General features: G+C 37.4%; 1 protein-coding gene across 1 annotated transcript; it reads right to left on the reverse strand.

Moving 5' to 3' along the window:
- Positions 1 to 8,635: 8,635 nt before the first annotated feature.
- On the reverse strand, positions 8,636 to 46,539 carry hs3st1l1 (heparan sulfate (glucosamine) 3-O-sulfotransferase 1-like1). The gene is made up of 2 exons (XM_083538460.1): positions 46,033 to 46,539; positions 8,636 to 10,150 (listed from the first exon to the last, which is right to left on the reverse strand). Exon 2 carries the CDS (start codon positions 9,932 to 9,934, stop codon positions 9,005 to 9,007), a length of 930 nt encoding a protein of 309 aa, XP_083394586.1. The 5' UTR covers positions 9,935 to 10,150; positions 46,033 to 46,539; the 3' UTR covers positions 8,636 to 9,004.
- Positions 46,540 to 69,189: the final 22,650 nt, after the last annotated feature.

The following is a 69,189-nucleotide window of genomic DNA, read 5'->3' on the forward strand; positions in this document are numbered from 1 at the left end:
TCAAAATACACAACAACAGATCAAGTAAAAAACAATGTATTTTGCAGATTTTCCCTTAACTGTGTGCTTTGTTTCTCGCTTTTCAGCTGAGAAATCTCAAATGGCTTTGTGCGATGTCGCGGCAAGCCAAACTGACCCAAATGCTAAATTAACCCAAATATGCTGGATTCTGATAGCAACCCAGATGCTATGTTGTGCTACTATGCCTAAATTTGGGTTAACATAATGAACAATCTGCTTAACAATCATGCAAATATCATGCAATAAGTGATTTCTGATAATTACTGTTGATTGAACTATTTAATAAATGTAACAAAATTACAAATCATGTCACGAAGCTTGTGTTTAGCATGACCTAATTTGCATTATTCTGATCCATGCATGAGCACTAGGTCTGTAGTGCGCTTACATTTTGGTAAAGTGTACCTTTAACGGTGGTTCAGAGAGAACTGCAAACTTTGGTGTGCATCTGCACCTCAAATCCCACACAACACACAGCTCATCTTGTATTTAATACAGCAACATGCAGCCTTGATCTCAGCTAATAGCACATAATTTCACAATTAGAGATCAAACACTAATGAATGAAATATTTAAGGATTCTCCAGATAGAGCGTGTTTCCCCATAGGTACAGTGTAACCTGCTTCTTTTGTTTGATTGCAACAGGAAAGTTGAAAATTATGCACAGATCTTAAGTATTTTTACTGTATTTCAGCACACTACTGGGTTGAAATGAGATTTTCCCTTTAAAAAAAAATGATTGCCCATGTTTTTTTAATACCTAGATTTTACAATCTTATTTCTGGCCCACATGTTTTTATAAGAACTGCTGCAATATTACTAATATGGTAAATTAATATGGCCTAAGAATTCTCTTTACATTTTTGATACTAAATAAAGGAATTTGCTAACCGAATTACAGAACAATGTATTTCAAACATACAAAACCCTTTTTAAAAGAAAAAGAGCACAGTCGAGGCACAACATAGCCACATAAATTCTTTCAATATATGTTGTGATTTTTACCACCAAATTGCCAATATCTGTATCACATATTGGTTCAATAAACACAGTGTTTTTCATTTGAAGAATGAAAGTGAATGAAGATTTAACAAAAAATACGATGAGGAAAAACCTGGCATTGAGGAACAACAATGTTTCCCTGCAAAATGGAACAAACTCAGAATTTCTATATTTGCTGGTTGACTGGCAATATAGCGCATGTACATCACTGTACTGCTTTGTTAATTAGTCGTATACTGACACCCAGGTCCTGATCCGAGGACGCATTTTACAGCTGACATTAGCTAAACTTGTCTTCTCAAACCCCACAGCAGCCTTAGCAGAGAGCTTTGGGATGCCTGATTAGTGAGCTTGCATTTTAATTCTTAAAATTAGCCTGCTATAATGATCTTTTGTGGTAAAAGAAAAATATCTAAAATCTGATGCTAGTTAGCCATTAAATTAAATAAAATTTAATTAAATTAACTGGGATAAAAGTTAAAAAGATGAACAATTAATATTTGTGTTTGTAAGTGATGAAATATCCCAATGATCAATTACTTTAGTTTCAATATCACAAAGTTTAGAATATTGTATTTGCATTTTAAATGTAATAGAAATGGCAATACTCTTCACTTTCAAGCGTTTGAAGAACTTATTAAAGATATCTAGTACATTTAAACTTGGCCATCTTCTTATCTGGATTTACACTTCTCTTTTGACAAAATCACTTCCTGCCTGCACTTCACACTTTTTAATATATTATATCTCTAATTTCTATCTGTTAGCTTCACGTTTTAATTTTGCTTTTAGTTACGTAAGGCACTTAGTATTGCCTTTTGTGGATGAAAGGTGTTATGCAAATACATAAACTTGCCTGATGTAAGTTGTTGCTATGATATATGCAGTACATATACACATTATATATATATATGTGTGTGTGTGCGTGTGTGTGTGTGTATATATTTTCTCTCTCTTTTTCTCAGTGGAGTGGGACCAAGAGTCCAGTCCTTCTCTCCCACCCATTGCACCCTGCTCCCTACCTCCCTCTCTGATAACAGCTTTAATCAAAGTGTTTCTCTTAGTGCTGGGAAAAGCCTGGGGGAGTGAGAGTGAGTAAAAATATAGAAAAAAAAAAAAAAAAAAAAAAAAAAAGAGAGAGAGAGAGAGAGAGAGAGAGAGAGAGAGAGAGAGAGAGATTTGGCTTGGCCTTCTACAGAGAACAGAGAGACCTCAGATATTCAAGTTAAGAGAGAATGAAGGTCAGAGAGGTTGGTGCCATGCAAAAGGGAATGAAAAGATGGATGAGGAGAGGTTTTGGACTCCTCATGTGTGGGACTCGATTGTTTTAGAATAACTTGGTGTTTAAGGTCCTTCATTAGAACAGCTATAAAACATCAGAAGCAGTGCATCATGGTTTGCACTACAAATAATAATAAAATAGCAATAAAAACTAATAGCATTTGATTTAACACATTTCTGTGCAAGCAAATGACCATTTCATAAAGCTCTATAGTTCCATTACACCACATTTCATTTCTAAGAAAAACAACATGCAAATCATTCAAGCATCTGACATTTGTGAATAAATAAACAGAATTTAAATGAGCTTCAACATCTGCTCGACAACAACAGTGTCATCTCAGGATACACGTGTAAACTATTCTGCAATCGACATGTGCTATAGACATGGAGTACCGTGGCCCTGCCCTACACAAGGTCTCACTGTGTATATGAGAGCGATTCAGACGAGAGGATAATGAAATGGTTTGAGGTATTATTGCTCACTGATAAGTATTGATGCTTAATTCATAGTACAAACCTTAATTACGTTCACTGTGAGACACACAGGCACACCTCCAAGGTATCAAGGTATTGTGACCTTGTTCTAACTCTAGTAAAAAAAATTTAAAGGACTTTCAAGGTCATTATACCTATTAAAGTAAAGGTAATGAACTGTCACTCAAATGTCTTTGCACTGATGTGGCACTCTGGTTGTGGGACCCCAAGGCTATCCTGCTTTAGAAACATTGACCTGGGACGACAGATAATATCACAGATCATTTGGAAATAGTGATACATTTAAACAAATAAAACAGCTTTTTATATTATATATGAACAACACAGGAAAGACCTCCAGCTGTAACATTCCATCACATTTGTTTCCAAATGTAAAACTTTTCCACTGTGCTTTACCACAGTACTCTTTCCATATCTGAAGTCTCAGCAAATCTTTGCAGGGTAACAAAAGCCTACTGTTTCAAACCCTTTTGTTTTTGTCTTTTATTGAATATTACTTTGATGTGTGGTGGCTGCGTGAGACTTTTCCCCGAAACTTATTTTCTACAATCACTGTGCAATTTATGACTTAGGCCCTGCTCATTTAGTCTTGCTCCACTCCACTAAGCAAGCGGTGAAAGGAATAATATTCATGCAGTCTTTGTTTTCTTTTAACCAACTTTTTAACAAGGTATTGTAGCCACAGCTCAGATAGCAGATGGAAAGCTGGGGAGGCTTTCAGTGCTTTATCACTATGTTTGTGGGAAAAGCAGCAGACCACAGAGAGCAGTTCATTAAACCTGCTACTGTGTGTTCAGTGTATGTGGGGATAAGCCGAGAGGGAGAAACAGAAAGAAAGTGTGTGTGCGAGAGAGAGAAAAAGAAGGTGTGTTTATGTGGGAGGGGGAGAGAGAAGAAAAGAAGACAGGGAGAAAGAGACTTAGAGAACAGACGCACACTGAAACAAAGGGAGTACAGGATGTACAGGAAGCTTGTGGAGGATAAATATAATCGGAGCCCAAGAACAGGCTTTACAGAAGGCTCATCGATTCTCAGCAAGAGGAATCACACACATTTCAGCCCCAAGTGTAGACAAATATTCCAGGCTGCCAGTGCACAAACAGAGAAGAGGGTGGGGTGAGGGGGGGTGACAGGTTTCAGGATGAATTGAAGGCTTAACCCATGCCAAAGAAAAAGCAGATTCCACAAACATCCTTTTGTTCTATAGTTGATGAAATCAACTTCATATACACTTGGCCTTTGCTATTGATAAAAAAAATTAAAAACCCTAAAACACAGAATCAATGACAAACAAATAATGATAAAATATCTTCAAACACTGTCATAAGTCTTAAACCTTTCATGATATTTGCAGAAGTTCTTTAAATAAATTTTTTTTTGATTTTGCTGTTATAAGAAAAGAATCCACATTGGACTATAATCCACTGTTGTTCATAGCTAGTCTTGCTGGAGTGCATGCTTGCACTTTGATCAAAATGTACATTGCCCTTGATTATTATTACACGCATACTTTTACATAATGATGTGTGTGTCTCTCTCTCTCTTTCTAAAGCTGCACATGCTACTTCTGAAATACCAGTGATCTTGCCCCCTTCTGCTCTCCAGACCTGCCCTACTTCTCTTTTAAATTCTCATCCATTAGAAACCATACTGTGAAGATTGCTTATCTGCACAACCTAAAGATACATGACATTATTGTGGATGGTGCCTCTTAGAAACCACAAAGATGTCTCTTGACTACATTTAATATGAACAATTTTTGCTACAATGGGTTAGGCCACAACTTCCTCAAAAGAGTTTTGCACTCAGGTCTCCAGCAGTCGCCAACTTCTCTAAAACTTGAGTTTTCCATACTTCCAACTTAAAAAACAAAAACAAAAAAACACCCCAAAAGATTAATTAATCAAATACCGATTGCACATTTTGACCATATAGTACACAAAAGCAAATTATTTATAATCACATTTCAGTGAGTTTTCCTTGCCACTGTTGCCTCTGGCTTGCTCAGTGGGGACAAAATTAATCGAAGACAATTTGTTTTTTACTTTTAAATTCTAATCTATTTATTTCTGCTGCTTTGTGACCATGCACACTGTCAGAAGCACTATGCAAATAAAATCTCATTACACTTGAGTTGGTGCTGATGATAATTTTTGGTATACTGCAGTTTGTATATTTTAGTACTGTACTTGGTATACAATAGTCATTGTCATGTACTTAATGTTAACTGTTACAATGTTTGACAAAATAGAAAAATGACAGAAAATAGAACTTAATCCAATAAGTCCAAAAATGCTTCTACTATTTTTGGTAATGACACTGTGAGGGATTTAATATAAACAAGATTATAATCAACATTTGAAGGCCTGTTAGAAAGAAATAGCTTCTGTTGCCATGATATAAAATTTGAGATGCTCTATTTAGTACACATCATGACATCTGTCACAAAACATATGCTAACTAGACACCTAGCAAGATATTAGCTTAGCACGCGACAAGCTGTTATGACAATTACCCAGGAATGGTAAATGATTCAATGCAAATTGTCAGGAAAACACATGATTTGATGGGTTTAAAGTGTTTTTTAATTTTTTGTGCATATTAGGTTTAAGGTAAAGTCCTGAAATTATTTTAAATCTATTCTTTTAGCTTGTCAAAAAACAGACTGTATGATATGTGCACAAAATAAGCATACCTTGATTTATAGTTTTCAACAATCACCAAAGGCAAAAATTAGCTACAATGCAAGTAATCAGATTTATGTGAAAAGCTCTATTGCTGCAACACTTCAGAAAACAGACCTGAAGCTGAACATAAAGCCAATCTCTGCTTTGCATCTGCCACTGGTATGAAGGGGGATATTTATTAAAACAGACTTGGATTGATGATGAAAATCGCCACTGAAGCGAAACATTTTAGATTCTGCTGTGGGTGGTAAGTAGCACTCCATCCATCACTCTGTTATGATTTTTTTTTCCTTCCTAGTTTTGTTTTCTTTTTAACATAATGATTAAACTCATAGACTTGTATTCGAGAGTATACTTTTTATCCCTCGCTCTAATGCTTTCGCAGTTTGGTCTATGCTACATGATGTATTATCTGTCAGTGACAGTGGCAGGCAGTAAGTTGCTTATAGAAATCCAATAATGGCAAATCATATATTACATGCACACACATGTAAAATAAATCTTTAAAGCATAATGGCAACATCACCTTTCTGCACAATATTGTTTTAGGTGATCAGTCTTTGCATCTTTTCTTGTCGGGAACATGACATAGCTAAACATAACCGTGCTATTATAGAAAGATATAAGGTAAAAAGGGATCAGTATCTGGGTGGTTTTCACTGCATAGGGTTTTTACCCTTTAACTGGCCTTAATAAGTGAATCCCACCCCAACCCTCACACATGCACATATCCCAGATCAAAAGCCTCCCCTCTGAGCTACACACGATTAAAAATAAATCAACAAAATCAATAATTTATGTAAACCAGTTTCACAGGCCTCCTTACTATGTTGTTCAAAGGTAAAATCACTGAGCACTGCTATCCATCCATTCTGTTTTGCAACAGGAACACTGTGCTTTTTTAAAAGTCTATTCAAATGTGGATAGACTAACTAAATTCTATTTACTTATGAACAAATGAAACTGTAATAGACCACAGTTTGATGTGTCTATATTTTTGCTTCATGTTCAAAGTTTGAGAGATTTGACTTTGATTTCCTCCCCTGAAGGAATTGTAACCAGTTCCACAAGTGTCTGCAGAAGTTCTGAGCAATATTAAGTGTTCCTTAGTAACTTCTGACCAGTCCTGCCCTCACCTGAAATAAATTGAACCAATTCCAGCTGCATCCGACGAAATTCTGCCCAATCTTGCTTGCTCTAGAATTAATTCTGATGAATACAGGGTATTCTAGCCAATACTGCCTTCCCCTAAAGAAATTCTGACAGATTTCAGCTGTGCCTTTAGGAATTTTGACCAATCATACATATACTACTACTGGACTTCTGACTAATCTTGTACACTTATTAAATTCTGAGGATGAGGAGGGGGGTGGGGGGGGCACAAACAAGCAGGTGGTAATAGTCACTATGGGACTGCCATGAATACAGGCAATTTATTAACAATTTTCTAAAAACTTCGCAAAATATGAACACTATTTATACCACATTATAAATTCAGACCACAGCAACCCAGAACCCAAAGTAAACTACTTAGCAAAGATAAACAATGTTTGTGTGTGTGTGTGTGTGCTAATAGTGGTGGAAGTGGTAGCGGAGGCAAGATGGCAGTCAAACGCCCAGCCAATGACTGTATAGACGAGTCAAAACAGCGAATCAGACGTCATGCCAACATATCCATGAGGATCCCTAGTGGCTTGCTACAGTAAAATTTTTAACCACGCCTATTCCCAATTTAGTGACTAGGGCAATCTTTCATCATAGGCTACATCTTCACAGGGGTTGCTTCACAAATAATTTTGGTACAGGAAATGTGTTTACAAGTTCCATTGACCCTGATAACCCATCCAGCAGTTTCCTTTACAATAAGTGCATTTTAAAGGGGTTATCTGACAATAAATAAAAGACCATGGTTATAAAGGTGACAGTTTAGGGCATGTTGGTCATGATTAAAAGTTTTAAATCTTTTCCTGACTTTGGTGAATTAAAACAATCAATATATAATTACAAAAATTATACAGCTGCAATTTAGGATTTACATATTAATACAACTCAGGGTACACAGGGTTGCCACATGGTTCGATATTTCATCATTTCAAATGTAGGTAATAGCATGCATGCTCTTTAATGAGTGTCTATCACCAACATGGATTGGTGAAAGGTGGACTCCACTGCACCTCTGGTCATACCTACTGTTTTCCAAAGGGCTCTCTCTCGACTGCAAAATCACAGGTCAATGCAAGAAATGGATGCTCTTTTCTAGGTGAGTGCTCAACCTGTGGAGTGGTCAGATCACATTGCATCCTTCTAGGCCATCAGCTGATATTGGTTTCTAAAAAGGCAATGTGCATTGTGACTTTGCACTCAATTACATGATGTCTTCTAGAGTATAACAAGTTAGTGCCATACAGCATAACAGTGGTGTACGTATATACAAACGTAGTGATAAATTCTTCCTAGAATCTGAGGTGTTAGAAAAGGTGCCGTAGCAAACGTCTTTCACGAGACAGCATGCTCTCACAAGTTCACAAGCCTGCAGAGCTAAAAATAGTTCACACCATTTGTCGTACTTTTATTCACACATTTGAATCACGGTGGCTACATTTCATCAAAATCCTTTTTTCAATTACAACAGCAAGATGTGTTTTTTCAACCCATTACGCATGATGGATGGCCTGAAACACAAACACAATAGTTTGAATAGTTTGAAACCAAAAATGGCTGTTTCAGTGAGTCAGTAGTTCAGGTGTAAGGATGAATTCAGTGTTGTTAATAACATCTTCACTTACTGCTGCTCAGAAAGAGCTGTCTGATATCATATAGCAACAAGCTAGCCTTGTACCTTATCATGTGTGCAGCAAGCACATCTGTGCTGACTCTCATGATTCATATTTTGAGGCTGCAGGCACTGACTTCCACGTCTCAGCCTATTAAGGGTTCCTGTTCCTCTAAAGCATTGCTCCAGGCTACCTGCTTTGGAGAATAATATTCATCTCCTACCCCTGGTATTTTTCAAACGCATACCATAGCGTGTCTCTATCTTTGTCTTGCCCCCACCCACACATACACACAGCACACACAAAAAACACCTGCGGATAAAGTGGGTAGCTGAAGAAGCTAAAAAGAACACTGAATATCAGAGTTCCAATTTTGGAAACAAAACCATTTATTATCAAGTACAAGAATATTAAATGAAGAAAAAGAAAAGCCCCAATGAGTTCACAAAAATGCTTGCTTCAGTCTTCCTTCAGTAACTTGTTTATAGTATAGAGGATCAAAGCTCTGGGGTGCTCCCACTGTATATATTCATTTTATAAATCTTTTGTTGAAGTATTTTATTAACGATTACAATTTTCTCATTGCAAAGTTATTCTCCAGTCACTATACGACTTCAAAGGCATCCATCTGCACCCTTGCTCAACATATTACTGATAATCAGCCAATAACTTTATTAGTTGGCAAGGAACTTTTTTCTACTGGCAAGGAACCTGGGAGAGGCTCAGCTATTCCCCTTGCACTAGCCCCAGTTAAAAGTGTGCCCGACCAGCTGGTAGAAATTGTGGTTGTGCTGGCGGAAGTAGGATCGAAGCTGCTCCAGAACGGTGCTGTTCACAGGAGGGTGAGGTCGCCCTTTGGATTCGTGCAGGCACCTTTCTCGTCCATCGCTGCGGATACAGTAGAAGCCCTTGGTCTGGTTGAAGTAAAAGTTGGAGGCCACTATCCGTGGCGGCAGCTCCAGGAAATGCTCCACCTTCTGTAGCTCTGACAAGGGGTTATGAATCAGCGTGTCCCCATCCACAATGTGGATCTGGTCCAGCGGGAAGTGCAGGAGCCAGTTTCTCATATACACATCATAGAGACTACGCTGAATAGCCTTGTACCTTGTGTTAAGAGCCCCGTTCCTGAGCAGCATGTCCTCTATGGCATGCACAGGCTTGTGATTCTCCAGCCGGTTGAAGTACACCTGAGTGTAATCAGAGATGACTCTTTCAACTGGGTCTCTCAAAATGAGCAGGAGCTTGATCGAGGAGCTCATGGCACGGATACGGGCTGGAGCTGAAGGTGAGGTGAAGTAGCCTGGTGTCTTTTCAATGGTGATCTGGTGAGGGTATGAATATGGCATAAGGTCACGGTACCACTCCAGGCCCTTGCCGTAGTTTTCATCCCAGTCAAAGAAGTGAACTTCAGTAGCTGCTGCTGCTACTTCAGGGTGAATGTCCAGCATCTCCAGAAGAGCACGTGTGCCACCTTTACGGACACCGATAATGATGCTGTGAGGGAGGTGCTTGCTAGTGCCAGGTGGGGGCACTAGGGAGGGTGTGACTGTCTCATTAGCCAGATATCCAGGGCCTGAGGTTGGCACACTTGGCCACATCTGGATAAAATCTGGAGGGGCAGCATATGTCTGTAGGACCAAGAGGAACACAGATCCCAACAAGGCAGCCATGGACAGGGAGAGCAGCAGGGAGAAGGGCAGCCAACAGATGGGAATGGTAATTGCCGGCGTTGTAGCAGTGCACGGGGGAAAATTCTCAGGGAGATCACAGAGTCAGGGCAGAGTCAGGGCACAGTCAGGCTGGCAGTTTGGAGTGGCACTCATGGCAAGCCATCTTGGATGGGCAGGAGAAAGAGGAGGATGGGTAACCTCTGGTCTGCAAGAAATCTGCCAAAGTAAGAGGAGAAAAAAAATGAAAGGAGACATTAGAAATACATTTTGATCTGGCAGACAAGGCCATCAGAGCAGTGTTTTCACAAGTTATCAGCAAGATAACAGAAGCACAGGTTCCATGGGAGGCATACAAAAGCCTTTCTTCATGTTTTTACTGAATGAAAATATTTGGCTCAAATTTACTGGAGCAGTTACAATCAGTTCTTGATAGAAAATGCCAGGGAAAAAAAAGAAAAAAAAAAAAACATGGAGTACTTCCAAAGCAACAAGGCCAAAGCACCCCAGATGACATTACCTTGTTGTGGTTTTCTCTCAGATCAGTACACTTTACGTTTGTCCTGAAATACATTTATAAACAGTTTTAAATGAGAGGGAAAAAAAAATAAAACTTTCAACCCTATGCTCCAACCAGAGAAAACCATTTTTTTCTTACTCTCTTAAACGGGTTTTTATTCAAAACAGTTCAAGACAGGGCTGAATCAAAGCCTGAACTGTGGCCAAAAGAAAAAAAAAAGATTCAGGAGTGGGAGAGCAAATAAGCTTAAAGAAAAATGCCTGCTCACCAGTTTAACAATCAAGCATTTGCATGCAAATATATGGATTTACCACATCTGCTTTTTTATGCTTTATCAAATCCTGTACAATGAAAAAAAAAAGCAACAGTTTTTCTGTTTAGACTAAACAGTCAGCACCTCCAAGTCAAAATATTCCCCTAGTTAAAGGTCACTTTCATGGTATTTTTATTCCACACTCAAAGCTGATTAAACATCACGGCTCTAGTGCACACTAATACTGAGCAGCTTTGTTTTCCCAGAGAAATGCCTTGATTTCAACTTTGAGCAACAGCGGCAGGCTGCCTTAGTCCTAGGCATACCAGATGTTCCGTTCTCACTTTCATCAGTTATTGCACGCTGGATCATTACACCCCAACTCAAATAAACCGGCAATTAAGTTAATTATCTGTTCAATGGCACACACGGCTGTTTTGAAGAGGTTAGACTCTTCACTGCCTTAAGCATGTCTTTTAGTGCAATGTTTTCGACACTTGCCTCAGCCCGGGCTACACTCAGCTGTGTCTGAGGAGGAGGACTGGAAGAGATGTGCGAGAAGAAGTGATGCTAGGGTGACGCACAGTGACATGGCTGCCAGCTTGTCAGTGATACAATGGCAAAGGAACTGCCAGTCCCAATACTAACAGCCAGAAGTAGAGATGAGTTCTCCGTCTATTTTAAAACACTTCACCATGGCCCTGTACACTTATTCATGTCAAGATATTTATTTCAGTCTGTACTATTTGTCGCTTTAGAAATGATACGGTAAGCGTACTTGCATAGGCAAAAAAAGCGAGTTGTGAATCAGGGGATTAATTGCAGGGTTCGTCTTGCAGATATCAGTCTGAACTACAGCAAAATCACCAGTTAATTTTCTCTCTTTAAAAATCTATATTTGTGTCACATCTGCTCCCAAAGAACATAATTAGCTAATCATTCTCTCCATAAAGGGAGCAGGCCATCAAATTAAAGATATTAAGCTTAATAAATCCTGGTATCTGCTACTACAGATGGTCTAACTGGTGTGTAATAGTGAGTAATGAATTAGCAAAGGTGTACGTGTTAGTTGAAAGTCACTACACTGAGAAAAGAGGGAAAATAGCAGATTAAATTTTTTCAGTGATGCCAAAAAAGAAAAATAATAAATTCATAAGCAGTGGCCTGTATTTTGAGAAAGATAAATGATTAAGCGTTTACTTATGACTATTTACTTTGAATCATGCACTTATATAATGATTTCTTGTCACTGTAAATGTCACGAGATTTTACATTTTCTTCATTGAACCATAAATAAGTGTGCAGGTATTTAGTTGGTCCAAATTCCAAAATCGCTTCTGACAATAGTCTGTGTTTGTGTGTGCACTACATGGAGTATAACAATGGTTTTGTATACCAATACAATAATACCCATGATTGTCTGTTGTAAATAAATGATTAATTACAGGAAATACCATTTTTATAATACTGTTATAGTTAAGTAAACACTGTTATACAATTATGAGATGATGGATCAGAATTTTGTCGTTTAGATCAACTACAAAAAAGATTATTTTCCAGAATAAACCTGGAAAAGCAATAATGAAAAGAATAATGCAACAGTTTGGGGATGTCAGTGGGATACTGGCTTGATGTGGTTACTAACCTAACGATATGCAACCAATCAATATGCAACCAAGAATAAGGTGATGCTTTAAAATATCTGTTCCTATACTTTTATTCACTTAAATTTTAGCAATCTGGCAGAAAATATAACGCATATGCTTATTTGATTAAAACATATGTATATATAAATATTAGTAAATAAAAGCTAAAATTTGGATCTATCCACTTTCACGTTTGATCGCAAACCTAAATGGCTTTAGTGGCTGGCATAATTTTAGTTTTGAACATTTTTATTAGTATAAAGCAGTCATATTATAAATTATAATGCAGTAATGTATATATAAAGAAGCTGATTAGCACAGTGTGCTGGAATTAAAATACTTAAGACCCTTAGAGATCCCCACCTCTAGAGAAGAGCCAAATTAGGCCTCATTTAGAGGCTGTTGGCATAAAACATAAATTCAGTGAGTAATACACTGAACTTGCCCTAACAGTCAACTTTAGAGCAGGAGGCTTTATCAGAATATTAATGTCTGCACTACAGTTTAGTGACCATTATTCATATAATGGACAAAGAGGAAATAATAATAATGTTCTGCTGAACACTGTACAGGACAGTAATCATGCGATCATTAAAAAATAAATAAAAAAAGAATAATAATAAGTAAAATTCACACAGTATAGAATACAATATAGAAATATCCCAAACACCATCAGTTTTTTTGTTTGTTTCTGCCAAGAATTCTAGTAATGTCCAACTAAAACATGATTTTGGGAGCTCACACCTCCCTGATCCTGTTTTGCCCCTCATTACTTATGCTCATAACAATGCGCACTCTCAAGAACTTTCGTTTACTGTCCTCCCCCTAAAATACTTTTTCCTCTGAATGATTCCTGTAGTTTCTCTTGCACGGTATGAACAGCCAGAGAGGAAGGAACTAAAGAATCCTTCCCACCTACTGAGGCTGCTCTAAACTGCACTCATTGAGTTATGACCACAGATGGCTGGAAATCTACTGAAATCAACTCAGAACTCTTCTCATTACACAAATGGTACATTATGTAGTTAAGCTAGACAGCGCACACATCTTTAATCCTTTCGACATTTATTCCTCCATCATAACATTTTGTCCTTCTCTGTCCTCTCTGACATTTTCTTGTGCACTCTTTCATCTCTCTTTCTCTTCCCACCCTGCCTCAACCATTTCTGCTTGACATGTGCCCTTCAATCCAGAGAAATCTCATGCACATTTACTTTTTCGGCTGAGCTCACTTTTTAAGTTGATTTTACCGGGGCGCTCAGAGTGCACTCACATGTTTAATGCCATCATTTTCAAAATATCCCCTCTCCTTAAAACCTTATCCTTACTCCTTCAGCTTTAGGAGCCAAACAAACATCTCTTTTCATAAATTTAGCATTTACCATCATCATGGATAAAGCTCTTTATCTTCTATTTCTCTAGTGAACAGCATGCTACAATCGATTATCAGATATAAAGCTATATTTGTTTACTCTGATATCTTTCCTTATAAAAACTTTCTTTTCGGCTTCTCCCGTTAGGGGTCGCCACAGCGGATCCTCCGCACGTTTGATTTGGCACATGTTTTACGCTGGATGCCCTTCCTAACGCAACCCTCCCCAATTTATCCGGGCTTGGGACCGCCACTAAGAGTGGCTGGGGATAGTTCCCTGACCGGGAATCGAACCCGGGTCGCAGCGGTGGGAGCGCTGCATCTTAACCACTAGACCACCACTCTGATATCTTTCCTTATACCATATAAATACTATTTATACAAACACAAAAAAAGAGCCAAGCCAAAGTCAGTCATTATTATAAGCCTAATTTAACAGTACATCTACATGACAACAAAGTAAATTAGACAGGATTAGGGTCTCTATGTGACATCTTGAATTAAATGTTGACATGATTGAAAAGAAAAATCTAATCTTCGTTCAGATAACACAAACATGAATGGTGTGTTACACAAATGCTAATTTGTACACAATGGCAAGTATGAATGTATTGAGAGTTTTGCATAAGTTGACTATTTACAATCATATTTACTTGTCAGCATCTAATTTTAGCTGATGAAATTTGTTCTAATTTACACAGGGGAGCAAGTAAGAATACATACATAGCTGATGTAGATGGAAATAAAATAATTACTACAGCTCCCTATTAAAATCTAATTGCACCCAGGCAGGGATCAAAAGACCTTTTTTTTCCAAAAGCAGTTAAAAATTAACTGTATTTAAAAAAAAAAAAAGCAGAAAGTTCGAATTTTGTGTGTTTTTGATTTTTTTCTTCTTTGGTGTTTTTCCAGTGACAAACAGGACTATAATTATGTTATCGCTTACAGAATATTTCAATGTTTTGAGGAAATGATCATTTTTTCCCCACATATCCATGTCATACCCTTAATTTCCTGCATACGCACACCTTTATGATGCAGTGCACACTTAAACAGAGGCCTCACTCTAAATTGCTTCACTGCTCCCTCTAGCTGATCCCATCAAGTTCATGCCCTTGACAAAAGCATACAATGCGACCATTGAAGCTTCACCACCTACTCGTCAGTGATAACATTCTTTTTCTCTCCGCTTCTCTTTCCCCACAACCTCCAAAAAAGGCTCTTCCCAAAGAACTTGGCTTTTGTCCTTAGAGGAAGTCTGTATCTAGACTTATTCACTAATTTTCTTTACTTAAGTTATTAGTTTTCATCAAAGTTGCTCAATTTACTTTCATATTACTATTCTAATATGGGTTGTTTGCATTTTGATGATTTAAAGTTTGTGAATAAAGTTTGTAAACTCTCATCTCAATGGTTCTTTCAATATCACACTCATCTCACTAAATAGCTGTAGACTTGTGCAATATTAATTGATTAAACTATTTGTTGTACTCAAATTCAATAATGTGGCCCTAAGCCACTTCAGGTTTAAGCAGAGTAAAGAATGTTAGTAGAGGTGTAGTCAGGAGCTGCTTGCTGGCCATGAAAACTAAGCCAGATGACAAATTGGTTGTCCCGTGTCAACATGGTCAACATTTTTCACTTTATCTACAGCTCGAATCATTTGTAATGCTAACCGAGTCAAAGCATAAAAATGACATTCAACCATTCTAATCAGCACCATTACATCATTTATATAATGGGTTATCAGACACGTCTTAATGTATTTTACATTTTAGCTCTTTTTTTTTTGGACCATTTACAGATTAAATTGTTCTGTGACATTCCGAATAATTACAGTTAACTAATGTTAAATATATACATGTCCTTAACAAGTCAAACATACATTGATTTTATAATAAACCCAAATAATTTTCCATTAATCTTGACAGAATAAGAGATTAGACAAAGGACATTAGAAAATGAATACAGACGTATCAATGTGCTAATACATTTGACTGAATTCGCCTTTTGCAAGGCACTTGAGCAAGGCCCTTATCTAGCTATTGTTAAACTGTTTAAAATAAAATAAATGTAAGTCTCTCTGGCAAGGCATGTCTGGGAAATAACATGAATGCAAATCCAGAATAACATGCTGGTCATTCCCTGTTTAACTGGGGGTTACGCTATACTTTTGGCACATTTTTAAGTGATAAATCATTCCAAATATATGCTGATGCTAAATTCCAGAGCGCCTGTGTAAAATGAGTAAAGGTTGGCAGTAATAAAGGTAACAGTGCAATCTAATAATACACTGAATTTTACTGTGTATCATGGCAATATAGTATCATGTAAAAACATTTAAATACTTATATCGCACCAGCCTAGTCAGCTCTAGGTTTGGTTTATATTGGGAGTTGTCAAATTGATTAAATATTACACACATGCTATCAACTTGCAGAGCTACAGAAAGAAAGGTTCTTTTAAGAAACCAGGCTGAAACAACACCGAGATCCAAACCCACGAATATTTACATTTGAGAATGGCATAGAACGGAGGGGAAATATTCCTGGAAGCATCTTAACCACTGTTCCCAAACAAATCTGCATTTCTGATTATATTTTGCATGCATCTCTTTTATAGCAGGTAATTACTTTTTTTCCTAATTTAGGAAAAAGTGCAAGTAGGGCTATAAAACACCACTTCAATTACACTCAACACTGTCAGACAAAAGGTGCACATGAGTGTGTTTGATTATGTATAAGGGTCTATGAGGCAGGTGTGAAAACACTCTGTACTTAAACACTAGTTTTAATCACATCTTATTCTCTTGGGAGGAAGTTTACAGCTGTAGCACCACCTGGTGGGTGTTGATTTAAGCTTTTCCCCATCCTAAAACAGTTCAACCCCCCTGATCTCTGCACTAAGCAATTAATAAATAAATAAACAAATCTATTTCACACTCATATAATATTTTTCTTCAGGTCTTTAAAGTTCATCTTACTACTGGGTAATTCTAATGAAGACACTGATTGGTTCCTGGAAAGAAAACATTAAACACTAAATTAGAGTGCAGTGTTTACTGAATTATAATGAGAAAATGACAAATTTACTTCTAGTCCTGTGTCCTTGCACACTAATCATTGTTAGCCTTGACAAAAAAAATTAAATAAAAAAACCCTTTAAAACTGAAGCTGAGTGATGTTTAATGGCTCCTGAACAAAGCAATATAGCCCTAGAAAGAAATGGTAAACCAGGCAGAAGGCTAGCTCTTTGTTTTTTGGCTGCAAAAAGCATGGAACAGTTGGTGGCAACGACAAATAGATCAAAATTAAGCTATTTCTGGAATGCACAGGTAAAGATATATCCTACACAATATCAAAATGTTTTTTATACAGCGTTATAAAGAGAAAGGCAGACATAAAACTATAATATATATATAAAAACTGATATGCTTGTTTTTGTTTTCAGAATTTTTTTGACAATTACTACAAATAGATCTATTATTAAAGGGCATACAGTTGGGGGGGGGAATGCAAAAACTACTTCCAGAATAGGATTATTAGTTGTCCCTTAATAGTGGGGTCATGTTGTAATTTAGATATACAAGGGTTTAAAGATAGCAATCTACAGTAATCTAAAATTCTGTGTCTGCCCAAATTCTGCCTACATTTATTATAAATCAGAACCCAGGCAGCACTTCAAACCCAAATCAGATGAGTAGTCCAGTGTTACAAGGGAGAAACGTTGGCATTAAACATAGAGAACTTTGATCAAATCAATTGTTTTTAACACTTAAAATAATATTAAAGTAACCGTCAAGAAAACAAAAGCCAATATAAAAGTTGCCATTCTGGGTTGTGGTTACCATGGACACCATTTGGGTTATTTTTATTTTTTTTCCCAGTGATTTGGCTGATCTCAAAAACAATAAAAGGCTCACAAAGATGATTTCCTCACTAAATGTGGTGTGTGTGTTTGATCGTATCTGCCCTGATTCACATTCGCCCTTCACAGCGTGTTCATGCACCCTATTGTTCTCAGAATCCAGTGACCCAGATATCAGCAAACAGTCACGACTGGCCACTTGTATTAGTTATTTAGAGAATGTGGAAAAAAAAAAAAAATGTGTTGGTGTTGGGGTGGGAGTTTCAAACCAATTTCTTATATTGCAGAATATGATGCTAAATTTCTCTCTAATGAAACACACGAGCAGGCACACAATTATTAAATAACTATAACCATGGTCCACTACACACACAGACACACACACAATGAAGACCCATGCAAAAAAATACACACTAATTTTAATTTGTCATTATACATACTTGCACATCAGCAAACACTCCTAAATGTGGAGTGACTAGCTGCTTGCAATTCATCACTGTCAGTGCCGATACTAACTTGGCTAACAGGCCCAGTAAGTGTATATTGATGTCAGCGACGTGAGCATCGTAGATAATGCAGATTTCCAATGAGGATTGCGGCCACTTGAAGACTTTATGCAAACGAATCTTTTTAGTGCATCTTCTGACTGAAAACATTTGCATGGTTATTGAAAAGACTTCTAATTTGCTTCTATATACACACACACTCACACAAAAACACATTGTACATCGATGCCCATTTCGTTATTTGACTGTATTCATTTTCAAATTCCCATCATACTCTTTTTACATAAAAAAAATAAAAATAAAATAAAAAAAGAAGACATTATTAGAAATGTTAGGACGCCTAATGTGACGAAGGAGACAAAGTCAGCTGTTAAGACAAGTGGACAGTTGAGGCACATTATGATTAACAGACTTAGACATGTCTACACATTATTCTGCGTTGTCAATGCTAGCTCTGATACAACATTAAATATAAATGCTGATCAGCTGTTTTTTGCTGATCAGCAAACTTCATATTCAATTATTAACCTCCTCACATGATTTCCATAACAAAGCCCCTAATGGTGTATTGAGTATCTAAATGCTGGTTTGTGGTATGGGATGGCATCTGCATCTGAACAAATACTAATAATACAAATTATGTTTTAAAAGCTGTTTTCTTTTGACGGAATAAGTAACGTTAGACATATGAGGTAGAGGTATTTTGCTATATTTTTGGATACATTTCTGCCAGTGAAATTAGGGAACATTTTTAATACAATTAAATGCACTGTAAACCTCACATTAATAGATGTCATTCTTGGTGCACAAGAATAGCAGACACACATCTCTCTTCATTACTCCTACCATGTGACTCAAAGAATTTCATGCAATTAATCAGGAAGTGTTTTTAATTGAGAAACATCAGGCCTGTTTCACACCTGGCACTGAAATGTGTCTAGCATATGAATTTCACAAGCTTCCTGTTGGATCAGGCTAGGGGGAAAAAATTTATATGAACGTGCACAAAAACATCTGTGTTTGCTTAGCTTTTACTGTCCTTTCACTTGGTGGACAAGCTGGCAATCGAATTAGATCTCTCTGTAGGATAAACACAGTCCTGATGTATGCAGCAGACGTATCATCCTTTAGAAAGAAATCTCCAAAGAGAATTCGGATGTTGTAGCTGCATTAAAATGAGCACACATCTTTTTGATTAGATTGTGTGCCGAGCACAGTAATCAGATCAAAGGGATCAGACGCTAACGCAGTGTTGTCGAGAGGGTTACATTGAACATGTTCCATTGGATCAGAAGCTGTATGATTGACAGAGACTTGTAGAAGACAATAACAATAGCAAAAGCATATGGAACCCTTATGCATAGTGCTACGGTGTACTCCTTCAATGCATTATGTCAGTGAATTGCCTTTTGGTGATAAAACCTTTTAATACAAAAGGAAATTGGAGAAGTTCTCCACAGTGGCTCCAGTACCAGTGTGGAAAACATGCAAATCATGGTTCACTGCAACCAGACATTTTGCGTAGGTTGTTATGGCTTTATTTGGATCATGGAGGTTTTTCCCTCCCTTTAAGAAAAGAAAGAAAAAAAAAAACGACTTAATTTGTAATGCTGAACTCCGCACAAGTAAGTAATGAGATTTTTTTTTTTTGCACATCAATAGGCAATTACACAGCAGACTATGGTATTCATCTCTCTATCTATAATTAAAATAGACCCGGTGAACTGCTCCCTCTACCTATCCACCGTCTTTCCCCCTCTTAGGCACCAGCACATTCATAATATATGAATTCTTTTTCAACTAAAACCAGCTCTTTTTTTTGTGCCGTATGGATAGGGAGACCTTAAATGTTTGATTGGATCTATCCGATCGTTTAGTAAGGTACTATAACTTTGCCTCTTTATTGCTGACTCAAGAACTCTTAGAGCAGCACAAACCACACAAGTGCAGGCTGGATTCAGGGGGCTCTGTGTGTAGGAAAATAAAATGAATACAAGTTAAGTTCCATACATCACAAATTTAAATCAGTGCTTCAGTAAAAGCATCACTTGAAAAGTTTAGCATTAAAATGTGGTTTGTTCACTTTCTACAATCTTGGTCGAAAGAAAAGTCAGAACGTAAACGATATTAACCATTTAATGTTCTTAACAACAATAAACTAATCAGGAAATTAGTGAGAATTAAACAAATGGTGTCTCTCTATGCTCAATTAATCCTCGCTCCATTTAAGAACTTCTCATTAGGCCAATGATGGGCTGCATTAGGTATAGCGGATAATCAAAAATGACAAAATAAATAATCTGAGGATATTTAAAATATATTTATAATACAACATTTGTACTGTTGTACGTTTTGTGTTAGTTTTGCTTTAAACATTTAATCGTCATGATTTTACATTTGCATACAGGTTTGACCCATTTTTATTTATTTATTTATTTATTTATTTATTTATTTATTTTATTTTATTTTTTTTTGCACATGACTGTAAAAGAAGATGGAAGGTTCCCTGGTGGTCTAGTGGTTAGGATGCACTGCTCTCACCGCTGCGACCCGGGTTCGAACCAACCCCAGCCATTAGGGTTGCACAAGCCAGTGCGCTCTTAGTGCTGGTCCCAAGCCCGGATAAATGGGGAGGGTTGCGTTAGGAAGGGCATCCAGCGTAAAAAAACGTGCCAAATCGACCATACGGATCATGAATATGGATGATCCGCTGTGGCGACCCCTAATGGGAGGAACCGAAAGAAAGGTTTTTTTTTTTTTTTTACTGTAAAAGATGATGGAACACAATATGCAACAAAATTTCAGTTGAGGTTTAGTGAGACTTCAAGCAATGGCGGTAAAATGTGCTTGAGAACAGACTGCATTTACATGAAACCATCTGTTAGAGATACTAACTGTCAAGCAGTGCAATCGCTCTATTAATACAGCTGGAGATAAATCCCATACTTTCCAAGAGTACATATTTTGGCAGAGAAAAATACTGGACTCTAGCTACATTAGAGCTAGAGTTGCTAAGCAGCTCACAACATAAACATGAAAAGAATGTACTTTCTTATAACAGCGTGTCTTCCTCTGCACCAGGGTGAAAATGAGCACTGGAAACAAAAATCAAAACTTCATGTACATATGTATGTAACAAAACCGATACACCTTGTTATTACTTAGGAACTGGCTAAGCTAGCTAGCTACCTAAAGTAAAACCAACCAGGAAAAACCAGGAACAAACTAGGTAACCCCCAAAATGCCCACAGAGACATAAAAAAAGTAATGTAGAAAATATAGCTAAAGTTGTTATATAGTAAAGTATAGTTATATAGTTCAAGATCAAACCAGGGGCCTATTTTCCTGGTATATAATATTTTTAAACAGCAATGTTTTACATTTACTTTGTTTTCTTTACAGTTTTTGTATTGCCAATTTCACCCTAGTAAAAATAAAAAAAAAACATTTCAAATATCCCAAATGTCTTCCCTTTGAAGAACTGAACGCCCCATATCATGCCTTTGTGAATTGTGTAGAAGACATTTGATATTTTGCTACGGTTTTGACACTGGTAAGGTGTGCACAGACTATTGTTTTTTTAGTAAAGTAAATTGAAAAACAGGCTGTATTTGGGTGTATGGGTAGAAATTGAGTAAAAAGGTTTTATGTAAACTTATGTTAAATGAATAGTAAAGTGTCATGAATTAAAGTACTGCACTACATATACCACCTAAAATCTGGGAGACTCCTACATTCACAGTTATGTGATGTGAAATCAAACATGCATTATGCACAGATAAGAAAAGCTTCAACTTCATATTTATTTCTGGTTAGTAATAATTTTGCTAACACGTAAGACCTCACAGTATACAGTCCAACTTTCACCTGAGTGCTAATAGTTTTTTTTGTCCTTACTTCTAACGCAAAGTCTTAATTAAAAGGCCAACTATGACTACTTGAATTTCACTGAACCTGTCTGTTGTTGTTAACACATCTGCTTCAACTGCAGTGAATAGTAATCTTATAAAGCATGCCATGTGCATCCGTCTGTGTGTAGGACAGAAATATTCAGCGAGAGGTCAGATGCCAGCAGCACCTGTGTTATTCAGGGCTGTTTACTTTGAAACATCACACGCCAAGCGGAGAGAGCAATCAGAGCTAAACTTCCTGCAGCAGACCTGTAATCTCACTCCTGATAGAGAAGCAGATCACACCAACGGCTTTTATCTATAATGACGATCTACAGCATTCTATTTCTCCATCCTGGCTGGAGTTGTGAAAGAGTGTGGAAGAATGATGGAACTTTCGACAGAGAGGGGGATGCAAAGGAAAGACAGAAAGAAGAGTCAGAGCCTGAGAGAGCAAGTGAGAGAGATAGAGAGAGAGGGGATCGAAAAGTGGAGGGGGTGGATGGGGAGTCCGAGAGGAAGTGTCAAAGACAGTGGAGAATGAGTGGTTGCGTCTGCTTAACAGTCTGTTAGTGCATTGTGCTGCTGTTGTACATTTACATAAATGTCTGGAACAGTGCAGTGATGACAGAGTCACTCAAGACAGCAGCTTCTACACTCCAGACTTTGCTGCCTGCGAATAAACCAGCTCAATGCAGAGTTTAGTGAATGCATTATTCTATGTAAAAGCTTTATTTTATCGAGGCTACAAATGATGTACTCTGCTTGCATCACCATCATAAGACAGGAAGTAATGATGAGTTTTAGCTGATTATTCCCGCTTGTTAAATTTGGTTGAAGTTTTTACTATACTACTAATATGACTCAGATCATAATAACCACAAAAGTGCTACAGATTTGTTAGCTGCAAACATATCCTGCAAATCACCCATTTTACCACATCCAAAATATGTTTTGCTTGAATCTGATCTAACTGAGGAACACTGATTTCACAGATCATGGAACCTGATGCAACATAAATAGCCATGATATATGATGGGTAAAATTATCCATAAAGAGATGCACATGGTCAGCAAAAGAACTCAAATAAGATGTGACATTTAAACCATGCTAAGCTGGTATTAAGAGACCAAATGTGTGCAAATAAAAGATTATACATCACTAGATCAAAACTGTTGGCACCAGGCGCTTGAATGAATGCTGCTGATCAAACCTAAGCATCGGTCTTTTGCAAAACAAGCTGTCCATTTCAAGTGAGCCTGTCCTCAACTGGCTGACAGGAGTGGAACCTGATGTTATTGCAGTTGAAAAAACTTCCACTGCAAGGTTTGACATGTTGATATGTTTCTGCTAACCATGGTTGTAAATACTGTTCTTTAATGTTAATGTAGACTTCCTGTTAACCTGTACCAGTGTGACCATCTTCCCCTGACCTCTCATCTACTAGGTGATTACTAGAGTTAGCAGATTGGATTGAGCACTGGGGTTCATTGGATTTTTATTGATAATTATTTTTGGTTTTTTCGAGAGTGTGTGATTTGTACCATTTTGTGTAAACTGTAGACTGTTGTGTAAGAAAGTTCCAAGAAATCAATTGCTTCTAAAATATTTAAACCAGGGCATCTGAAACCAAAAACCGTGTCATGGTCAAAGTCATCGAAATCAAATTTCTCCCCACATTCCTATGTTTGATGTGGACATTAACCTCAACATTAGCATTAACATCTGCATGATGCTATGTGTTGCTGCCATGTGATTGGCTAATTGGAAATTGCACAAATGCTCCTACTAAAGTGGGCATATGTTTCATTTTAAGCAATTCAATCTGACAAATGTAGCTATTCAATTTAATGAAACAGCTTGATTAACCATACACAAGGGTCTGAATTATGTTTCAAAAGGCGCTTGCACAGGTCTAGGCCTCATATCCAATCTAGATTTCATAATGCCAAGTTATGTTTCATTACTTGTTGCAAGATGTATCTGCAAAATCAACTGTACTACTCTATTAAACTAACAATGCAGAAAATATCAACTTTTCCTCCGATGACAGTGATGAGTGAAGGAAATAAATTCAGTCTCGTTTTGACTCCATAAAGAAAAAAATAATTCACAATGTGAGAATTGTAAATCCTATCAGGCTTTAAAATCAAATATTCTAGACACAACAAGAGCTTATTTGACTAATTTAAATCCCTGTTCCCTTCTTATATCACACTTGTTTCAGTATCTGCATGAATAAGTCATGCTATTTTACCCCTTCCAGCAGTGCAAACCATTTTCATGGCCCTGTAAAAGTGACTGAAGTTTTTATGGGAGATAAGAGCAAAAGAGGTTGCTTTCCCAATAGCACACTTTTATTACCCTTTCTCTTCTCTGGACACTTTATGATGAGAACACTTTAACTCAGTCCAATAGCTAATTAGAAAAATAGCCGGCATTGTTTGAATGACATGTAGAGTTAAAAAACAAAGATATATGCAAACTTCTGCTTAGAGTCTTCTTTAATTCCATTGACAAGGGGGTCACTTTGGGACACACTGGGTTTTTTTATATGCAGCTCCAAACATAAGCAGCTGTGTCAAGAATACTTGGAGTAAAAAAGAAGCTGTATTTAATTTCAGCTCTTGATCCCAAAATGTGTTCAACAAAGCTGCAGGAGGAGGAGGAAGCGGAGAAGGAGCAGAAACCTGAGACACCGTATTGATCTGTGAGGGCTTTACCAATCATTTCCTGTCAGTCCAACAATCGATCCTTTTAGTGCTGGGTACGGTCTTGACCGCTGAACCTCAAACAAAAGATACATAAATCAAACAACACAACCAGTACCCTGTGCTCGGAACATATCAAGATCAACCGTAAGAGGTAGAAAAAGGAAGAAAAGAAAAGAAAAAAAAAAAAAAAAAAAAGAGTAATTGGTCCATTACCTATGATGTATTCTGGTTCTTGTACCGTTTTAGATCCTGGAGACCTCAGTTTTAAATAGTGAGCTTAATCTGGGTTATACTGACAGATAATGTCACTTTGTATTGTGAAAACTAGACATTACTGCTATTTATACTGTATACACCCTCCCCAGCTTTTATTCTCCAAACCCTCTCATTCTCCTACCCTCTTTCTTTCCTAACCATATCATTATTTTTGCATATTTCTCCACTCTGGGCTTCCTGTTTCCTTCCTGGTGATGCACTTATAATTAAGCTTTCCTGGTGCCCAGACAGCATAATATAGCAAAACAAATACCACTTTTAGCTTAAATTATTCTCAACCTGTTAAATCAGTGGAGTTCAAACTTCTTTCGAAAGAAATTGTATAACAATTGCATTTCCCTTAATGTGTTCTTTTCTTTTTTAATCTTCCTACAGCAACCCAATCTTGTTCCTTGGAAAAAGGCATTATTTCATTACAGCTCCTGCATCAGCCACAATTAGCGGTAGCAGTGCAGGTCGGAATGTTTGCAACTCTGAGTGTAGGGATGAGCCACGGAGGAAGATTATTTTCTAAAATCGAATTATCAAGACTCTATAACTTTTTTTCGCGAGCAGATTATTCATTCCATGCTTTTAGAAAGTGCTGCACATGCACTGACATTCGTTTCTCTACTTCTACCTCTTGTAATGAAAGGTGAGAGTGAAGATGTTTCCTCGGAGATCCATGAAATAGTTACTGCTTCTGGACAGTTAATTGGCTCCAATGTAGGAAGTCAAATCGGTTCAACTTTTAATTAACTATGCCGTTTGTAAAAGCCTCAACGATAATGGGATCCCACCCTGGCCTCAGTGAATGTGTGTGTGTGTGTGTGTGTGTGTGTGTGCAAGAGAGAGTAGAAGAGGAAAAAGAAACAGACAGATAAAGAGGCTGACAGTTAATTACTCATTTCCCTTGATTGCATAATTTACACTTAAAAAATTAATTAAAATACAAATACTAAAGTCTTTGTAACTGTACTTTGGTAAATGAGCTGTGACAATTACTTTAGGAGGTCAGACATCCTTCTGTGATTGTCAGAGTGAAGACAACCGTGGAGAGCAGGGGATTTGAATCGGGCATCGACGCCATGGACTACTCGAATACATGCATATAGCAGTTTCACAAATGCACTTGAGCAGGATTTTCAAATACTTTGGAACCAGGTTATCTCGCCCTCGGTTACCTCGACAACCCTATTAAGTCGACGTTTTTGAAGTGGAACCGCCAAATTCTCGCTTTTTCTAAGCATTTTTTATCGGTTATGTCGACTTTTTTTTATGTCGCCGAACCCTGATATCTCGAGCACAAGGGGAAAATTTGCCATTTAACGTCGGTTATCTCGGTGCAGCCGCAGAAGAACTCGCGGAAGTGGCGGAAAAATCAAACCTTACAGATGTTACAGGTGTTGTATTGTATACTGGTGAATCTCTGCTGTTAGTTATTGCTAGTGTTCGTAGTGTTAGTAAGGGCGCGGTGCGCTTTGGGAAGAAAAGAGCAGCCGGTGAGAAGACACGTACCGGGAAACGCATGCGCGATAACAACGACCGCCGTGAACCAACATATACCAACAATAACGGACAGTGAGAGTGTGGAAGTTTAAATAGGAGCTGATGATGATGATAAATGAGCACCATATGTGCGCGATTGAAGCTGGGAGCTTCAGAGAAAGCGGCCGAGAAAGCACCTGACACGCTGAAGGGGGCTGAGCAGGTGGATTCCTGACAGATAAACATTTACTGTATGTATTTTTATAGCATGCCTTTATCAAACAAATCGCGGCAACGCTGTTGTGTAAAAAAAAACCTTCAAAAACACGTGCATGCACATTCTCATTTATTAACGCACATCATGTACATAAAGAAATTTCAAGCACGTTAGTATACTGCCGCCATTTTGATTTTCGTTTATCTCGATCATCGGTACCTCGATGCTTTTTGGCGACCCCCTAGGACATCGACATAACCGGGTTCCACTGTAATACCAATCATAAAAACCATATATCCAAAAACTATTTCGATTCCTGCTGTTTTCTCGAATTTTGTAATATTTACTTGGTAATAAGGTGAACTAAAGTTTCAGGGTGCTATCACAGCTTCACCTATCTTAAACTGAACTTTTTTTTTGGACAGATCTAAACACTTAACCTGTAAACTTACAACTGAATTTTGGTTCACACAGCCAAATGACGTTTTATACTATAAAGCTCTAATGTCTAAAACAAAATATTTATATATTTATATACACACACACACACACACACACTGCTTTGTTGCACAAGTATAATAAGAACATTTTTATTTTCGATTCAGTTTCAAGACTCCACAGCTTGATTCTAGCTCAGGTTACCATATGTACAGAGTTTTGCATGTTCTTTCAGGCCCATATGAGTTTACTCTAAGCTCTTTAGAGAAAGAAAAACAAATACTACCCACTGCAGCTTTACAGTCTGAAACTAAAAATGTGCTCCTGCTTACATTTCTTTCACATTCACAAGTGAAAACATGCAAGAATGGAAAAATTGAAAAAATTCTAGACCCTGACGTGTCCAAATAGTGACTGTTATACAATTATTAGCACATGGGGAAACAATACATCTTTAAATAAAAACAGTAGTCAGTAGCCATAAAATTACTCAGTGCTGCAATTAGCAAGTTTTAGAAGAGGTGCCTTTATTTGTCACAAATACATTACAGCACAGTGAAAATCTTTCTTCGTATATCCCAGCTTACTTGGAAGCTGGAGTCAGAGCGCAGGGTCAGCCATTATATGGCCCCCCTGGAGCACAGAGGGTTAAGGGCCTTGCCCAAGGGCCATTAAGGTGCATGGCGCTTAAGTGCATGGCGATACTGGGGCTTGAACCCCTGACATTCCGATTAGTAACCCAGCACCTTACATGCATTAATATGCAACACTCAAACACTTAAATGCACACATTAGTATGTTTGCAAAAACTAAATATTTAAAATATTTACATGGTGAAGCATGGTGGAGGGAGCAAATTTCAATAATCAAGGAATGAACATATTACAAGCTATCAGAATGCATCCAAAACTCAGAGGCAATAACAGATTTACAAAATAAAGTTAACATACAATAAGATATAGAAAGATAAGAACTATATGTAATATATACTTGATGTTTATTAGATATATATAGTGCCTGTCAAAACACATGCATGTCCCTTTGGTTTATATGCAACAAACTAGGTAAATGGCAAAAAAAGAAAACACAGACAACTTTGACAATGAATGACTGGAATAAAATTCTGTGGAAAAATTTGTCCAAATGTGAAATTTTTGGCTCTAACAGAAGAACTTATGTAAGACAGAGAACAGGAAAGATGGTGTTAGCAGACTGCCTCACACCCCAGTCAAACATGTAGGTGGAAGCTTAATGGTTGGGATTGTTTTAGAGCAGAGAAGGTTAAAAACCTGTTTTGGGTGAATGGAATACTGAACCAACATGGCTACCATTCCATACTTCAACGGCACGCAATTCCACCTTAAATGCACCATATTGGAACCAACTTTACCATATCTGAACTGTCCAAAACAAGCAATTTGACCGAGACTTCTAACAAAATAAGTGTAAAATTAATGGAAGCACAAGTGTGATCTGTAGTGACATTAAAATGTAATAAAGGACTAAACACTAATAATATAAGGCTACATCTACTTCAATTAACTTGCTAGTTTAATTCACTGTATAATAATGTGCGTGCCACCTAACTGCCCTCATTAATTCTCAATTGAATCTCCTAGATCCCTTTGCATTTTAATTGTTAATTTAATTAGCTATTAAAACAGAAACACCAAATGATTCCCATCACAAACATTATTTCTCAACACGAATATAAATATTCAAGTGTGAAGAACTCCAAACTGCTAGAACAATTTCATTTGCATACTTTTAAATGGTGACATTTATGCCATTTACTTTTTATCTTCTGCAAAATAGCCTTTTATGCTCTTACGCTCCCTTTCATGCTATTCATAGCCATGACCTTTTCATTATACAGCTATTATATGCAAGCTTTTCCCGAATCTTGTTTGTCGGTGTGGATGAGTGATTCTGTCTAAGGTGAGAATCAAGTGCACTTTTGAGACAGGCCTGTATTTCGAAACCACAACCACAGCCTGATGAACTGCATGCAGTGGGTTACGCTTCATTTACTATCGATTCATCTATTTACTCTTAAGCTTGGCTTCTTAATAAATTGTTCATCATTCATTTCACCAACTGCAACCCTGGCCCAAAGAAACTTCAATTTAAACTACTTAGCATCTCCCACCTCATGAAATTGTGCAGAAGGCAACGCTAAGAGCAAAGCAGGACACTAGAAATAGTAAGACCAAAAACAGCTGAGCTAAAAGGTTATGAGTCATATACACATGAACAGTCCCCCACATGCTGCTCTTTCAACAGCTAGGAGTTCCATGCCCATTATTCATTTCGTGTTTTTTTTTTTCCCAAATCCAAAACGTCAGCAACCTTTACTTTTTCCATTAAAACAATCAAAAGAAAAATCGTGCTACTGAAACAAAGTGAATTCTTCAACACTCAAAATCAATTGTGTTGAGATCAAAGGCTATGAGAAATTCAAGGTTTAAAAAATAAATGATTTCCTCTATTATTCTTCATGACTTCATGTCCTCCAACTTACATTATTTATTTCTTTGTTGTCCAGCAGAGATGGTCTGGACTGCTGCTGATGCATGAAATGCATTTAAGAATACAAAACACTCCAGCAGTCGAATCCACATTAAGCAACACTATTTCCCACGGCATAAATCTAAGTTGACAAAGTCATTTTAAAATTCTTGTCAATCCCTGATAAATCTTGTAATGATGGTAGATTAGTCTTCACTCAGTCATGTGCACGTCTGAAGTAGAAAAACACTGTAGCTGTGATTCAGGCTCGACTCAGATGACTCATGCAGGTCTGCCAGGAGCAGCCTAGTCGTCTACAGCTCTGACCACAAAACACACAGAGCCTGGGATTGCCTCAGCCTTGCCTGGTGCTCAGTCTGTTCTCATGGTAAGAGTAAATTGATTGGAGCATTGCTCTCTGCAGACCGATGCCTTTTTTCAACAAAGTCAAGTCATTTCATATTTATGGCTTCCTGTAATAGATTGGTGAACAAATAACAGTATGATAACAATAGTATTACCATTAGTATTAATAATACCAGCAATAGTATGAACATATAATAAATATTGTATAACATGATACCATGTTTTGTCTGAATAGCTGATTCCGACTGGCAGGAAGACGTGCGTTCAAATTACTTGTTTCGGACTGTTTACCAATCACTACTAAATTAATGCTCTGCCTTATAAACATAACCATAACATTGTGTTACACAATTTTAATGCACTCCACAGGGGCGACCACCCTTTGCTTGTCGCTAAGTCGTTCTTCAAGTCTGCATCATGCATTAAAACTGCATAACACTCACCAAGCCAGGGATTATCCCTTACGCATATAGCACATTTCATACAAAATGCAGCTCAAAGTGCTTTTACAAAGTGAACACTGAGAAAGAAAAAGATCAAAGGTGGAAATTTTTTTTTTAAAGAAGCTAGCAGAAAGTAAATTCAAAAAAAGGTACAAAGAATTATGTAATAAAAGAAGTGGGCAACAAAAAATAGAAAGTATAATAATAATAAAAAAAAAAAAAAAAAGGATATGTAAAAATGCTAAAAAAACGTAAGGCTAATGCTAAAGCCACCGCTTAAAGCTTGGTCACACACCACTGCTCATAACCTGCTCTGTGACAAAGCAACATACACTGACGAAAGCACTGTCTAAACTCTTCCACATGCATGAGCTGAAGATCAGCTAGTCTCAATGTGCTTGACAATGGCGAGACAAAGTCATCCCCTCCAACCAGAAACCATGGCCTGTTATTTTTTTTTTAAACATGTCTCCCGAAACACATTTTTAATGCAGCAGTTTTATACACAGTGAATTATAATCTTTATAATTTCTATTGATGGATAAGTTCAGAACAAAAAGTTTCAGTGAATCAAAAATGAGCCTGTAATTAACTCAAAAAGAAGCAAACAGATACCTCCATGATGGCCCTGCGCTCCTTCTTGGCGCTTTTTTATTAAATCGCATTCAAGCCTCATATTTTCCCAATGCCTTCTCAGAAATCACAAGCATGAGATTGGAAGTGAAACTGAACAGCTGTGTGAAGGACTATAGTAAGCTACAGAATAAGCCATCTGTGGTCGTGGGTCACAGTGTACTGGTGTGAGATGAGGTCAAGCAGTAAAGCAGTCAGCCTGTACATCATCCCCACCACACAAGCAGCTGAGCAGTGCTAATCTTATTTCACTTATTCAGTCACAGTGCAATTGCTATATTGCTCAATTATGAAAAAAAAATACCGTGGTAAGGTTTCTGCACAACTGCAAAGCATAACTTGATTAAAAACTCAACACTGCTTCTGAAGTTCCAAATAACTTCACATTCGCATCAAACACGCTTACAAAAAAGGTCCCTCAAAAAGGTTATTCGAATGGTTACTGGTTCTACTGTGGCTTTCTAAAAGGATTCTACACGGAACACATTTTTAAGAGCGGATATTGAGGTCTTGCAAACTTGACCTCTAATAGAATGCTGAAATGGAAAATTGTTACCTGCTGTTTGAAGACTAGTGCCACCTGCATATTTGGGAAATTATAACTGAAAAATCTATTCTTTGTTACATTGGGTGCCACAATTTATTGTTTTCAAATATTTAGGATTTTTTAATAACAGAATATGCGTGTTAAAAATTAAACTGAAAACTAAACTGATCTAAATGTTAATTATAAATAACTAACATCATTCATTATTATTATTATTATTATTATTATTATAGCAATACAGGTTTACGTGTACAGTACGTGATTAAATATATTTTTTTTATTCTTATGCTATTAGTGTGCTCCGAAAATGCTAGTAAATTTGGTTCAATTACTTCACGGTAATCCAAACCATGACATACTGTACAAAAAGTTTGAATTTCTTTTAGTATATTGCATTTAATGTGCAGAAATACACATTCTTGCTCTTTTTATCTATAACAAACATCTTCAACCGAAAACCGGTCAAACAAATTCAAATATTTAAAGAGTGTGGACTACATGTGTATGGATGAAACTTTAGTACTTTATACATTTACACTGAGTTCATAAAATAATAAACCTGAAATATTGATTATGCTTACTATCTGAATATATGGTCAGATGGCATTCAAACACTGCTGAAAAGCAGGCTGCACTACTGAGAACTTCTCGATGTAGAACCAACTCACTGAACGGCACCAGCTGGCAAACATCTGCATCCACTCTTCCTCCATCTCTACAGAACTGGCAGCAGCTCTTATACTATAAAAAAAAAATAAGCCTCATCTAACAGTACAAGTGCTCCGGTTCAGCTGTAGGCTCTCAACATTCTACATTAATGCTAAGGCTTACTGCTAAACACGGCACAGGCTGCTATTACCAGGCTGCAATCTATCAGATTACACTAATCAACACCCAGACAGCACACGTCAATGCTTTTCTTTGGTCACACATTATAGAGACAGATGTGAAAGTGCTGGACTGGCGTTATAACAAGCTTTGCTATGTATTGGAACATAGAATGTGACAACCTGTGAAACAAAGTGCTAAGATTTTAGTGCCAATTCATCTCCTAGGATAAACAAGGCCATTTTTCATAGCATTTAATGATTGCCACATCAATTGCAGCTCATGAAAAGCACCAGATCCAAAAATCGTTTGATTTTGTAGGCTGTTTAAGCCAAGTATTCTTAGCCGGAGACCTAATAAACCAGTATCAGAATGTATTTTCTTGATCGAGGCCTCAAAACACTTTTGTACGTTGCTTTGGATAAGGTGTCTGCCAAATGCTGAGTTAATAAAATAAAAAAAAAAAAACAACTGTTCATACCTGAAGGAATTTCCACATTACTTTGTTTATGCTAACATTTCCATGGTTTTCTGTGCAAATGTTGCTAGTTCTCAGCATTTCTGAACATAGGAGGAAAGTTGGAGGCATCAAACCTGTCAATAAAAACCTGAAAATCCCATCCACAGCCAGGCTTTTTCATGCTTATATCCAGCAAAAGCAGTTGCTGTGAGTCCTTAACTATTTAACAACAATAAGCCGCAAATTAGCGATTAACCTTTGTAATCCCTTGAGCAATCGGAGAACAGTGCACCCCACCATCCACGCCTCTGTGAAAGATACCCATTATCGGTGCAGGGAAATTGGGGGACTTGCTGGCAAATGAGCAAGCATTATCGGTGCTAAACAGCTGCTATCATAATGAAGACGCAGCTCTAGAATTGAGAGAGCTTTTAAATAATGAGTCGGAGAGCAAGACTTTTCTGGAATTGCATGTTTTAATCAAATCCGTCTGGGTACGCATGCGTCGCAGGCCACCTTCTGCCTATGATTGAACCTGTTATCTCGCAAAAAAAACGGAGCAACATCTGGTGATGAGCATAAGCCATTGTTTATGATGTGGCATTATAGGATAATCGGACAGTTAATGAGTCATTTCTATGCATTTAACTCAGACCGAGGAGCTGATGGTTTAATTTGCTGCCCAATGAATTTTAAGTGTGTGTTACTTAAAATTCTGCAAGTGCAGTTGAAGTCACTACAAATTAAACAGATAGGAACGTTCTGGCTCTCCTTGTCAGTAATATTAACAAAGCCAGAAGTTATTTTCAAGCAATGATTTTTTAACAAACCGAGGTCTTGCTTGAAAACAGAACGACATTTATATTAGTATAAAGCACTACAGGGAATGAGTCTTTAAATCAAATGTCCAGTGCAGAAAGCAAAATGTTTGTTTTGTTTTTTTTCTCCACAAGTTATTACTTATTCACCTGACTGTATTTAGGAAAAAAACATAATTAAACTGATGAAAAAGCATTATCCTTTACAACAATTACTCTTTATACTCAACACCTACTTGATACTGTGTATACTTAAAACACTTGACAAAGTAAGGCTGTAATGATTCTTTGAGTAACTTGTAGTTTGATTACAAAAATGCGATTATTTTAGTCCATTTAACTAAACACGGAGCACTGTGTTTCCTAGGGACTATTATTACTGATGCACCACCTGCTAAACTGTGGAGTGCTCTGGATGGGTAACACAGAAGACATTGCAGAATAAAAAAAAAAAAAAATGGTGTAACTTTGAGACTATTTCAAAATAAAACAAAACACCATACAGTGCAGTTACCGTTTTCAAAGTAATTTTAAAATTTTTATTTTTATACAGAGCAGTCAAAAAGTCCCTCCGCAGTGGCCACGTAAAGTAAATAGCGGAGCAGGTTTTTAACGCTGGCGATAAATATACGGATTAAGTGCATTGAAAATTCCAAGCAGCTTTTGCGAAGGCAAGAATACAACACAGTGATACTGTGCAAGATTTATGAGTTTCATTCAAATAATAGTTTCCCATAACCTACTGTACGCGACCATTGCGGAGGCACTTTTAAAATGTTGAACTTTTTGAATGTTGAACTGTATTTGTATTATGATTTACGACAATTTAAATTATTCGATTACTCAATCGTTCTGGATAAATCCTTAACGTTACTAGGTAGAACTATACAATAAATTGTTCGCCGAATCAAAATCAAAGGTTCTAACTAGAGCAATTTTAGGATTCTTGAAACTCTTTAAAAATAACAGCAATGTACACACATGATTGACTGCTTAATCTTCTGTAACCACTATATTCTGGTCAGGGTCACAATGGGTCCAGAGTCTATCATCGTAACTCAGAGCATATGGGTGAGAATATAGCTTGGATGAAAGAGGAGTTCATCTCAGGGCACAATTCACACACTCATTCCCACTTAGTGTCAATTTATCATAGCTGATTCTCCTACTCCTAATATTTTTGGAGGTTGGAAGAAACTCCACACAGCATGTGACAGGATCAATTCAGGATCCCTGGAGCTGCGCAACTCTAAGGCTACCTGCTTCACCACTGTACAGTTTCTCTATACAAAACCATTTCACTTCATTTATATGTTTTCCATGTCTTGCTTGAGCAGTCTACTTGAGATCCACCAGGGATCAGAAAGCACTGAATTGCTAAAACGACTGAAATGCATGACTCCAATTACCCTCGGTTCAGGAGATCATTATCCTAGAAGTTCACATCCTCTCTTTCTCAATGACCTTGACTGTTCAAAAACACATCGTATTTTGCATAAAGCAATGCAAAATACTACATCCATGTAAAACAATACTGCATTATGGTATTCATAAAGCTCACATTATAAAAGATAACAAATATTTTGCCATGACTTGGCTGTGTGCAAGTGCTGACTCTGATTCAGCATTGTGAAAGCTGCTTCCTTTAAAAAAAAAATAAAAAAATAAAATTCTATTGTGTTGACTGAGTGAAAAACAGAGAGAGATGCCAGCTCTTTCTGTGGCTGTGCTATACAGAGGTTCGCCCACAGCGTCTCTTCATCTCCCTCTGGCATGTTACAATTACAGGGGAAGGCAAATCTTGCAGAGGGAATGTTTGAATGTGATAAGAATTCCTGACGTAAACAACCTGGACTGGTGAGGGCACGGATTTACTTACTTTCATTTCAGAAAATATTAATAGTGGTATTGGTCTATTTCCATCTTTAGCTTTGTTGGTTTGTTTTTACATGTACCTTAATAAATACTGTCTAATGAACATGGACCATGTTGTGTAATGTTTAGCAATATTACTCCGAGAAGTAACTAATAAAGCAAAATGGTATATGCAATTATAAAAAAGGGTGGTGTGATAATGCACATAACATTTAATATTGGCACCTGAAAAAGGTTTTATTTATTTTATTCTTCTTCTTCTTTCGGCTTATCCCATTAGGGGTCGCTTTTATTATTATTATAATTTTTTTTTTACCCCAGCATGTATTGGATGTTTTGTTTTTTCTTTTTCTGCAGCAATTTGTGAACAAAAATATATCTATGTATTACTAGAATTACCTTTTTATATGAATTTGCTATTAAAAGTTATTTTACAAAAAGTAAGACAAACATATATGTAAATGCTTAAATTAATGCATGTGCCAACATTAAAGCCTCTTTCAAAAAACACTAAATTATCCATGTCCCTAAAGGAGCTTCCATAATTGTAAGTAGTTACTATAGTAAAGATACATTAAAATGAGAGCAATATTGTAAGCCTTTCAACTAAAACTACTGTCAGAGCTGTTGCTACAGAAAATTAACATCATCTGATGTATCCGACTTGTAACTTGTAAAATGTAACATGACAGCAGTTGTACTACGGTACTTGAATGCTATTAAGCTGCAATGCATACACGTAAGAAAATCACTTTAAGTGATGCTACTGCACAACACTGATCTCACAATAGTAGATCTAGCAGAAGCCGAATATCTAATTTCTCTGTGGTTTTCAGATTTCCAGCTGATGAATAGTGCATGCGAGTGTCTCCGATTTGGCAATGATGCTTATGCTCAGCATTGTAATATGTGTGAAGGGAACAAAAACTGTGTGAAAGACAAAATAGAGTTTTGTTGTGTAACTACGAGAAGAAAGTGCCCCTACTCAATGTGATCTCATTTTTTAAATAATAAAAAGACAAAAAACAATGACACAGACCTGCTCTACAGCATTAATGCATTAGATTTTATTTGGTATTGAACTCTAATGAAGTGCCTCAGAATACATTCTCAGTGCTATCTTCTTGTCAGAGGAAAAAAAAGTGTCATTTCATTTCACAGTTTGAGAATAGCAAAGTCCACTAAAGGCGGTAGAGCATTTTCACATTTAGCTCCTAAACTCTGGAATAGTCTTCCTGACAGTGTTCGGGGTTCAGATACACTCTCCCAGTTTAAGTGTAGATTAAAAACATATCTTTTTAGCAAAGCCTAAACATAACACACATCACACACATCACATCACAACCTTGTGCTCCAGAATATATGATTACATGCACATTATCAACTTGTGCTGTTAATATCATGAACAGCAGCTACGCTAATTCCTCTCCACTGCTTCTCTTTCTCTCCCCATCCCGAGGCATCCTGAGGTTTGGCCAGCTCCAGTCACGTCCCACCTCGTGAAGATTATGGACCTATGGATGATCATGGAGAAGTAGATGCCGAGTGTTTAAAGGCCCTGGCATGGAGAAGCTGATGCTGGATCTATGATGATCACAAATTGTTCTGTATTGTTGAAAGATTTATGACCAAACTCTTGATGTCACCCATATGAGGATGGGTTCCCCTTTGAGTCTGGTTCCTCTCAAGGTTTCTTCCTCATATCATCTAAGGGAGTTTTTCCTTGCCACTGTCGCCACGGCTTGCTCATCAGGGACAAACGCACACCATTCACCTTCACTGTTTTCTGTAAAGCTGCTTTGAGACAATGTCTGTTGTGAAAAGCGCTATACAAATAAACTTGACTTGACTTGACTTGACTCTAATTTATAAATTATTCCAAATTTTGAGCCGGTGATGTTGAAGCTACCAATCAGCATTTAAAACAATTTAGGTCTATGCTTTTGCCTCTTTATTAGTATACAAAAGGCTTGATCGGCATTTAATGAAGGCTTTCACTGGTTGCTATGACACCATTTGATATGCATAATGTGTGCACATAAAAGCAGTCCAGGGCCACTTCCTCATCACCTCGTCAAGGTGCCAGACAAATGACTGCCCTCATTATCTTAATATCTCCTTGGAGTTTTTTTTTTTTTTTTTTTTTTTTTTTTAAGTGTTTGTGAATATTCTCTTTGCAATGGAATACATTTGAATTCAAATAAGTTCATGAATTATTTCACACAAAAAAATTAATTGTGAGGACCTTAGAAGAGAATATGGCATATTACCATAAACATGAAACTAGACATCAGTAAGGTTTCAGGGGAAAATAGAAAGGATCCAACAGCCTTCAGATGAAATGCTGTAAGAAAAATGAATGACCGAAAGAAGAATGCATACACCCAGAATGCTGCCCAAAAGGAATAAAAGACAAAAGAGACACACACGGAAAGGCCTGCATGGAGACACAGAGTGTGAAGTAAGACAGCAATCATCCTTAGATAGGCTCTTTGGCTAAAATTTAAAGGAAACAAAACCCGTGAATAAATAACTTGCCATTCATTAAGCAGAATGAAAGAATTCGCCTGGTAATTTTCTGAAATGATTGCATGTGCTACCTCAGAATCCGTAATTGAGGAGGAGGAACATGCTTTGAAATTTCTCAAATTAAGTGTCAGAAGGCTCCTTGTCACTACACTATCACCACTCTTCTCCCTGCTTCTCCCAAACTCCTCAACCATCCTATTATTGCAAAAATGACAGCAAACTGAACAGAACAGCCAGTCATGTTGTGTGCACAAACTGAACCTGATCAGAATTCATGGCTTTGCAAGGAGTCTTTTTCCTTTTCTCAAGCCAAAGATGAGTGCTTTTAATGCATAGGTTGATAGGATTAGGGAAACACTGCTTAAATAATATTAGCAATGTTACATAAACATGCAAAATCTCTGCCCCTGTTTTGTAAGTTACAATGACTTATCTATTAGCTCTAGTAGATTGGCTTGTGTGACAATAAAATTAGGCTCTGGGTACTAACTTTATACACTTCATACCACTAAAGAGGTTCTGGGAGGAGGAGGGGGAGTAGCTTCAAAATGCTAACGCTGGCGATGCTAATAAATGGGATCTCGGGAGACTTACCGAATTAGCTACGGGTTCTTATTTAGAGCTCCAAGCTATTAAGAAGGCTGATATCTACGTTTGGCCGGTGTGTGAGATTGACAGAATCGAGCCAATGCACTGCAGCTAATCTACTTACTTTCTTAAAAGGGCTCATCAGAAATTTGGTCAGTTTGATCCCATCAATCCAAGGCTGAGTTAATTTAATAGAAGCAGCTCATCAGAAATCTCGACGGGCACAAATAGTTATAAATCTAGGCCAGTCTTTGAGGAGAATAAAAACATCTACCCAGCATTGCATGTAGTAGTAAGCATTGCATTTTTAGTAAGACCATGGCATGTCCTGGGAAGATTTGATCTGAGGTGGGAGTACACCTTGGATTTGATGTTGGTATCTTCGGTGATGGCTAATCACAACTGTGAAAGAATGGAAGTTTGAGCACACACTCCACTCCACACAGGACGACGGATTGCAATTTTTTCAAGATTTTTCTTCAAAATTAATTGTTTCAAGTCTGTATTTATGCTGTGTCTTTTCTGAACAATAAGCAAGAAAAACAAGCTGTGCTTGCAGTTAACCAGCACATTTGGTTAAATCACATTATTTACAATTCTGCAACAACTTTGTACAACCTGTACTGGGATTATACAATGATTATTCTATTATAAGTCTAGTTTCGGAGAAAATAATCCACCTTATATGTGATCATGCATATTTTGGATTTGTCATTAAAATGATCAAAAACAAATTACTCACAATGCACAAATCATTGCTTGACATGAGTGAATGCTGTGTTACTATACAGACCAAGCTAGGAAAAAGTCAGCCCCCAGATTCTAATTCTTTGTCGGTCCCAATTGTGGTCGTAAGTCGACGACTACCTGTATATAAAAAAACTTCACGCCTTCTGCTATACATGCTTAGTAATTTATCATTGTGGTCTTACTGTTCTGCAGATCTGAAGTTAAAGTGCAAAGATCAAATAAGGGCAACATAATAATTGTAGCCTTGGGAAGTCTGAGTCACTCACTGTGAGGAAAAATTACTTGAGCTGGTGCAAACGCCTATGACACATGACCACTTTAATCAAAGATTAGATACACAGCATGACTCCTAACTAGAGGGTGGGTTCAGTACGTCTATATGTACTTTTCATATATTTGTCTATACCTTACTACCACAGTTGTTAAAATATTTAGACCTGTGCACTTCTCGTATTGGTAGTAGAACAAACCAACCACACCCTTATCTGTTAATTTGAATCAGTGCAGTACATTGTTTCCCCTCAAAGCTGGAATTATACAGGATGTTAACAATACCTTTCACAAACAAGTCCTTGTAACAAATGTCAACTTTCCAGCTAGATGTACTATAACTGACCAGAGGAATTAGCACTGAATGCAGATTACATATAGTACCATTTAAATCCACCCCAAATAAGTGTGGTTTTTAACCTAACATGTTGGCAACACTGACTTATCAGACTTGGAAAACTAGTGCAGTGTAAGGTCTACTCCCTGTTGAGATCCAATGTTTCCGTTAAGCAATTGTCCGATATCCCTGACTTTACTTACCTAAAGTAGCGATAAGGCTACAAAAGACAAAGCAACATTTACTTTCTTGAACTTCTAAAAGATGTCATTTTCAACAGAAAGCTCTTTTCAGGCCATACAATGTTTTACGAGCTAGTTTACTCTTGCTCAATGTAAAACATTACAATTACAGTATTAATGACACTAATGCATTTACATAGGAACACTTTTCATTTCTGGCTCATGCAGAGTTTCAGTTCTTATCGGTGTACTTGCTAAAGCCGACCCCTAATTCTCGTCACCAGCAGGAGAATATTAATTAACTGTAGATATTACAGCAGAAGATTGAATCTGGCACACATTAGAGCTGAACGTGTCAGAGCTTTCATGATAGTTTCTTAACAGCCTGAGGGAAAAATCGTCTACTACCCCACCAACACACACACAAAAAAAAAAAGAATAAATTTCCATATATAAAAATGTGCCATTCCATTCCTAGCTCTTTTTTCTTATTTTAAGAACATAAAATATTGATATAATAGCTTCCCCATGTTTTCTGTAATTGAAGTCTTCAAGATTCAAGATACTTGACAAAAGATTGGGGAGTCATGCACTAGGAATACAAAGCTTTGTCTTCTTCAGTGCAAAACCCCTGTGAAGGAATGTTTTCCTTTCTCATAGTGCACTGTCTCAAGGGCTCCACTGATGATGATGATATCAGGAGCTTGTAAAGGATTTAGTTTGTGATGATGGACATCAAACTGCTGATATCAGGGATTTTTAAAGAAAAGAAACATAACTTAAAGCTTTACAAGATTTTTACCTTTGTTTTTTTATTCCTATATTTACACAGCACATAATCTAGTAAATGGAATAGGGCAGTAAACAGGGAGTGAAACATTCAAGTGTAATTCACTTTTAATTCAAATGGACGACATGGAAACTAGTTTTCTTGCATAAAATGTCTTTTATAGAATAAAATTTAAAGGTACAAGATCTTCGGTACAACTAAGCGAGTTCCTCATGTTTTTTCACTATTGATAGACAGTTATGAATTTTAAAGCATTTTTGCTCAAAAGATTTTGTAACACTAAAACTCCCTGTTGTGTGATGTTCTACATAAATCATTTTAAGGGTTTCTCTGAAGTACGATCTCTAGCATTCTGTAAGCGTCCAATGCATCTTTTGTCTAAAACAAACACCCAGTGAAACATTTTGTTGAGGATTGATTGACAGTTGCACCATCAGTTTCAGTCAGTTAAAGTCAAAATTCTGCCACCCTGTGGACTATACAGTGCATTGGCAATGGGTAGAGGACAAACAGGACATTAGAGTTAACATAAACTTACACAGATACCTGAACATGTTTGAAATTAGACATGTATGAGTCAGTCATAAATGCCTAAGAGTGTATTCTGGGTTTATTAAAAAAAATAATAATGAAAAAAAAAAAAATATATATATATATATATATATATATATAAAAATGAAGAATTTATTATACCACTTTTGGCCAAAACACAGCCAGCCATGTCTAATGCATGTGGAGCATTTCAAACTTTATCCAAGGCTATCTAATCAAGATTGAGTTCGGGATGCCAGAATCTGAGAAGTTAATCACCATGGTTCCAGAGTGGTGTGCAACACACTTGTTTCCTACCTAAGCCCAAGTCTAATCACAGATTAAAAGGGTAAAAATGTGTGTTTCAGCTACATCTTAGTTAGCAGCCATCTTGCGGTCTTAGAAAACTCAATAACTTGTTTTTGACGACTTGTTTTGTTTTGTTGTGCATTGTGGCACTTCTATTTGTTCGAATTTAACCAGTCCCTTAATGCTACTAATACACTTTTATTAATATTTCAGTCAGATTTGTGAGCCAGCTTGGAAAGGAAACCAAGGGCTTTCAAATACACTCCAAGGTCCTAGTTCTTCCAATATAGTGTTTTGGCTGCAGGCACATTTCAGACAGATACTGGGAATATTTCCTAATAATCATCAACGTGCAGTGTGCGTGCAAAGCCGAATGTCACAAATAGCCAAACCAATCCAATTTCCCTATTGCAATACGCACATATATTATATGTATAAAAGTATATGGACACTTGATTTTTCCAGCCATATGTGGTTCTTCCTAAAACTGTTACCACAAAGCTGAGAGCACACAATTGTATAGGACATCTTTGGATGCGGTACCATTAAATTTCCCCTTCTCTTGAACTAGAAGACCCAAGCCTGTTCCATAATGACATTGTCCGTGTGCATAAAGCAAGCTCTGAAGATATGATGTATATTGGTTAGGAGTAAAAAAAAAATTAAGTGACCTGCTAGAGAGCTCTGACCTCAACCCTTTTGAATGCCATTGGAATGATCTGGAACCCTGACTGTACCCCAGGCCTCCTCAACCTACATCAAATCCTGATTTTACTAACACCCTTGTGGCTGAATGAGCAAAAAACTCCATCACCACACTCTAGTGGAACATCTTTCCAGAAGGGTGGAGTTTATTGTAACTGCAGGTAGGGGCTAAATGTCATGGTTGGGAATGGGATAAGCAAAAAAAAAGCGCACATACAAATCATATTGTTAAATGCCCACAAACTTGTCCACATAATATACAATGCAGAGCATTCAAGCAGTTGCACATTTTCCTAGAGGTCAATAAACTGACTACTTGTTAAAGTAATCAAATTAATGAATTCAGCTTTATTCAGTTCAGTCCCATAAACAGTCAGCAGGTGTGAATGCATTTGTTTGTGTTCAATATTAAACATTAAAAACATGGAAGACATAAAAACAGTTTAATACCTGGACACTGATCAAAACCTCTGCTTTAGTACACATTTCTTTTGTGTGCATTTTTATTGCCACTTCAGGGTAGCTTCTGTGATCCGAGTTGGCGCCTGAGCTCGGGTTATAGACTGTGTGGTGTTTAGAATTTTCTCTGAGAGTCTGCGTGGATTCTTTAGTTCTCTGGTTTCCTGCCACCTTTTATAAACATTCCAGTAGGTGGACTAGCTATGCTTATTTGCCCCTAGATGCAAATGAGTGTGTGAATGTGTGTGGGCTTGGTTTTAGCTGACCATGACATAATAACCATAATAAACAAAACCTCCTTTTATTGGGAGCCATTTAAAGCTATAAGCTGAAATATAATACAGTCTTATTGCAGGAGTGTGTGTATTTAAATGAGTGACGTGACATGCCCACACCTGGCAGCTGCAAATTATTAGTGTTCATTATGTTTTATTGTGTATACTTCTGTGTTTAAATTTAAAAAGCAATTTAGGTCTTTGGAATGGTGATAAATGGTTTTCTAAAAAAATAAAAATGCTTGACCTTTTTAACCTTGATTAATTAATATGTGTACAACTGATGAGGATTTCTTTTACATCGCAGCAGTTCTCTCAGTCCTCCATTTCCCATGATGGGCAAAAACAAGAGAGAACGCCTTAAAACAGACTGTATTTCATATAAAAGTTGAGTTAAACCATTTTCTGTTAAAGAACTGAAACTACATTTCTATCCATAAAGAATATTCTTTACAATTTTAGGCATTTGCAGCAGGAAATAATTCTTTAGTTCAACGAGAAACCTCTAAAAACCGGGTAAAGGCTCATGCATCAAAAAGCTGAAAAATAACTTAAATGCTACATTTATTCAATCGCTTTTCTGGCAGCTTGATTTTTAAACGTATACGAACAAACTCCCACAAGTGTTATAGCTGTAATCAGGAGGATTTATTTAAAAAAAAAACAGTGTTCTGGTACTAAAGTCTTAGTACTTTATTGAACAGTTCCACTCAATAGCTAGCGATATCACATGCAAAACAGATTCATTAAAATAAATATGCTATTAACAGATAATACTCCTGTTTACAAAACAGAGCATTAATGTTTTCTTTGACTCACAGCAAAATGTGTAAGTAAAAAATAAAATAAATAAAAAAACACACCACCTACACACATCTTTTTAATGAAATGTGAATCATTAAGACTATGTCAAAAAAGATTCAACTCCGAACAGATCGGCTGCTCAGAAGCAGCTAGCTTAATTCAAGCTGGCATCAAGTCCTACACGACTGCTGCAGTTCTGCTTCGTTAAGCCACACTGATACTGCTAGTTCTTCAAAAAGCTAATCTTGAAATTCACCCCCCCAAGTTTAAATGTTTTAGCTGATTTACACCTACAGCAGGCTAATCTACTTAGCTAGGACAAATAAAAGCTCTGACCTCACTGAAAGGAACTCCAAATGGATATTGATGTGATGACAAATGGTTTAGTTACGATAATGAACTGGCAGGTGCTAAAGGACTGGGTGTGTGTATCCCTCGAGCCTTATGTATCCTGACCTGCATTGCTCTATTCATCTATAATGCTAGATACCTTAAAAAAAACATTTGCCAACTGTGGACATAGAGTCCAGGACTTTATACTGATTTCATTTCCTGCCATACTCGACTTAACTATTGAATTTGTGCCCAGACTGAGAGGAGAATTAAGAGGGAAGTCACATATTTAGAGATTTACTGGACTCTGGACCTTTCTACACTTAAGTAGCTTAGACTCACTGAAGCATGAGCCTGGATCTGTTCGTATCACCCGCAGCACACAGTGCTGTTTCAATTACACGCTCATTAACTTGTGCACCGCTAATAAGAAGAATCAGGCAGGAAGCCCCTCTACGAGAGCTTAGCAGGCACTTGAAACCAAGGAAAGTCAAGAGTGTGGCATCCACCAGATGTTCGACCAAGTGCTCCCAATCTAGGATTAAAGCTTTTTTTAAATCAAGAAAATCGTTTAATGAGTAGAATTCAGGTCTAAAATATGGGTGTATTCACATCCAGGAAAGACACCACTACAAAGCAGCCAGCCTAAAGAAAAAACAAAATAACCCAAAAATCATGATGCCTGTTTATTTCCATTATACTACAGACCATGGGGGGGAATTCACATCAGGGGTTAAATTGAGGGGGGACTGCACCTAGAAGTGTTTGAACAATTTGTAGATCTGAGTGCAAGTATTTTAATTTTACTAAGTTACAAATCAAAGTATGACACATACAGATTTGCATAGATTCACAAAGAGGCACCTGTCTACATGCCTGCAGTGATGACATATGATGTAGATCTGGTCATTAAAGTGATATGTTTCGTTTGCTTGTTTGAAGGTTTGGATCTTTGTCAGCAGATGATATACAGATCATTATTGGTTATATTAAATGACTAACACGTAGATAAGGACTATAGAAAACCTAATTACGTTCCATTTTCATAAATATTATTTTGGAAACATCACACCTGGAGATCGAAGTGCACTGAGCATTGCTGAAAAGCCATGGAAGTAGGACTTCCCCAGTTTTTAAATCGCACTTTTAGTCTTGATAGTAAGTATTGCAGTCTCTCGCCAATAAACCTTTTAACACCAGACTTGCTGATAGTGGAAATCCCACGCAACGCACTGTAACTGAAAGAATTTCGATAGCGCCCCGAGCACAGGTTTACTGCCTACAAATCCCTTATGATAATCCGTGCAATGCCAGGGAAAGTTTGCCAATTCTATTACACGTTTGTCTATCCTAATCCAGGGGTGAAACCGTGTTGCATTTTAAGACGGACTACGTACTACACACACACACGTCAATCACTTCCTTAAAATAAATAAATGCATGCATGTTGAAAACGCGCTCTAATGTAGGAGTGTGATTTAATAAACAGGTCTAGGCTGCGAACAAAACAACAGACGAACGCGAAACAATGCCATGGCACGAACACACTCTCCGTCTCTCTTTCTCTCTCTATCACACACACACACGTTCAATACCTTGCATGCAGTCGGCGTTGGGAGCTGGAATCATCGCTGCACCTTCAGCACGCGCGGTTAAGAGGAGCACCGTGAGTCACAGTCGGAGAACCGCAGGAAAACACGGCGCGCGCTCTCAGTTCTGCTTCCACCAGAACGTGCAGGAAAAGTGCGGCGGCATCTGTTTCTCTCAATCTCATCACTTATTTGGACTGTGCGTGTATGTGTGTGTGTGTGTGTGAGTGTGAGAGAGAGAGAGAGAGAGAGAGAGAGAGAGAGAGAGAGAGAGAGAGAGAGAGAGTGGACGAATAAACGCACGCGCGGGAGGAAGCAGCGTCGTGGTGCTTTATTCCTCAACACACACACACCCCATCACAGAGTGCTCGCTTGGACACACTTCCCGCTGTGGCACTGCGCGGAAGTGTGTGCTGCTGTGCGTGTGCGCGTGTATGAGCGCGCGCTGAGCTGAGCTGCGTGTCTGGCAGAGGGCGCGCAGAAACGGCACGAGAGGAGGAGGAGGAGGCGCGTCAGGTGATCAGATAAAGCTGGAAGCGTGCTAGAGGTAGGAGTGCCAGTGAGGGTCCACACAGGAAAAAAAAAAAGGAAATCCTACATTATAAAAAAGAGTCATTTAAACCCAGATTATTAATGGCACTTATTGCCTCAAGATATTTTGTGGTATTATAACCCATAATAATAATAATAATAATAATAATAATAATAATAATAATAATAATAAGGCCTCTATGTGACGGCTATAATAGAAGTGTTGGGTGGGTTCTGTTAAAGACTCTGTGTGAATGCTATAACTTACTATGTGATTAAATAATAATAAAAAAAAAGAATAGAGAAAAATCATTGAAAATTGTTAAAAAGTTTCTGGTCTGATGTGAGTCACAGACCTAATGTGCTATTTGCATTTAGTGCTATAGAAAGTTTCTGTTGTGAAATGCCACAACAGCATCTGCCATGCTTTCTGGCAGCATCGTTTACATACGAACAAAGAAAAGGAGAAGCTTTTATCACGTTAGAGCACAGTGATTTATTTTTTCTTTGCACACCTGAGCTTGTTCAGAGCTGGCATCAGAGCACAGGTTCAGCTACAATACAGAGGGACAGAGAGGGGCTTGTTTAAGTGCATACCCTAAACCAGGGATGTCCAATCTTTTTCACAAAAGGCCGGTGTGGGTGCAAGTTTTTATTCCAACCAAGCAAGAGCAACACCAAATTCTACCTGTTTAAATCTAATAATTTTCATTTTTATTGACTATCAGGTGCTCCCTTGATTGTTTTTTTTTTTTTTTTTATTCTTAGCCAGAGCGCACAATAGTACTTGCTAAACTGAGAGGTTGGAAGTGAAGTCCCTTGCTTAGGAGAGTAGTGTTGGTTTGCATTGGCAAAATTTTAACTTGTCTTTCCAAATCTAACACTCCCCATATTGCCATTGTATGTGTAGTGAATGAACAAGATACACAGGAGCAGTATTACAGTAAGTAGAATGTGGAAGGAATCAGGGACATATTCAGGGATTGAGAATACCATTGTGCTAAAACCCCAGGGGAGGTTGGTTCAAACCTGAAAAGAGAAAAAGGTTTTGTGGTTTTTTTTTTTCATTGAAATGTTCATTACGGGCCTTGCTAAAAAGATAGGCCTTTAGTCTTCATTAGAAGATAGCCAGTGACTTATTTGTTTAGCCAGTAAAACTTCATGCCCCTACCTGCCTGTTTAAAGACAGCTGCTTGATGCTTTGCTTTGCTTGTATTTTGAGGAATGGAGGATCTAGTCGAGTGTTTTCAAGGCTTAAAGGGAATGTGGCATCTAGCTATGCTACACCTCTAGTCAGAAGGAAATTATAGCATGCAGTGCAAAAAGTAAAAAAAAAATGACAAAAAAATAACAGACACGAACATGCCTAGTAGAAAACAAATAGACTGATGCTGAGCTGCTGTCAGACCCCCAGGCAAGAGACCACTAGGTTGCCATTACTACTAGTAAACTGTCCTTCCATAGGACATATTTGACATTGCACCATTGACATTGATTAGTAACATCTTGTTAGAGAGAGAGAGAGAGAGAGAGAGAGAGAGAGACAGACAGACAGACAGACAGACAGACAGACAGACAGACAGACAGACAGACAGACAGACAGGCAGACAGACAGACAGACAGACAGGCAGGCATCTACTTCCTTGAAGCTTAGAAGAAAGTTACAGCAGGCAGAGACTGCATTTATGGTCAATACATTTAGGTAGGACAGTCTATATTTACATAAATGGCAACATGTTGCTTATCTCACTTATTATTTCAAGAAATTCTAATAATAAACAACAAGAACTAATACAGTGAAATTAAGACTTTATGCATAAACATACTGTATAAAATTTACATCAGCATTATGTGAAATCCATTACAGGGTATACACCCTTAATGGCAACTGTGCAGGACTGTAAACAAATTCACACCTAGAGGTAAATAAAAGTAACCAATTCCCTGGTAGCATCTTTTTCATAGATAAGAGGAAAGCGAAGATTTGGATAGAAACTAACCCAAGCTCTGGTTTGACCCACATGCTTGTATCCTGTATAAGCATGAATCACTGAAGAATTTTGAGATACTGTTTCTTTCAGTGCCTGTCAATAGTTTGGATACACCTAGTCTTATCGTTTTTAACGATAAGACTGTACGTTTTACAGTACATCCTGGTTATATGTAACAAACTATGAAGATTTACTGAATACATATATAAATGTACAGATATTTATTTTCATTGAAGCATGAATACAAGCTTTTCACACTTTGGGCATCTAGACAGTTAGTTTCTCTTAACATTTTCCTGAAATATATTGCAACACCTCTTGTAAAACTTGTCAAAGGTGTTCTTCATTAGCTGGATCATTTTTTTCTGACCTTACAGTCCAGTTCATCAGAGCAGTTCAATAGGATTTGGGTACGGTGACTGGGCAGGCCATTCCATATACAGTATTTGCATTGTGAAGTTTGACCAATTTGCTGCAGTCCAGACAGTAATGCATTGTGTTAAATTATTAAATCATGACTGTGGGAGGTTTGCCAACATCTTCTCTCCTGTTTTCTGTCTTACATAAGTTTTTTTTTATTAGAGTCACAATTGTCGAATTTGGACTGATCTGTCCACAGAAACTTGTTCTAGTTATTCACTGTCCAATCCTTGTATTTTCTTTGCATTTCGCCTAGTTTTTTGCATACAAACTAAAGGAGCATGCATTTTTCTCAAAATTTGATAAACGACTAGATGTTTCCAAACTTTTAGACAGGCTGTGTATAAACAGTATGGATAACTGCTTTCTACTGCACTGCAATACAATTACCATTTATCTTTTATTTAAAGTTGGAAACTGTTGAAAAACGGTTGATGTTTCTCCGCTAGGAAATGTTTTTCCCCTAAGAAGATAACACAATTTCAGTATAAAATGGAAAACAACACTTTTCTTCTTCGCTGCATCTGTGGTAAAAAAGATTTGAAAGTGCAATCCAAGCCTATTTCATTTTCACAGCCTTTCACCTGCTAGTCAGCAAATCAAGGTGGTGCGATGGCATTAAAAGAAAAGGTGGATCTTTGTGAGACATATAGTTTATATACTTCATATACATGTAGTTTCCAGAGAACATCATTTTAAGGTTATTCTTTAAGTTCTTGTGTGGTATATTACAATGCAGTGTACTACAGTACAATGCAAAACCTATACAATTATAAATATTACCTACACACATTAGTCCTATATTTTGGGTCAGTTTTTATACCAGTAGAGGTAGAGGATATTGGATTTAAAAGCTGGACTGGACTAAATCACGTCTGTGGAATTTTTTTCTATCAATGGTGTCTAGTTACTAAATTTGAGAGATAACATTTTAGACAATGTAGCCGAAAAAACTTATATTTTTTTTTACATTGTGGTGAAAATTTCTCTCAAATTTCTAGAAAAATTATACAAATAAATACTTTTATAAACACCATCATTATATAATCTGATTTGTAGCCAACTAATTTGATTAACATCACTATTTGTGGCTTTGGGTAAATCAATGTGCAATATAATGTATGTTGTAGCCTGTTTTTTGAAACCCCACTTAAGTGCCACGAGGGAAAATAGTTCTTATCATATTAGCATCATATTGGCTAGCTAGTTAGCAATTCAACACAATTGCCAATACTAGAAAATTGTAGTGTTTTGCAGCTAAGCTCAATGATCAATAGTTCATCAGAAGAAGACATGAAGCCCAGACACCAGGTTCTTAAACTCTTACTATATGGCACTGCCGCTGACTCACTAATAAAAATATATTCCCTTAAATCAATACTTAAATGTCTCCTCAACTGTGGCTATAGCCCAATAAACTTTGTCACCTGGCTATGATAGATCACAAAGCTGGTCAGTTCTCTTTTATGTTTATATTAACATCCACAGTGTATAATGTCTTTTTCATTACTGTTGATTGAACTCAGTCAAATATTAGCCTCTTTCTTTCTTTCTTTCTTTTTTTCTCATTTACACAACCTTCAGAATCCAATATTCCAATATGTATTTAAAATATAGCTTCAAGAATATAAACAGCTTCAAGAATTTCTCTTAAAAGGAGAAAATCCTGACAATTCCACATATTGAATGAAGGAATGGAGACATTTGTTTACATTTAGATCATTTGACAGATTCCCTTATCCAGAGCAACTTACAACTTAGTCGGGGAGGGTTAAGGGCCTTGCTCAAGGGCCCAACAGTGGCAGTTTGGTTGGTGGTATTTGACCTTGTGACCTTCCAAGCCAAAGTCCAATGCCCTAACTACTGAGCTACAAGCTCCCACTTAAAGTATGCTAAAATAAGTAGAACAGTTAAGTAGATTATATATTTAATTCATTATTTAATCATAAAAAAAAAATATTAATAAAAAAATCAAATGTAAATAAAATGTAAATCAAATGATATAAATGAAAGAATTAATCAAATGAAATTGCTGCCAATTTAATTCATTACTTAATTTTATCAATATAACCTAGCCATCGGGGTTTCACAAGCCAGTGCACTCTTAGTCCCGTTCCCAAGCCTGGATAAATGGGGAGGGTTGCGTTAGGAAGGGCAAACATGTGCCAAATCTAATATGCGGATCACGAATCAGAAAATCATACTGGATTACCAATGACCGCCACGAGTATTGTTAGCCAACAGGATACCAGTGGAAATTGGGCTAGTGTTGGCCGAAGGAGGAGACAGAGAGGAGAGGGGGAAGATGTCTACAGAGACAGCAGGGAAAGGAGAAGTGGAGGAGAGTGGAGGTCGGGTTGGTACTTTAAATGCTGGTACTATGACGGGTAAAGGGAGAGCGGTAGCTGATATGATGGAGAGGAGAAAGGTAGATATGTTTTGTGTTCAGGAGACCAAGTGAAAAGGGAGTAAAGCCAGGAACATTGGAGGTGGGTTTAAACTGTTTTATCATGGTGTGGATGGGAAGAGAAATGGTGTAGGGGTGATTCTGAAGGAAGAGTACAGTAAGAGTGTAGTGGAGGTGAAGAGAGTTTCTGATAGGGTGATGAACGTGAAGCTGGAGGTAAAAGGAGTGATGATAAATGTCATCAGTGCTTATGCTTCACAAGTGGGTTGTGAGATGGAGGAGAAGGAACAACTCTGAAGTAGTTAGATTAAGTGGTAGAAGGTGTACCTAGGAATGAAGGATTGGCGTTTGGGGCAGACTTTAATTGGCATGTAGGTGAAGGGAACAGAGGCGATGAGTAGGTGATGGGGAGGAATGTGGAAGGGCAGATGGTGGTAGATTTTGCTAAAAGAATGGAAATGGCAGTGGTGAACACTTATTTTAAGAAGAAGGAGGAGCATAGGGTGATGCATAAGAGTGGGGGAGGGTGCACACAGGTTGACTTAATTCTATGTAGGAGATGCAACTTGAAGGAGATTGGAGAGTGTAAGGTGTTGGCAGGGGACAGTGTAGCTAGACAGAATCAGGTGGTGGTCTGTAGGATGGTTTTGGAGGTGAAGAAGAATCAGAATCAGGTTTCTTGGCCAAGTGTGTTGACACATACAAGGAATTTCGTTCCAGCTGTTAGTGACTCTCAAAGTACAGGCATAAATAAAACTATACATTCAGCTTGTACTATACAAGACAAAACAGACAAAACAAGACAAAAACAGATTATACAAGACAATACAGACAATGTGAGACAATATAGACAATATGAGTATTAAATAGGGATACAGATTAAATAACAGATCAGTAATGTACATAAAGTGTGATATAACAGTATTGTGCGTCAGGTATATAACGAGTTTACTTTAGAACTTTGTACAATATATAGCAGCAATAGTGTGTGTAACATATACGGATGATGTGATGACTGACAGTTCTGATAAGGCAGTACATATAGATTTGAAGCAGGAAATATAATTAAGGTGAGTTATTAATGAGGGTGATAGCCTAGGGAAATAAACTGTTCCTGTGCCTGGCAGTTTTGGTGAACAAAGTTCTGTAGTGCCTGCCAGAAAGGAGGAGCTAAAACCATGGTGCGAAGGGTCAGTACTTATTTTTCCTTGCCGGTTTATAGTTCTTGTATGGTACAAGTCCTGGAACGTGGGCAGGGGAGCACCAATGATTTTTTCTGCTGTTTTAACTGTGTCGCAGTCTATTTTTGTCCTGTTTTGTTGCTGCTCCAAACCAGATGGTGACTGATGAGCACAGGACAGATTCAATGACTGCAGTTTAGAACTGCATCAACAGAAGAGAAGGTGAGTGACGACTGAAAGAAAAATAAGATAGTGGAAACTGAAGGAGGAAGACTTTAGTGTGAGAGTCAGGGAAGAGGTCAGACAGGGGCTCGGTGGTGGTAAGGAGGTGCTGGATGATTGGGCAACTACTGCAGAAGTGATAAGGTAGACAGCTAGAAAGGTACTTGGTGTGACATCGGGAAATAGAAAGGAAGACAAAGAGACGTGGTGGTGGAATGATGAAGTTCAGAAGTTCATGGGGGCATAAGGAGAAAGAGGTTGGCAAAACAGAATTGGGATCAACAGAATGATGAGAAAGGTGGGCAGAAGTACAAGGAGATGCGGCAGCACGTAAAGAGGGATGTGGCGACAGCCAAGGAAAAGACATATGAGGAGATGTATGTGAAGTTGGACACCAAGGAAGGAGAAAAGGATTTGTACCGATTGGACAAGCATAGGGACCGAGCTGGGAAGGATGTGCTGCAAGTTAAAGCAATAAAGGATGGAGATGGAAATGTGTTGAGGAAAGTGAGTTGAGAAGATGGAGGAAGTATTTTGAGCAGCTGATGAATAATAAAGGAAAGTGAGAGAGAGAGAGAGAGAGAGAGAGAGAGAGAGAGAGAGAGAGAGAGAGAGAGAGGTTGGATGGTGTGGGGATGGTGAAGCAGGAAGTGTATAGGATTAGTAAGGAAGAATTGAGAGCAGCGATTAAGAGGATGAAAAGTGGAAAGTCGGTTGGACCAGATGACATACCAGTAGAACGGAGATGTTTAGGAGAGATGGCAGTGGAGTTTTTAATCATGTTGTTCAACAAGACTTTGGAAGGTGAGAGGAATGGAGAAGGAGTGTGCTGGTAGCGATCTTTAAGAACGAGGGAGATGTGCAGACCTGCAGTAACTACAGGGGAATAAAGTTGATCAGTTATACCATGTAGTTGTGGGAAAGAGTAGTGGAAGCCAGGCTGAGAGAAGAGATGACCATCTGTGAGCACACGGTATGGTTTCATGGAGAAAAAGAGCACCACAGATGCAATATTTGCTTTGAGGATGTTGATGAAAAAGTATAGAGAAGGTCAGAAGGAGTTGCATTGTGTGTTTGTGGATTTAGAGAAAGCGTACTACAGGGTGCCGAGAGAGGAGTTGTTGTATTGTATGAGGAAGTCAGGTGTGTCAGAGAAGTATGTGAGGTGGTGCAGGACATGTATAAGAAAAGTGTGACAGCAGTGAAGTGTGCAGAAGACACGACTGGTTTAAGGTGGAGGTTGGATTGCATCAAGGATCGCCTCTGAGCCCTTTCCTGTTTGCAGTGGTGATAGACAGGTTGATGGACGAGGTCAGACAGGAGTCTCCATGGTCTACAGCGGGGAAAAAAAGTATTTGACATCAGCATTTTTATCAGTAAGGGGATTTCTAAGTGGGCTATTGACACAAAATTTCCAAAAAAAAAAAAAATATATATATATATATATATATATATATATATATATATATATATATATACATACAGTGGGTACGGAAAGTATTCAGACCCCCTTAAATTTTTCACTCTTTGTTATATTGCAGCCATTTGCTAAAATCATTTAAGTTCATTCTTTTTCCTCATGAATGTACACACAGCTCCCCATACTGACAGAAAAACACAGAATTGTTGACGTTGTTGCAGATTTATTAAAAAAGAAAAACTGAAATATTACATGGTCCTAAGTATTCAGACCCTTTGCTGTGACACTCATATATTTAACTCAGGTGCTTTACATTTCTTCTGATCATCCTTGAGATGGTTCTACACCTTCATTTGAGTCCAGCTGTGTTTGATTATACTGATTGGACTTGATTAGGAAAGCCACACACCTGTCTATATAAGACCTTCCAGATCACAATGCATGTCAGAGCAAATGAGAATCATGAGGTCAAAGGAACTGCCTGAAGAGCTCAGAGACAGAATTGTGGCAAGGCACAGATCTGGCCAAGGTTACAAAAAGATTTCCGCTGCACTTAAGGTTCCTAAGAGCACAGTGGCCTCCATAATCCTCAAATGGAAGACGTTTGGGACGACCAGAACCCTTCCTAGAGCTGGCCGTCCGGCCAAACTGAGCTATCGGGGGAGAAGAGCCTTGGTGAGAGAGGTAAAGAAGAACCCAAAGATCACTGTGGCTGAGCTCCAGAGATGCAGTCAGGAGATGGGAGAAAGTTGTAGAAAGTCAACCATCACTGCAGCCCTCCACCAGTCGGGGCTTTATGGCAGAGTGGCCCGACGGAAGCCTCTCCTCAGTGTAAGACACATGAAAGCCCACATGGAGTTTGCTAAAAAATACCTGAAGGACTCTAAGATGGTGAGAAATAAGATTCTCTGGTCTAGAAATTTTTGGCCTTAATTCTAAGCGGTATGTGTGGAGAAAACCAGGCACTGCTCATCACCTGTCCAATACAGTCCTAACAGTGAAGCATGGTGGTGGCAGCATCATGCTGTGGGGGTGTTTTTCAGCTGCAGGGACAGGACGACTGGTTGCAATCGAGGGAAAGATGAATGCGGCCAAGTACAGGGATATCCTGGACAAAAACCTTCTCCAGAGTGCTCTGGACCTCAGACTGGGCCGAAGGTTTACCTTCCAACAAGACAATGACCCTAAGCACACAGCTAAAATAACGAAGGAGTGGCTTCACAACAACTCCATGACTGTTCTTGAATGGCCCAGCCAGAGCCCTGACTTAAACCCAATTGAGAGTCTCTGGAGAGACCTAAAAATAGCTGTCCACCAACGTTTACCATTCAACCTGACAGAACTGGAGAGGACCTGCAAGGAGGAATGGCAGAGGATCCCCAAATCCAGGTGTGAAAGACTTGTTGCATCTTTCCCAAAAAGACTCCTGGCTGTATTAGATCAAAAGGGGTCTCCTACTAAATACTGAGCAAAGGGTCTAAATACTTAGGACCATGTGATATTTCAGTTTTTCTTTTTTAATAAATCTGCAACAATGTCAAATTCTGTGTTTTTCTGTCAGTATGGGGTGCTATGTGTACATTCATGAGGAAGAAGAATGAACCCAAATGATTTTAGCAAATGGCTGCAATATAACAAAGAGTGAAAAATTTAAGGGGGTCTGAATACTTTCCGTACCCACTGTACATATATATATATATATATATATATATATATATATATATATATATATATATATATATATATATATATATATATATATATATATATATATTCATATATATACATATATATATATATATATATATATATATGGACACTGTTATTTTTGTCCTCTTTTAAGGGGAAAAGCAGCACACAGATTTGTCAGGTTGAAAAGCCATGCTTTGTTTTTAACAGAATAAACATGCCACTTCATACTGCTGCCAAAAGCAAAATAGGTGTAAATATGTTGTGATGTTTCGACTTAATTTGGTAATATATTCTAACACAAGGACTATGATATTCAGTATTTCAGGTTAAAACTGTACAGAACTCTAAAAACCAAAATGTGTAATAATAAAATACACTTACGATGTGTCATTTAAAGGCTGTGTGCATTACGCCACAAAACTATTTAGGGGTCAAATCAAATAATGAATCATGCATCAGTTTACTTCTAATAACTAAAGTGCTATTCGTGCAGCACAGTATTATGCAGGGAGTGATAAGATTCAATTGCCCACCAGTAGCCACACAATGTTCACCAAACCATAAGCTGATGCCAAACCCCATGCCTAATGTCCTTGTGAATACCCACACTTATTAAGCAAGCATTTGCAAAAATCACCCTGCCATGGTTTTGCACCTTTGATTACAGAAACAGTGTGTGATGTTAGATAAGTGGTTCTGTTTTATTTCTTTATATATTCCTGTCTCTCTCTTCTCTGTCTTTGGCTCAGTCTGCTTTCAAAGATATCTGTAGATGCAGGTAACGATATTCAGACGTAATCTCTGCCTCGCCCTGTGGACCCAGCAGGAGTAGATGTCTGAACAACAGTCCATTTTATCACACTGTTCTTTATTAGAAGCACAGAGCTTTATATTCATGAACTTTCTCCAACCTTGCTCACAAAAACCCAGGTTTAACCTGATGTTATTTTATAGAGTTACTATAAGGTCTGGATTAAATCCATTTGATTTAAGGGACCCTTTCAATGATAAATATAAGAACTTTAATAATGGTGGTTTATAATTCCCAGTACTGTTATAAAATTAAAGAATAATGGAAAGCGTGACATTTCTTCACAGACTTTACTTTGAGAATGGCATGGGTGTTTTATATCTGTGTTGATGATTCAAGAGTGACTCATGATGTATTAAAAAGACAAAAGCAACACAAGGAATTACAGTTATATTGTATCTGCTTTTGGACTGGCCATTACCTGTTTTGTTTCAGCTTGCTTATTATATTAGTAATTAATAAACAATGATTCATAAATATTTATTTAAATTTCACTATGAAAGGCCAACACGAATGACTAAATGTAAAGTGGATATAAAAAAGTATTCAAACCTCAGTTCAAATGGCAGGGTTTATTTCAATTAAATATCTCAATCTCAATTTATTTTAATCTGAAAAATATATTAAATCAATTTATACTAACTTAGTAATTTTATAATAATTGTAAATAATTAAAAAAAGCATTAATAAAACAATTGTTAAAGCACATTGTAATCCATCACTAGGTCTTTTAGGATAATAGTCCACCTAATTAGTACATTTTGATTTGCCAATGTTCCACACTTGCAATAATGCTCCAAAATCCATCAGGTTGTAATGGGATCTCCTATGTTTTCAAGTCATTCCAAAAGTCAAGTCAGTCAACTTTCAAGTCATTCTACAAACTTTTAATCTGGTTTGTATCAGAACTCTGACTGAACATTTGCAAAACTTTGCTATACTTCATCTGAAGCCAATCCTTTGTTTCATTTGAATATTTGCATGCTGCCACCTCCATGCTTTACCATGAGTACTTGAGTTTTTTACTAAATTTAATCGTTTAGAATTTATTTTTCCTTAAAATGTCTACACTGGTCTAACATTTTGTCTCACGGTTTGCGAAGTTTTAAGTAGGCTTTGATGTATTTTTTTTTTTTCCAGAAAGGGCTTTCATCTGTCTACACTACCCCACAGTCAACATAAAGAGCTTTAAGAGATTGTCACATGCAGGGAGTAGCAATGTACTTGCCAGATAAATAACATAACTGGCCAGATAGCTACATTTAACTCCTTGCCATAGGTCTCTTAGCAGCCTAAAAAGTTATCTTCTCATATTTTCACATCCACTGTAAAAAAGAACAAAAATCCCACCAAACAATTAAGTTAGCATCTATCATAGATCTTTTGTGGGCAATAACTGCTCAGAGGCACTACTTCAGATCTGAGGCTGTATCGTTAACAGCAGCATCAATAATGGCAATGCAAAGCCTACAGCCATTTAAATATATATGAGTGTATTTTCTAGAAATGTCTTTATATTTTTGCAGTCAGGTATTACACACACACACACACACGCACACACACAGTGTATAATAACTGCAGAACAGTCTGTTCAGCTAGAGCTTATAAATATAAGTAGACAATCTTACCCTCTTGGCTGCCTTAAAATGTGATTAGGATTGAGGGAATGCTTGTAATTCCTAAAATTCCCATTCTTTATTAGTTTGTGAGCAGCAAATCTGCTTTAAAATATGTGTCCAATTAAAAGGCAATTAAAAATAGATGCAGCATATGACCATGGTGAACTTTTATCTCGAGGGTCTTCACATATAACAGTTGGCGTTTAATGTTTATTTAATGGATTATATTTGGAGTTCAAAGTACCACAGAGAGATCTTCCTGTGCTTCAGTTTATCCCTGCTGCAGCAAACTGAAAGCTCTCGATATTGAAAAAGAGGGATATTACCATTCCTTTAGGCTTGATAACAATGTAACTGTAATGGACAAAAATTATGCAGTTTTTTTTATTTTTTTTTGCCAAACAGTGAATGGTTACCAGTGACATGCTAGCATCGAACCGAACTCTATTTACTTTTTATCATATCTATTTTCACAGTTATTTCCATTATATGAATCAATACTATAATCTAAATTTATTTTAGTACAAATTCCAGAATCTGTGTGCTGTGTTTGACTTAATTATGTGTGTTTTTTCACCCAAAAGCAAGTCTTGCTTTTTTACGGCATATGTCCATATTGATTAGACAGATTCAAGTTCAGAGATTAGATGAAAATCACCCAATCACCATGCCAACATAGTGTCCAACTGCTGTAACATTTCCTTTTTAGCAAGAGTTGAGATTTTTTTTCTTTGACTCCTTGGGTAGTAGCTTAATCTCAAGCTTTCATTCTCTCCAACCAGAGATTCACAGTGAACAATGCACAATCAAGTCACTGTTCAGGAATTACATTGACATTATAAAATGCTACTTTTATAAAAGCTTATGTGTCAGACCAATATACTGTGTGTGTGTGTGTGTGTATATATATATATATATATATATATATATATATATATATATATATATATATATATATATATATATATATATATATATATAAATGTATATATATAAAATGTATATAAGGAGTAGATTTTATTCTAATTTATTCTCAAATCCAAAATGGCAAACATGAATCTAATGACAAATCATTGGTCAGGAAGTTTGCAAGAAATATTCAAAGAGTTTAAATGTGATTTCTTTAAATGTTTGTCTTGTGGGTAAATCATCTGTCGACAACACTTAGTTCATTTTTTTTCTTTTTTTGAAAGTAGTACAAAAACCATTATGGAACAAGTGTTTTTAGCTCCCCCCATTTCCCAACAGTTCACTGTAAAAAAAATTAAATTCCCAAATAGTGGCACAGGTCTCTGGAGTGTATTTATCCAATTCTTGCTAATTTCCTGACCAATGATTTGTTGAGGCCATTAAAAGCTTAATATTTGGTTGTTTTAGTCTTGGCTCATTTATTTTACCCAGGAGTGTAGTTATATCAGAAATGCAGACTTGAGATAGAGCAGAAACAGGAAGAGAAAGCTAAACCAAACTGCTAAGCCATAATCGAAAACATAGACTAAGTAAATGGTCAGGGCAGTAACCAAGCATTATCCAAATAGCTCAGTTTCTTATCTTACAAATCACATTAGATAAGAGCAAAAAACAAAGACTCAGTTAAATCCTTCACAGTTGAACTAAGACCCCAAAACACCCACAGAATAATTTATGTAGATAAGCCTTTGACAAGTTGCAGGTGAGTGTAATCAATCTGATGACCTTGACCATGAATACATTAAGAATCTTGGAATTGTGGGAAATGTAGTTTGTTTGCATACTTAGACACTTTGTCTTTTAAATAGACATAAATACAAGAAATACTTGCAAAAATGTTGAGACCATCTGCAGTAAATTACAAATGTGCATCAAGACAAGGAGCCATTACTGTTGTTCATCTCAGGTGTGGGGTAACCCACGATGGAATCTACTGGCGTGGCTAAATGTATGCTGCATGTTAGTTTTTCTTGCGCTGATGTAAAAGATTACTAAAATGGATTGCGATTTGTTACATGGATCTAATTTTTAACCTCTAATCTGACTAAAATTTGTAAAAGATTTATCTTAAATATATCTAATTCAATAAGCTGATCGCCTTATTGGTTGTAATTCTTTTTTCATTTTAATACATTATTTTAATTATTTTTTAATTAATCATTCATTATGGACCAGGAGTCACTTAGAGCCTTGTGCTTGGCTAACTATACCTGCTCACAGAGGCAAATTGCCCAGTCTGATATTTAGTCAGAGAATATAACCATCAACTAATATTCTTTAAGTAGGCCGCTCAATGCTTGCTCATGCATAAAGAATAGTTCATTTAGTCACTTTGTCATAACTTGCTAAGTCAGTGATAATCAGAAGGTCCCAGACGTTGTACTCTATGTTTCAGTCGTTTATGAGCCTTCTGTATGTACTATCTATATACTTTACTAGATATAAATCATTTCAGGGAATTTCAGAGTTAATCAAGATTTCTGCATTTATTTACCAGGCAATAATCAATATACAAATGCAAAATCTAAAACAAATAATAGAAGAAAGTTACACAACATAAACTTTCTTTCGGCTTCTCCCATTAGGGGTCGCCACAGTGGATCATCCGTATTCGTGATCCGCATGTTCGATTTGGCACATGTTTTTACGCTGGATGCCCTTCCTAACGCAACCCTTCCTATTTATCCGGGCTTGGGACTGGCACTAAGAGGCTTGTGCAACCCATTAGGCTTGTGCAACCCTAATGGCTGGGGTCGGTTCCCTGACCGGGGATCGAACCCGGGCTGCAGCGGTGAGAGCGCTGCATCCTAACCACTAGACCACCAGGGAACCTTAAAACTTTCTTTCGGCTTCTCCCATTAGGGCTCGCCACAGTGGACCATGCGCATGTTTGATTTGGCACATGTTGTTACGCTGGATGCCCTTCCTAACGCAACCCTTCCCATTTATCCGGGCTTGGGACTGGCACTAAGAGTGCACTGGCTTGTGCAACCCTAATGGCTGGGGTTGGTTCCCTGACCAGGGATCGAACGCGGGCCGGAGCGGTGAGAGCGCCGCATCCTAACCAACAGGCCACCATGACATGATCAGCATAAAACCAAATAGATTAGCAATGCAGTTTACAAAAGATGTAAAGAGATTGTAAAGAGTCACTGTACCTAGCAATAGAGACACACAGAGACTGTGTAGGACATTCTGACTACAGAATGCTTCCCTTAGTGTTTCGCCAAATCTCCTTAAATACCCAAACCATCATAAACACTTGTAAATTCTAAGTAATAAAAGCTTTGCAAACCCTTCGTTGGGGCAGGAGGTGACCTAAAACCAAATACCACCTAGCGTAAAAACCAACACCTGATAAAGATCTTCTCTGAGACAACCCTCACATCAGTAGGACAGAATTTTCCCCAAACCTGAGATCTTTTTTGTGGTCTGTTCTATTGATATGGGGCTAAAATCATATAAGACCTTTAAATTGATACCAAACATGTAAAGGTTAAATTTATACAATCCTATAATGTAACTATTACAGTATACAAGTATAGTAGCTTGTATTCCGGGTTTGAATTCTAAGTCACCTTTTCATGACCCGGCCATATCCTCAAAAGGGGGGCTTAAGGATGGGTGAAAGGGCATCTGAACAAATGGCTTTCTCTCCTCAGATTAAAGAGATCCTCTCCTCCGATTAGAAAGTTTATTGTTTTGTTGCATGGCAGTTCTCGGGGTCTGACCTCATGAAGAGATCTGACCATCTGTACACAGGTGATTCATCTGGAGGTCAGGATCTCAGAATAACTCTTCACAACTCTCTGATGCCCCCTTCAGCCACTGCTCGCAACCTTGGGGTAACCATGGACAATGAACTGTCCTTTTCCTCACATGTTGCTAATGTGACTCGCTGTTGTCAGTTCCTTCTTGACAACATCAGAAAGATTCAACCATTTCTATGCACACAGGCTGTTTAGGTGCTTGTTGTCTCTTGTCATTTCGAGACTGGAACACTGCAATTCATTGCTGGCAGGTCTATCTTTGAATGCTATTTGTTCACCTGCCCAAGTTCCCCCACACCACCCCACTGCTGTGCTCCCTCCACCGACTTCCAGATTTAAAACACTGATGCTTGCCTACAAAGCCAAAAATGGACCAGCACCTTCTTACCTCAGAAACCTAATCACTCCTCGCACTGCACCATGCTGCCTGAGACCTTCTAGCACTGCTCAACTGGTCCCACCTTCTCTCAGGGTAAGAAGTAAGTATACTTCAAGGCTCTTCTCTGTTCTGGCACCGAGGTGGTGAAATTAACTTCCCCTATATGTCCGAACAGCAGAGTCACTTTCTATATTCAAGTGAAGGGTGAAGACCTACCTCTTCCAGAAACATTGAAACTAGTACTTCTCCTGGTTTGCTTTGTTTAAAAAAAAAAAAAAAATCCTCTGAGTTGTAGGCTGAATATTAAGTTTGTAATCTAGCAAACCAGTGTTGATTTATTCATTGATAGAGACTCAAAGCACTTTTGTACCTTCACTCTGGATAAGGGAACCTGCTAAATACCGTAAATGTCAATGTAAATGTAAATGTAAGGAGCAGCATTCAAGCAAAAAATAAAAATTGATTTAAAAATATATAATTGACAGGTGGATTTGAAAAAAGCAGAATTATAAAAATAAGTCTCATCTTTATTTAAGACTAGTGATTTGAGTGATGTAGGTGATCATGTTGAGAGTAAATATTTCATTTAGTTCACTTAGTTCATTTATGGTTCATATTTATAGAAATAGGTAGAAAGAAAGGGTGCCAAGTTTATGCCATGCCTAATTATAATAATGCCTAACCTTATTTGTAGCCTTAAACTGATACAGATACTAGATAAATGTCATTAGATTACATTTGCTCGGTATAGCACTTGTACGGTTGTCAAAAAGTGACACTGATGAAAAGTTAAAGAATGATTGATATATGCAGGGGAAAAGTCTAACTAAACATCTACATGTACAAGACAAGAGTGTCTATTGCAGTGGTTTTATTGTATGAAACACAAATCTACTTTATAGCTTCACAGCATACTGGTATGGGTTTAGCTATAGTTTATGTTAGTCCCGTGTAGCAAAAAAAAAAGTCATAATTGTATACCTAAGAATTAGCAGCTACTGTGTATGGATGGTGGATCTGAGGAAATGGCTACTGAGGCTGCCTAACATACTGGCAAGCAGATTAAAATTCAGATCCAGATTAAGTTGACAGTGTCGAAGTTCATGACAATTCTGGGACAGAGTAGAGAACACCTAAAATAGACTTCTCCGCATGCATATTTGTGCAGCCTCCTGAAGTAAGAGAGTGACAGGTTGGCTTCCAGCTCACTATCTCAATTTATTTTAATCTTTATATTTTGTCAGAGCAGTTTGCTGGCATAAGACACTCCTGAAAGTAAATTTTCCCCTCTAATGAAACATTTCTTTATCCACTGACGAGTTATACTTTATTTAAGCATGAGGCAAAGTGGTATGATGAAAAACATCTATATTTTCTTGATATGTTTTGCTGGATTTATTTGAACTTGTATTTTTTTTTTACTTTGGGTTGATCTTTTTAATGGTGATTGTGCACTATTTAAAACAGGTGATAAATTCTATAAATATATTATATATTTTTTGCTTTACCTGCTGCATACTAGGTTACAAAATGTTATAAAGATTATCTTAATTAAAGATTATTTTTAATTTGAGTGTTTTTCATTCTTTTGTTATTTATGTTTGTCTATTAATAACCAAGTTCATTTATAGAGGGTAGGGAAGGAAAAGTACTACAAGCTGCTACAAGCTCTTACACAGTCACACAGCTTGAAGGCAATTTTTTTTTTATGGGTATTTGTCACACACCATCACAGATTAGTTATGCATCATCATGCTTCAACTTGGCCAAAAATGAGTTGTGACTACACAACATTAGCTGTTGTAGTTATGAGTGAATTTGAAATTGCATAGATCAGACAAAAGATTCACATAAAACATAGGAAGCAAAATGTACAGTCATAAAAATACACATAGACAATAAGAAACATCCAAAATGTGTCCAAAAATAAGGCTTTGTAGCTAGATCGATAATATTACCTGCCTAGCTGTCTGTAACCATCTGCAGAGCTGCACAAGTACTATAGAGAAGAAGTACATTTATATCAGAGGCTGTGTATGAGCATAGCACTAAGGGATAAGAAGAATTAAACTCTTTTTTTTTTGCATTAAAAAAACTGTAGCTATATAGCTAAAAGTACCTGACTAGCTTCTTTTGATCCCTCAAAGGAAGCATGGGTCAGGCTCAGGTTTGATTCTGTGTGAACAGTGTGCTACAGGTCAGGACATAACTCTCAGCTATTGCTGTAGGAAAGACAGTTTGCTCTTTAAACTGGTACTGGCTTGATGCTCAGTAATGTTTCTTATCCTCATTATGACTCTGTAACACAGAGGAGAGGATGATAATGATATTCTTTAAGTATGAGAATATAATTATCTTCTCAAGACTACTTGTATGGCATCCCATAATGCATACTACATATTAGAAGCCCAGTGGCACCACTGCCACACATTAATAGGCTGCCAAACCATCAAAACCAATATCCAACAGTATGCAATGATCAATATATTGATAGATATTAAGAATACCTGTTTGATGAAAGCTGAGAATAACAAAAATTAAAAAAACAGACCAAAAAACGTGGAGGGGACAATCTAGCAAACACTGTGTGAAACATTCCAAATGGAGCCTGTGTGAATTCCAGCTCTCGCTTTCTTGTTTTCAGAGCCCTTAAGCTCTTGATAAGGGTCATTTTGTTCAGAAATGGCTTCTTTCTCTCTAGAGACTCATTTACCGCATTCTCTCCAAGCTCAGCCTCAGAGAATTGTCCTCTTGAATAAAAGAGAGGCTATGCCCCCTTCCTTTTAGCAGTGCCCACCACTTTCTTTCGCTCTGTTATAAGTTGATTCATTATTCTTTTTATCTCTTCCTGTTGCAGTTGCCATTTGAGCATTCACAGTGCATTCAAACTATAGTGTGAGGGGAAACATTTATGAACACAAGCAGCTTTATTACTCTTTAAGTTTATGATTCTTGAGGAAAATACGATGGAGAAAAAAAACGAATTAATCCAGTCTTCACAAAACATAAATACATGTACTAAGTAATGTTACATCTTTTAACTAGATGCATGTGATGGTAGCAGTTTTGCTACCCTCCTTACCCGCACTTAAAATCCATAACTCTTGCAGAATCTCCTTAACCCCAATCACAGCTAAACACAAGTGATTGTAGCATGAATAGAAGGCCTGTGAGTTACAGATTTTAGAATGGAAGAGAATGGCCTTTATTTGTCACATATACATTACAGCACAGTGAAATTCGTTCTTCGCATATCCCAGCTTGCTACGATGCTGGGGTCAGAGCGCAGGGTCAGCCATTATACGGTGCCCCTGGAGCACAGAGGGTTAAGGGCCTTGTTCAAGGGCCCATGAGTGGCAGCTTGGCGATACAAGGGCTTCAACCCACGACCATCTGATCAGTAACTCAGCACCTTAACCACTAAGCTACCACTCCCCTTATTTTCAAATGGCCTACAAATATTAATCAGAGCAACAAACAGAAAATTGACAGTTTGATTCAATGTGCTGCCCATAGCAGAGTCAAATGAAATATCCCTGTGTTTTGACATATTTGTAAAGAAAAACGTGATCTTCGAGAGAAAAATATAAAAAGCCTATTTGTCAGAGTATATCTGGACAAAAAAAGGAAAATATTCTATTCACAAAACATTAGAAATCAATCTGTTGACAGAAATTGAGAAATAACTGCTGTATGTTATTTTATTAATCACCTCAGTTTCTTTAAAAACAAAAACAAAAAAAATGCATCCCTATTGTTCAAACACATGAGAAACAGCAATGTTCTAAAAACAGCAGCGATTTCCTGATGTCAGGAATAATTACCTGTTAAACAGAAGCAAAGCTATACCTTAGCCTCATTTCCAAGTGCTTAAAACGTGTCAGGTCTCTCCTTCCTAGGCAACAAATGTATGCTGCATCAAATTAGAGACAAATGTATTGTTGCATCCACTCCAGATCCAGCCAAATGCCTTTGCACACAATGGCCCAAAACCTAAAACAATCCATTTATATAGATCTGTAACCAACTGATTAATAACAAACACAGGTTAACAATGAATCATGTTACATCTGGTCCCAAGCTGGAGCAAGTCCAAATGTTATTTTAATATCTGGCCGAAATAAGATGCAGACCTGGTTCAAAAGAAGTTTGCAAACTCAATGAACTACTGGCTTGCAGCCAAATGCTAAATAAATATTTATGAGCAATTTACAAGTAAATTTTTACAGTCAAACATAAATCCACAAATACTGTACACTTTCACAATAAAAATGTATCATGTTGAATTAAGCTTTTGGTGCAACCTTAAACCACTCCTCTACTATTGTAGGTCTCCACTGATTATTATGACCATTAGCTGCACTGGCATATGCTTGATGGTTATGCTTGTGAGCGCTGTGATCCCAGGTCTAATTTTAGTTTAAACAGTCTAGTGATATGTCTTCACTGGTATGTCTTCGCTTGTATTTCCACCTCATTGCTCCAAACTACATGGTTTAATTCTAAACTCAGGTGAATATCTGCGTAGAGTTGGCAAGAGCATAGGCTTCCTCCCACCTCTTCAGAGATTGCTGGTAGAAAGATTGGTGATGCTAAATTGGCCCGAGATATGAATGTGTGGGGTAATGATGTGTGCATAGAACCCTGAATTAGACTGGCCTGAAATTTGGGGTGTATGTCTGCGAATCCAGTGTTCCATGGTTTGGCTCCACAGCCACTTTGACTGTGACCAGAATAAATCAGTTACTAAAAATTAATGAGTGAATGAATTTAATACCTAGGCTTGCTATAAATTGCTCTATTTCCTTTCCAAAACAGTTTAGCAGGTTGTTTAGTTGATGATGCCTAAATATAGATTTTGTCATTATCAGATGCTTGGCCCAAACTTCTCCACTGCAGATGCAAATGCTGGCAAAGTTCTTTATAGCATTCCCACATTAATTTCTGGACCTTCTCTGGGTTGAAGCTCACTGTTGGCATTTTTTTTAAGCCATTGCTTCCATAAGACACATCATTATCTCTGGCATGATCCTACTGTTTCCTGATCCATCACGTTACCATCCATCAACCTGTACACTTGAGTCATGTTAAAATGCCACACTTTTTTTTTCCTTTAGTGTGTCAACTTCTGATTGCCCATAAGCATCCCTAAAAATTTCATTAAATCAATCAACCTGAGGATTCAAATTTGGCATTTGTAAACCAACCCTGCTTATGGCAGCTTTAAGTATTAGCATTTTAGAAAGTGGGTCAGGATCAAGAAATGTGGATAGAGTGTTAAGCTCCTTAAGTATGCTTCAAAAATTGAAATTCATATGTGGAGAAGAGGCACAGCAGAAGTGAAAAGCATGCCAAATATGCAAATATATGTAAATGCACTGAAGTTGAGTTCACCCACTTGCTTCAGAAAGAGTAAACAAGGCCTTATGGGACTGTGTGCACTTAACTTTGGTTCTAAAGCGCAGGGTGTTATCACTGTACCCTTTGGTGAATATTTGTTTGATAGTCTAACAATCAAGCACACAGAATCCTGTATAATAACAACATTATTAAAATTTTTAGCTTGGCTTAATTAAGTTTTTCTTTCCAGGATGCTTTTCTTCTGCTGAATTCTGCACTAATTGCCAATTAATTCTTGTACTTGTTTTCTGCTTTCAAGTAACAGGCTAGTTAGTTGTAACTTACTGACAGTCTTGGCATAATATCAAAGCAAGACCATATTTTTAAGCTGTAATTGTTTATGCTTTAAAAAAAATCCTTATTCTAACCTACAGTTAGGATCTTATACCTTTCATAATAAATCACATTTAGAGCATTAAGACACTGCATAGCATTAGAGTAAATGCAGCTTAATGTTATTACAATAAACATAAGGCTTCTTGCATTTTTAAAACCTCTCAACAAAAGTTATTCCAATTATTTGTTCAATATTATTATTAGCACATCTGATTCAAACATCAGTTAGACAAATTAGATGAGCTAAACGTACAGTAGCATTGGATACTTGCTAGGAGTATCAAAGAGCCCGTAAAAGAGATTTGAAATTAGCTAACACGCTAACACGTGGAAAAAATTATATTGGAGATTTTTATCAGCAAGAAAGAGTCAGCAACAACAATGGCCAAAAACAAGGACTTTTAATCTGTCGAGATGGGCCAATGACAGACCCATACATCTCTCTACACCTTAAACATCATTTACTTAGGGGACAAAAAGAATGCAGCCAAATGCTTGCTCAGCATCAGGTCATGTCATCTAGTAGTAAAGTCAATGCCTCGACTGTGAGAAATAAGAAAAAGTATTGTAAAGCAAAGCAGAAAATGTACTCCTAAAAGGGTTGGCTATTCTATTTTTTCCCCCTCACTCTAATTCATAATAGTAATTCATGTGCTTTTTGAACATCCCATTCCACAGACTATGGTAGCATACCAATTTCTAAAAGTTCATACACATAATAAAAGCCATTTGGTATAATAAGAAAGGGCAGTCTTTTGAGACATGTAGGGGATTTCTTCCCACTGTCTCTGATGAGCAAAATTAACAGTAAATAACACTCCCACACAAAACACAGATTGAAAATTATGACACTTTTATAAAACCTGATCGGGCCTTTAAGTAATCCACCTCCTCTGTGATGAATGGCTAGATAACATTGCCATTGGCAAGCCAGTCCAGCTGAGCAGCATCTCACTAAAAATAGCTCGCAAAACTGGTATTCTTATGTCTTTTTAATTTGCCCACAACTGCTCA

The sequence above is a fragment of the Silurus aristotelis genome (genome assembly GCF_946808225.1).
Source record: "Silurus aristotelis genome assembly, chromosome: 4".
In the NCBI taxonomy this organism is placed as follows: Eukaryota; Metazoa; Chordata; class Actinopteri; order Siluriformes; family Siluridae; genus Silurus; species Silurus aristotelis.

What these genes read in the sequence shown, in the direction of transcription:
- hs3st1l1 (XM_083538460.1), bottom strand. Translation starts at nt 9,934, where the DNA reads ATGGCTGCCTTGTTGGGATCTGTGTTCCTCTTGGTCCTACAGACATAT.